Below are 72,089 nucleotides of genomic sequence, written 5' to 3'. Positions count from 1 at the left end.
AAAAGATTAGAGGACCCAAATAATAAAATAATATGTTATTTATTAGTTTTATTCCTTCATCAACATTCTTTTAGGATTACTATTGTTAAAAAATTATTAAATTAGAAACTTTTAACAACTGGTAAATAAAAATGGCAAAACATGTGTATCAAACAATAATAAGGGGATCGTTTTTGTAATTCCCTCTTCGCGTCTATAGCCGAGTATTATTCTCCTAATCTAACTTTTGAACGGTCGAGCATTGTATTCATTTCTTCCTTTGAGTTCTTTTCTGTTCCAAACTCCAATTCCAACTTATCCTCCGAACTCGGAAGCAGAATGCATACTTTTATATTTATCTGTTTAAATTGAATAGCAGTTTATATCAAATTGCATGGTTATATAAGTTTAATAAGATTTATATATAAACCTTGTGTTAAGATTTTATTAAACGTATAAGGAAGCGTATGTGATGTTCCGTCCTGGTCAGGATGTGCTTCGGGGAACCCTTCGGACCTGAGACCACACTAGAAATAAATGCTCAGTTGTATTCCATGATTGGTTATTAAATAGTGAGGGGTGAAATAGCAGCATTTTATGGGTGTGAATTGTCCTCGAACCAATTACAATCTTAACTGGGTATTGTGGTGTACGATTGTTATTATTGAAGTACAAGGTACCCTCTTTACATCCTTACTCTGACCATATTTTTTTAATTGCTTAATCTATCATAATAAATAAAAATGTTATTGTCACTTGTTATTCTCTCATTCAATTGACCACATGTTATTTTGTCATAATTTTGAGATATTCAATTGGCCACATGTCATTTTGTCATAATTTTGAGATATATTTATTTTCCACTTGTCATTTACTTCATTATTCATTTTCAATATATCATTACTTTAGTTTACATAAATTAAACCTACCATAATAGCTATTAATTTGAAATTTGAAATTTCAATTTCAATTTCAAATAAATTTACACTTTAAACATTTGTATTTAACATTTTGTTATAATAATTCGTTTAGTATACGGGTCTGACAATTAAACATATAATTTTAATTTATTTATTTTTTGCTTGTTTTTTTCCTCATAATTTTCACTTACTTCGTATTTCAAATTCAAATAAACTTCTATTTAACATTATGTTTTAATCAACCCGTATAATATATGGGTCTCACAACTAGTATATAAAAAATGACAAACTAGCAAGTAGCTAGAAGAAAAAACAATTACAATGAGTTATGGTCATTAGGTTTTGTAACCACAAAGTCCAGTTAATAAAGTTCCTACTGCTTCTATTATTAAATCATCTAAAAGAAGTAAATAGCAATGCTCTAAAAAAGATTACTCATTCCCATATTAGTAGACCGAAAGATTATACAATTTCGATTATGCCATAAAGTTCAAAACCACAACATTTTACTCTTTTATGCACCAAATCAAACATAAATATATAATCAACCCAAGTCAACAACTCGAAAACATTAGTGAACAAAGGAAAAGGCAAATCAAGCCATTTGATTACCTTCCCCTAAAACCATTGAGCAAGATCCCCAAGGATGGCAACGGGGCGGGTTTGGGACGGATTGTGGTAATCCCGCCCTGTCCTCGAATATGAAAATTGATCCCATCCCCAGCCCGATCACCGACGGGTATCCGTTTACAAAACACTATCGGGTCTGCATGTATCCCAACGGGATAACGGAGATCCTCATTTAACATTCAAATTTAGACTAACTTTGATGCAATAAAAATACAAAATCATTAGACTTAGTGATTGTAATCATAAATTCATCTCCAAAATAATTCTGATAATGTATAAAACCATTAAGAGAGACGTATTTGTTGTGATACATAAGTGGTTACCAGTGTCAAAAAAACAATAAAGACCATTCATAAATCATAATATCACTATTACTCTAAGTAGTATGAATAATAAATGGCAAAACACTATCCTTACAGATAAAACAGGAAGTTGTCTCAAGAAATTATCTTCAAATTTGTAACATCTAGATTCTCAGGTATATCATTTATTCTTTTATTTTTGGAGGTTGTGAGGGGACTCGGCGAGTTGGTGCTTAGACTCGCCGAGTAGGGTCGCGGATTCTTATCCGGGTTCATGGCTGGACTCGACGAGTTCAGGAGGTGGACTCGGCGAGTCCACGCTGTTTAATGAAACCCTAATTTTCTGGGTTTGGGACCTATTTAAAGGCCCTTAGGGCCGTTAATTGCGGCTATCAAACCCCATAGAGAAACCCTAAAGGAGCTATAGCGTTTGTGAGAGGATAGGAGCCATTTCTTGATCTTTGTGGTTGATTCTTGCAAGAATGAGGTGTTTCCAGCTTAGAGGAGACCAAGGAGGTTGTGCATCTGTGGATTTCAAGCAAGTGACTTCATCTTTGAGGTATTGTATCGCTCCTTTATCTGTTTTGTGGAAGGAATCCATAGATGTAGAGTTTTATGACCTTTATTGGAAGAAGATTGTAAGGATATGGCTCTATTCACTTTGATACTTCAGATCTGGACCCATAGTGGTCTATGGAGCTTATCTCAGCTGGCTTTATGTTGAGATATGGAGGTGTTGAGCTAAGGATGTTGCTTTTGGGGCTAAATCATCAAGTGAAGCCTCCTAGACGTCCCATGAGTGTCAAGACTCGATCTTTACGTGTTTATCAGGCTTGGGAAGGTCAGATCTATGGATTCAAGGAACATATCTGACCTCAGGAGGCCATTTGAGTTTGTGCATGGCATGAACTCGCCGAGTACAAGGGCAGACTCGGCGAGTAGGGTTAGGGTTTCCCATTAATCACTCAGTGAGTGGACTTGCCGAGTTGGGGGAATAACTCAGTGAGTCAGGGGGGAATCAGAGGACTGGAGTTCAAAGCGGAACTCGCCGAGTTGATCTTGAGACTCGGCGAGTTGAGTCGGGGTGGCCCCGCGATTCATTTCAGGTGGGACTCGTCGAGCAAGGGGAGGGACTCGACGTGCCAAGCAAGACTAAAGAGTTAGTGGACACGTCTAGACTCGCCGAGTCGCCCAAGTGCACTCGACGAGTTGGGTTAAAGTTTGACTGTTGACTTTTGTTGACTGATAGGATTTGGTCAACAATGTGGCCTTTGAGTCAGAGAGGGGTAAAATGGTCTTTTTCCCTTCTGAGGGTGCCAAGAGTGGGTTGAGTCTAGTCCCGAGAGATATATTTATGAGAGTTGTTGGGTAGTGTTTTGTGTTATGTGTTGCGTCTATTGGGCTCGTTAGCTAGTCCATTTTGTATCTCCGGTATGGGTCTGTCCATCTGTGAGTTTAGTAGGGTTTAGTATATATAGGAGCTTGCATGCATCCTAGAAGGTAACGATAGAATAAAACGATCAGAGTATTATTCAGCAAGTTTATTGTTATCGTTCTTGTAACCCTAAAATCCTCCACAGCGGAAGTTCTTAGTCGAGCTCTGTTGAGGATTGTTTGATCTAATCATTCGACACATATTGATCCATACTTGTGTTATTTATTGCTTTTACATTCATTGCATTGCCTGTTAAGAAGATCTAATCGATCATTAAGTTTATTTTTTAACTCATCAATTGGTATCAGAGCAGGAGGCTGTGTAACTCATACACATCTTTTCTGTGAAAAAGGTTGCGATTAGGGTTATTCCGCATTAACTAATATTTATTGAGCCGTCATCCCATAATTGACGTAACTCAACATTTATTTGTTTTGCCCTAATTTAATAGATTACAAGTCTGATCTTTCAAACAGGTTATACGATCAAGCATGGACGAGTCACAATCAAATCCCATAAACATCTCAAACAACATTGGATCAACGATGAAGATTCCCATCCTTTACACCCAGGATTACGAAGTCTGGACACATCACTTTGAAGATTATGTCATTGGATCTGAAGACAATGGATATCTTATTTGGGAAGCAATCGTGTCTGGACCATTCGCTCACTCAGCAACGTCTAAAATCATTAAAACTCAGAAAGAGTATAATGATCTATTGAAAGACGTAAAAGACATTGCTCAAGACGAAAAAGATAAGTTTCAGTGCAATATTAAAGCATTGAGACTAATCGGATTCGCTCTTCAATCGAATACTTTCAGGCTAGTGAGTTCCTGCAGCACTGCCAAAGAAATATGGGATAGGCTACAAGAGTTATATTCCACAGACGAAGATCTGGAGCATTCCATTCAGACCTTACTTTTATCTGAGTTTGGCGAATTTAAGTAGAATCCTGAGGAAACTGTTACTCAGACGTTTGATCGCTTCAATCATCTTCTCAGTAAGATGATTAAACATGATATTGAAAGGAAGTTGATTGAACAAAAAGTTACGTTTTTGAATGGTCTTAGATCTGAGTGGAGAGCAGTTGTGTCCACTGTTAAAGCTCATGAGCAATTCAAATCTTATTCATTGGCTAAGCTGGTAGGGATTTTGAAATCCCAAGAAAAGATTGTCTTGCAGGAGAAAAATGTGGTTTCAAGCTTGGGTTCCTTGGCCCTTCTTTCTAAAAGCAAAAGTGTGATGGAAGATGAAGACCTTAACTTAGAAGACTATGACCTTACCTCTGAAGACTATGCAATGATGGTGTCAAATCCAAAGAGGTTTATTAAGAAAAGGTTTCCTACCAATAAGAACTGGAATTGACAGGGAAGCTATAGTTCTGAAAAGGTGAGGGAGGAACCGAAGGCAGAAGAAGCAAAGAAAGAGCCGAAAGCTGAAGGGGATTCTGGTGTGAACTGCTACTACTGTGGAGGAAAGAACCACTATGCCAAAAACTGTGTCCTAAAGAAAATGGCAGAAAAGGATGAAGAAAAAGATGAAGAAGCTGTGTTGATGAAAAAGTTGGAAGAGATCAAGAGAAAGAAAACTACTGCTAACCCTTCTATGAATGCTTTAATTGTGCAGGGTTCGGTAGCGGATGATGAGTTCGGTGGCGTTGAGGTCTGGTCAACCGACTCTGAGGATGATGAAGTCAAAAAGTCATCTCATGGAAAGGCTTATGTTGCAAAAGGTGAAGGAAGCGGTGGAAAGTGTTTGATGGTGTCAGATGTATCACAAATGAGGGGATACAACACAGATGGTGGGAATGAAGACACGAAGGAGCGAGAGGACTTGTGCTTCACAGCAAAACCTCTCAGCGTGCAGTTTAATGAGCTTGATGAATTAATCAAGAAGGTACAATCCATTTTTGTTTCATTCAAATTCCCACAAAATTCATATGAAAAAGAATTAAAAAACGTAAATTCAAGAATCTCATATCTAGACAGCAGTTTAACTCAAACACGGGTCACCAATTCTAACCTAACTGACCAAATAAGCAGGGTGTCTTCAAAGAGTGAGGAACGGAGGATGTGGGTAGAGCTGAAGGAGTCGGAGTTGATCAAATCCAAAGATGAAAACATTTATTTACAAAGAGACAATTTAAAACTTTTGAAACAAAGAAATGTGTTTTGTTTGATTGCTAAGCGTCTTTATTCTAACATCACTCAACTTCATCTTAACTGTGAAATAGGACAGAAAATTCATCGCATGATTTTGCCCTTCCTTAAGTTTAAGGAGGACGAAATTGACGCTGAAGCATATAATTGCGAAAGTGTAGTCTCGTCTGAGGATGTAAATCCGACTTACATGTATGGTCTAGACAAAATCGAATCTTTCATAAAGTCAAAGGACCACAAGGACATGCTGAAAAACCTTTTGGATGAAAATGATAAATTGAAACTAAGGAGCGAAACCATACAAAAGTTTGACTCATTGAATGCCAACTTGAGCTCAGAAAGTAAAATTGATGTTGAAAATGCATCTGAGCTTAATGAGGATGATGATATGAGTGAAATTTCTGTGGAGGATGAAGTCGACTGTTCTGAGTTTGTCAAGAGCGAACCCGAAAACCACAAAAATCTTGTTTCAGAAAATTCTGTGGAGTTTGCTCGTTTGTCCCAATAAAAGTCCCCGATCCTTGAAGAAAAGGTTGTTGTTTACCAAAAGGTAAGGACGACTCCAAATCAGGTGTATAAGGTCACAAGAGTAACCGAACATCAGACAGCCGAACTCACAACCATTGTAAACGAAGATAATGTTGATGGTTGTGACGAGTTCTTCTGGTCCGCCCCTATCGACAATGCTGACGAAACCGTTGGTCTGTCAGAACGGGCGTCCTGGAAAACCAAAGGCAGATATGTGCCAGAGCCTTTGAACAAGCCTGATAACTTCGACATGCCAAGTACTAGTGGTACAAAAGATGTTCCTGAAGAAAAAGGAGTTCCTGCAAAAGAAGTCACTCCTTCAAGCGAAACTTCATCAGTTCAAAGTGAACCGGCTGACAAGAAGCAAAAGCAAAAAGCCAATATCCATCAACAACCGAAGCAAGTGAAGAATCAAAAACAACAAAGGAATCAGAGATACAAGAAGAATCTCTCTGAACGAAAACAGTTTTGGCAATCTCAAAACGCTCATTTCTCTTATCATTCCAGAAATTCGAAGTCAGAGAAAAGTGCTGTCAGACCACAAGAAAGTAATAACAACCGAAAGGACAGGTTCGGTTCTGAGAATCATAACAACCGAAAGGGCAGGTTCGGTTATGAAAGGAATATCAACCGAAGGGAAAGGTTCGGTTCAGAGAACACCAGCTACCGAAAGCATAGGTTCGGTTCCGAGAGCAAAAGCGACCAAAGTTCGAGATTCGGTCCCACAAATGACCAAAAACAAAAGGGTCACTCAGGACCTCAAGTCTGCAAAACTTCCCAATCTAACTTCTCTCGTTCTAATTCTTCTAATTCCTCTCAACCTCATTCTAAATCCAATTCTATTCATACTCAAAAACCAAAATCTTCAGCAGATTTGAAAGGAAAATCGAAGGTTTCCTCTGTCAAGACAGATCAAAATCATCCCAAAATCCAAATGCCTAAACCTGAATCCAAACCGAAGGTTACAAATCCCAATAAAATTAAGGTTTTCACCATTAAAAAGAAAGATGAAACAACTTTAATAAAAAGAACATATCTTGTTGACATCTCTCTTACTATTCATGTTCCTGTGAAAGGCTCACGTGGACCCAAGAAACTTTGGGTTCCTAAATCTGCTTAATTTTTGCAGGTTATCAGTGACGAGCAGTTTGACGAAGAATGGTATATTGACAGTGGCTGCTCACGTCACATGACAGGAAGGAAGGAAGAGTTGAGGGAATTTCGGTCTCTTTCAAACGGTGGAAATGTCAAGTTCGGGAACAACTCATTCGGTACGGTCAAAGGTTATGGAATGATAACAAATGGAGATTTCACAATTAGAAAGGTAGCATACGTTGAAGGACTGCAGCACAACCTCATCAGTGTATCTCAGCTCATTGGAGGTACTGGTCTCAAGGTCTCATTTGACGATGACGGTTCAGAGATAATAGAGAAGAAAACGAAAAGAGTAATTCTCAAATCGGAGCGCAAAGGTGAAATGTTTCCCCTGGATCTCAAACCCATCAAGGGAAATCCAATTATCTGCCTGTTATCCAAAGCACAATCTGACGAAAGCTGGTTGTGGCACCGAAGGCTTTCTCATCTCAACTTCAAGGATATCAAAAAACTTGTCACAAGTGGTCATGTTCGAGGTCTTCCATTTCTCAAATTCGATCGAGAACATTTATGTGTTGCGTGTGAAATGGGGAAGCAGAGTCGTCAAAGTCACCCATCAATTGTAAACACTAAAGTTGTTGAACCATTAGAGTTAATTCACATTGACTTGTGTGGTCCATCATCTATCGAAAGCATCGGCGGTAGCAAGTATATTCTTGTCATTGTTGATGACTTTTCACGTTTTACATGGGTGTTCTTTCTAAAGCACAAATCTGAAGCAACTCTCAAGCTAAAGATGTTTATCAAGCAGGTTGAAGTGCAGCTAAAGAAAGTCGTTCGCAACGTCAGGAGCGACAATGGGCTGGAGTTCAAAAATAAAGAATTTGAAGACTTCTTGGCAGAAAAAGGAACCAGTCACAACTTCTCAGCTCCCTACACCCCTCAACAAAACGGAATTGTCGAAAGACGAAACCGATCTTTGTGTGAGGCGGCCCGAACCATGCTAAGTTTTGCCTCTTTACCTTTATATTTTTGGGCTGATGCTACTGCTGCAACATGTTTTACGCAAAACAGGTCCTATCTCAATAAACGCTTTAATCTCACTCCTTATGAGATCATCAACAACAGGAAGCCAAACGTCAAATTCTTCCACGTATTCGGCTCACGGTGTTTCATCTTCAATTCTAAAGAACATCGTAACAAGTTCGACGTAAAAGCCGATGAAGGGATATTTCTAGGATATTCTCTCACTTCGAAAGCATACAGGGTTTTGAACAAGTGTTCGAGGAAGGTTGAAGAAACTTATTATGTGACTTTTGATGACAGCTATGTCAAAAAGCTGAAGGCCAGTGAAGACAGAGTTGGAGAAATTTTTTCTTAAACAGGCCAAGTCACAGCCTCGATTGCAAACCTGTTTGAGAAGTTTGTTGAGTTATTCGATGAACCAGAGAAGGCTACTCTCTCGGAAGCTAGTGCAGCAGACAACAAAGTAGATCATCTGAAGCAACTCATCGAAGATGCTGCCAAGCAAATGAATGAGGGGGATCAAGAATCAAGTCCAAATGACCTTCCACAGCACGATGCTTCAGTTGAGGGGGAGGATCCACCTTCTTCATCACAGCCGGTCTCACATGTTGAGGGGGAGAACTGTTCTCCAGCTGCTCCCGAAAGCCCAGCTGTACCCGAAAGCCCAGCTATACCCGAAAGTCAATCTGCACCCGAAAGTCCTGTGGTACCCGAAAGCTCAACACCACCCGGAACTCCTGTAGCTCCTGAAAGTCAAGATACACCTAAAAGCTTATCTATCAAGGGGGAGAATGCAGATATGTCCTATGACGATGATAGTTAATCTGAACTAGAAGAGCTGGTCAATGCTGAATTGGATCCATCCTATGATCCAAATTACCCTCCTCTTGTTAAATGGACCAGAGATCATCATGTTTCACAGGTTGTCGGTAATGTCTCTGAAAAGGTCCTGACCCGATCACAACTAAAGGCAAAGCAAACTTCCTTATTTTCAAAAGTAGAGTTCTGTATGTTTAACTCCTTCGTCTCAAAAGTTGAACCAAAGACAGTTAACACTGCTCTTGATCACTCCGATTGGGTTCAAGCTATGCAAGGCGAACTTAATGAATTCGAAAGAAATAAAGTTTGGCGCCTCATTCCAACTCCTCAAGATGCCTCGGTTGTTGGTCTCAAATGGGTCTTTAGAAATAAGATGGACAAGGAAGGTAATGTGATAAGAAACAAAGCTCGTCTAGTGGTGAAAGGATACTGCCAGGAGGAAGGAAAAGACTATGAGGAAACTTTTGCTCCTGTGGCTAGGCTGGAATATGTTCGAATATTTCTTGCCTACGCTGTACACAAGAACTTTGAGGTCTACCAAATGGACGTAAAGTGCGCATTTCTAAATGGAGAACTCGAAGAAACGGTGTACGTAGAGCAACCACCTGGATTTGTTAATGAAAAATACCCAATCACTGTTATATTCTGGACAAAGCGGTATATGGACTCAAACAAGCACCGAGGGCCTGGTATGAAACGCTAACCAAGTTTTTAAAGATGTCCAAATTCAAACAAGGTTCGGTTGACCCAACCTTCTTTCATAAGAAGGAAGGTAACCACATTATGATTGTTCAAATCTACGTTGATGATATCATCTTCGGCTCGACGAATCCTAGCTTAACGGCTGAATTCAGAAAGCTGATGGAGACTAAATTTGAAATGAGCTCAATGGGTCCGATTAACTTTTTCCTTGGTTTAAATATTAGACAGGGACCCGAAGGCATCTTTATTAACCAGGAAGCTTACACAAAGACTCTCCTTGCTAAATTTGGCATGATGGGAGACTCAAAGGTTAAAGTTCCAATGGCGTTCGGCACCAAGCTCACTCCATCCTTGGATAAGCCAGCAGTCGATATTACGCTATATCGCCAAATGATCGGTTCTCTAATGTACCTTACTGCTAGCAGGCCTGATATAATGTTTTATGTTTGTTACTGTGCTAGATTTCAGGCGAATCCTCATAAACCTCACATGCTTGCAGTCAAGAACATACTCCGGTATCTCAAGCGAACTACCTCTCTAGGCCTATGGTATCCATCCAACTCAGGCTTCTTCGTTTAAGCCTACTCAGATGCAGACCTTGGAGGTTGTGGACTAGACAGGAAAAGCACCACTGGAGGCCGCCAATTCCTTGACGGGAAGTTGGTTAGTTGGCAATCAAAGAAACAGACCTGTGTATCTCTGTCTACCGCTGAAGCAGAATACATCGCCGCTGCCTCCTGTACATCTCAAGTGATTTGGATCCAAAGCCAACTCCGGGACTATGGACTCAATATGAAAAAGATCCCACTATATTGCGACTCTGAAAGTGCAATTAGGATCTGTCATAACCCAGTGCAACACTCCAAGACTAAGCACATAACACTGAGGTATCACTTCATTAAGGATCATGTGGAAGATGGGAACGTCGAAATACATTTTTTTCGAACCACTGATCAACTGGCTGACATCTTCACCAAAGCTCTTCCTGAAGCATCTTTTAACAAAATACTACAAGGGATAGGTATGATGGAATCGGAGTCAGTACCAAAAATTACCTCTCAAGCTCAAAAGTCAGAAGCGAAATAGACCAAACGTTCGGGTTCGGGTCGTGTGCTAATGTACCGAAATGAACCGAACGCTCGGGTTCGGTTGCATAATCTGCTTTTCGCTCATCACTCAAAGGTAGTTTCCTTGGTTGTAGATCTTATGTATAATTTTTCCAAATTCATTTATCTTATTATCAAAGTTATTCTCTTTTTCAAACCTATATTCTTTGGCAACCGAAATAAACCGAACGTTCGGGTTCGGTTCCAAAAATTTTCTCACCCGAAATAGACCGAACGCTCGGGTTCGGTTCCAAAGTTTTTCTCAACCGAAATAGACCGAACGCTCGGGTTCGGTTCCAACTTTTTTTTTGTGTTTATTTTTTTTATATATTATCAAAAATTCCAAAAATATTTTTTCTCGCAAATTCAAAAACTCCAAAAATATTTTCATTTTATTTTTATTTTGGCTCTTATTTTTTTTGTCTCCTTATGGGTATATCATTTCATTAGCTAAGTGTCCCTAGAAGCATGCTGTTGTATGTGTCCAAAGCCTCACCTGATTCTGAATAATAACCCTTACTGACTTGGTATAAACAAACCTTGTCTTCCCAATTAGGCTATCATATTTATTCTAATCATGAGCTACCTAACTCTCTTCTCACATGAGATATGAGTTTTCTGCTTGGTCCTATTTTTACAGCAGAGGTACTTTGGTTTCTTTACACCATCTACATTGCATTTCTCCATCACATTTGCTTCACAAACGTAACCCTTGAGACTCTCAGAAATTACCACTGAGGTTTATGGTTGCACAATTTCTGTGTTTATGATCTTATATTCATGCCACTACGTGCTAAGTGAAACCCAATATTCAAATACCCAAGATGCATTGACGGTGAACAATTAATTTGTTCTAGCTTTCACTGATGAATTGACGGACTTATCCATGGGGGTACAACATGAAATCTCTATTTTTCTTTTGTGTGATTCCTATGAAATTGTTAAAAAACCATAACATTTCTTCCCTAGGGATCCAGTTTTAATTTTTGTTGAGATTTTATAAATTTCCTAGCCAAATTAAATTATCTCCAACCTACTTGTTCAACAGACTACACCGGTCTCACAAGTACTTCGTTCGATTTCTGTCTTATATCAAGATTTGGAATTTTGAATCGAAGCAAAGCCACCCTCATAAGCCTAATTAAAAGAAGCCTTTCAACTCTTCTTAATAAGTGTCTGATCGTTATTCAACGGGAAACCACACAAACACTTTAAAGTCTATCTTGACTTTGAAGGAAGAGATTCGTGCCCGGGATCATTTGTTTCGTGTCTTTATTGACATCACATATTTTTCCAAAAGTGTTGCTTTATTTCTTTTCTTTTACACCCTAAGCATGAAAATCTTTGATTTTTCAAAATTCAGGTTCTATTAATTACAAGGCATTTTAATTGGATTGGTGATTTATTAAAGGTTGTGGTAAATATTGATCCACGTGGGAGAATTTTTTTTTTTTAAAGATGTTGTTTTATTCTAAAGGGATAAGATGACGACATGATGACTCAGGCGGGAGTCTAATCGATTTGATTTCAAATGGCGCAAGAGGGAAGCGTGCGAATAGGAACCGTTTCATCTCCAAACGGCGCCTGATGGGAAGGCGTGTTATTAGGGGCCTGCCATTCTCTCTCATGCGTGATCATCGGCTACCCCAACTGTCACGCGTCAGTCAATTCCGAAAAACCCTTTGTGTTTCAATCGAAGATTTGGGAAGATCTTTCTCTCTCCTTAACCCACAGTATAAAAGGCAACATAATCCACCATTTACCTCTTTACTGCAATTAAAATTCCCAGAGAGCAAGAAATTCTTAAACCTTTACTGTTCATCATCTCCTTCATTTTCTTCAAGCAATGGCAGATTCTTCCTCAGTTCACGCAACATCCCACATTTTGCCCATTCGCCCACAGCAAAGCTTGATCATCGATTTAACCCCTCATGCTTACGACGCATTCATGTTCCCTATCATCGAGTGTCTGAAGTTTTCTCCAATCGCTCCTGCACTTACCAGGGCTGAAACTGTTTCGATGGAGTTCCTGTCACAGATCTTTGCCGCCGCTCACTACGACAAGGTCGTAGACAGAATCTTCTTTGATGTCTTTGAGCACAAGGCGTCGATTTCAAAGCAACGGTTTTCTTCGTTGTTAAGGTTTGAAGCGGATTCTTCCAGGGTAAATCCGGAATCAATCCCTATGGGTCATCTGTTCAACATGTTCTACAACATGGGATACACGGAGGTGCTTACTACGGTGACGAAATTCAAGAAGTCGTGCCTACCACCACAGTGGAATGGGATGTTCACTGTTTTGTTCAAGGGCTTGTCTGAACGTAGTGCCGGTTCTGATGGAGCCAACCGTTTATTTCTCTCCATCATGTATGGGATCTACAATGGCATCAACATGGACTATGGGTCCGTTCTGTGGCAACAACTCATTCAGAGTCTCTCCTCCACTTCCAGACATTTAGAGATTTCGTATGCTTTGTTCTGGACCATTATCACGAAATGGGTGATGGACAAGTACCACGTCCCCATTGTCGCTGGTGCTCCAATGTCTTCGATTGGTACATTCCATACCACGAAGATCATTGTGTCGGACGCTTCAAAGTTTCCGTTCAACGGGTCTATCCCGGAAACCATGTATGGGGATGTTCCTGCTGATAGCCGGATTATCAGGACGTACAAGGAGTTCAAGCGTTCTGGTCCGAGGGATCTTACTCCGGAGATGCAGAAATCCATTCATGACGCCGACAAGCTTACTCCAAGAAGCAAGAAGGCTGATAAGGGAAAACAGGTGGTCAAGGGGGCAAAAGGCCCTTCTCCAAAGAAGAGGAAACCCACCAGGGCTGCTCAGTATCCACAACAGAAGAGGAGAAAAACCCAACCGAGGCGAAAGCTGGTTATCGCTTCCTCCTCAAGCGAATCTGAGGGTGAGAGTTCTGATTCTGAAGACTCTTCACGTGGCAACACTCCACCTAGATCTCCAACCCCTGAAGTTCATGTCTCTACTTCTCCAATTTCCTCTCCACCTAAAACCATTCCTATTTCTATTCCCCCCATAACTTCTACTACTCAAATACCACCCACTTCCATCCCAATACCTCCACCAATATTCACCGAAGCAACCACAACAACCACTGCGGATGTTAGAACCAATGTATCTGATACGGGGGTTCATACTGACGCACCAAAATCCACCTCAGCACCCGAAACCACCCCAGCACCCGAACACACACCTACACCCGAACACACAACTCAACCCGAACCTACCCATACTACCGAACCACCATCTTCACCACCACCATCTTCTCCTGGTCACGCATCAGAGGGAGAAGAACCACTCCTTGGCGGGGAGAATATGACTTTTGACTCGGTCTACTATAGCCCGTTTCAAGTACAAAGCGATGACGATGATGACGCTCCTGTTACCAAAAGGCATCTCCAGGAGCTCCATGACAAAATTGACTCACTCATCGCCTCTTCTTCCACTTCTCAGTCATCCCTATCTGAAGCTGCTGTTCAGAAAATTGTTGATGCTTTCTCCAAAGCTCAGCAAGCTTCTCTTGCTTCTGCTACTACCGCCATTGATGCCTCCACCAAAGTCTGTCAGGCTGCGACCGAAAAAGTCGATAAACTATTTACTGATGCCTCTTCCCTGTTGAAGTCTTTACAGGAGAGTGCCAATGCTGCCAAGACTACGCTGGAACCTATAGTCCATCAGCTGGCAACATCAGTCACAACTGAGTTGAAGTCCTTCGCTTCTCTTCGTCAAACAATTTCTGACGACAACTCAGCTTTCCGCACAACCATCGAAGAGCGTCTCTCCAAGCTTCAAGAAGATTTGGCTGCCGAGAACACTCTCATGGATGTTCTTGCAAGAAAGACTACCGCTCTGAAGGTCAAGAGCATTCAACTCTCCCACTCTCAACAGGAGATTGAATCTCTTCGATCTGAAAGGGAGGTGATAAAATCGTGTGTTTCGGATGTCCACTCTGCCATCTCCAACATCCTAGAAGCACATGATCCAATTCTCAACTACACTGTGAGGCATGACCTTGCAAAGAAGCTCGCTCCCGGCCTCGCCCTACTCAGTAAAATCGAAGGGCTCCTTGATTTCGTGTCCATTCCGAAACAAGGGGGAGAGAAGGAAACAATGTCTCAACCACCTCCTACCTCAACAGCAACTCACACAACCGAACCTCCTCCAGTAGGCCAAGCCTTCGGTTCCGGTGTGAAAGACAAAGGCAAAAAGATTGTTGAGGAAGAGGAAGAAGAAGATAATGAGACAATTGCTGACTTGTTGAAGCATAAAAGTCGACACAATAAGGCTGACATCAGTGCTCGTGTGGCAAGAGAGGCTGAAGAAGCCGAACGGAAACAGAAGGAAGCCCACGACCTTCTTAAGAGCAGGAAAACTCTGTTTCCTTCCTGGACTCTTGAGAGGATGATTAAAGAAGCCATTGACACACCGAGTATCTTGTGCCTGGAACCCGTGATCTCTTTAGATCGGTCCAACACTGTCGACTCACAGTTCGACATGCCACTGACCCGAAAGGCGTTTATCTTTCATGCCTTTACCAACGTTGCAGAGATCCCTCATCCTCATCCACAGGTTGATCGGGACTTAATTGATTTCTATCTGAAGGCTGCTCAACCCCAATATCAGACTTGGAGCGCTCAGAAAATTGTCAACGTTCGGGTCTTGAAGCCGTACAGTGAAGGTAACTTCATCAACATTCGGTTCAAGGTACTTCGGGGATCTACCAAAACCGAACATGCTATTTCCCTTGCAGATCTTCCCAACCTTAATCCCCATGATTGGATTATCTTGCACCACATCCTCCTCACCAACGAAGCTGAATACGGTCCGATCATTGACCATTTCAAGAGGATGCTCGTGTGCTACATCATGGAAGTTGCATTGATGGATCAGCAGATTGCGAGCGTATTTAAGAAGAAACCTACAATATCTCATGTTGGCTCTGCCAGTGATCTCAACCTGATGCAGATGGGCAAGATTGACTCGAGGAGGAACTCGGTCATGTTTACAAGGAACGAAGGACATAAATGCCTTTTCTCTTTGGCAGACAAACATCTATACACCACTGCCTGTTTGGAGCATGTTTTGGGGATCATCCACAGATGCAAGCAGAACACAGCGGGTGATGTCAAGTACTTTGATGACATGATTCAATGGTACATTCGGTTCAGACAGACTATTCTCGCTCTAATCTCACGTCTGTTTGATACTACGAAGAAAGTTCCCGCTGCTGGCCCAAGCAAGAAGAAAAAGTAGTCTCGCTCCAATTTGACGCAAAGGGGGAGATTGTTGGGTAGTGTTTTGTGTTATGTGTTGCGTCTATTGGGCTCGTTAGCTAGTCCATTTTGTATCTCCGGTATGGGCCTGTCCATCCGTGAGTTTAGTAGGGTTTAGTATATATAGGAGCTTGCATGCATCCTAGAAGGTAACGATAGAATAGAACGATCAGAGTATTATTCAGCAAGTTTATTGTTATCGTTCTTGTAACCCTAAAATCCTCCACAGCGGAAGTTCTTAGTCGAGCTTTGCTGAGGATTGTTTGATCTAATCATTCGACACATATTGATCCATACTTGTGTTATTTACTGCTTTTACATTCGTTGCATTACCTGTTAAGAAGATCTAATCGATCATTAAATTTATTTTTTAACTCATCAAGAGTATTTACTTTATGTGATTAGGCGGAGGCTAGATCGTATTTCTTCTGAATCAGAGATTTACCGAGACATTTGAGGTGAGTCTTCTCACTATACTGTACCTGGAAGGGTACCTATGTGTGACTGGAAGGTCTGGTATGCTATGAGATATATGCATTGTATGCCATAAGTTGCATGTTTCGTATGCACTATGTATGTTATATGTATGCTATACTTGATATGGGACGGAAGGCAATATGATGTGGACCGGAAGGTCAGGGAATTACGGACCGGAAGGTCGACACGGGTAGGACCGGAAGGTTTACCGGGTTAGGATGGAAGTCCCTGAGACACATGGACCGGAAGGTCGTGTGGAGTATGGCCTGGAAAGGCGTATGTATGTAAGTGGTATATTGGGGAACTCACTAAGCTTTTTGCTTACAATGTTTATGTGTAATGTGTTTCAGGTACTAGTGAGGACCGTGGGAAGGCGTCGGCATGACTCGTACACACACAGGCGGATTTGGATGTGATTGATCTTGGGATTGATATGTTTTGTATTAGGACCATGTTACATTGGATTTTATGGTTTGTCTTGAATGAAATTATGTTTTAAAGAAATGAAAAATTGTTTTGAAAATTTACGTTGTTACAAGTTGGTATCAGAGCCTTGGTTTGAGGGATTCAGATGCACCTTCGGGTGTAACTGAACTCAAACCGAGGATTTGAGAAAATTTTCAAATGATAAAAACTAATTTTTCTAAAAAGCAAGAGATTTTGAGACAACCAGAGCGGAACAGTGTGTACGGTCAGCCAACGCCCGAACGGTGAACCCCCAAAATGCCCTTACGTTATGTGTTATGAGATATGATATGTTATATTATGCATGCTAGAGCTGGCTAGGTATTCATATTAGGACTAAAGTGGCCTGATTTTGTGATGCCTTAGCCTAAGAAGGATTGTGCTGCTATGTGATGCTTGAGAGCGAGTAGGTAGCAGTGAGGGGCTGATAAGAGGTCTACCGAAGGGTAGCCTATACCAGTGAGATATAGAGTACTTGTGATCTGGGATCCAAGAAGGAGGACTTAGGGTGAATACTGATGCGGTGTAGGCGGTAGTATAAGGGCCCGTACTACCGAAGACACCGGAGCAGTGCGCACTCTAAGTAAGAATCCTTTGGATACTAAGGAGCAAGTAGGGTTGAGTTATCGAGCGCCAAAACTTGATTGCTAAATAAACGTAATATAATGGCAAAGAGGGGTATCGATCCTCGGGGAAATGGTTGTATTTAATTACCAATGCAATTCAATAGAACTAGTGAAATTAATCTAACTAACTACAATTAAACAAAAAAAAGGGGGGGGGGGGGTTGTTTGATTACTTGAAAACTAAAATATTTAAATAATTAAGAACCTTGCAATTAAGCAAGTTGATGAGATGCTCAAAGGTTGGAAATAATTGGTTAACTAAAGCAATTCAACACAATGAACATTTGTGTGTTTATCATTAGGATCTAATGCAAAACTTATCCTTCATCCCAAATTGGTTATAGCAATCATGAAGCATGATATGCCAAGATTCCTCATAGGTAGTATGGAGGTTGGGGAAGCCCACAACACACCTTCTTAATTGAGATCAAGGGCCAATTGAAGCAATTAATCCCAAGAAATCAATTAGCCTTAAGAATGAAGGAATCCTCAATTCCTAGAGGATGTCAAATGCTTACACAACCATAAAGGAGTTATGATTCATAAGCTAGAGATGGTTTCTACCATCATAAAGCCTTTGTTCTAGATAAATTCAATGATCCAATGCAAAATCAATGAAATAAATCAACCATTGCTCAATCAAACACTAAGCTCATGATCAAAGCAATCAATTAAGCATAAGAATTGCAAACTAGAATCATAAACATGGAATAAATTGATAATCAACATAAATCCTTCAAAACCCACAAACATTCATTGGTTTTCAGCTAAAGTTAACCAAATAAAAGTATTAGCCACTCATGGCAACAAAGTAACAAGAACAATAATCTAATTGCATAAAGAAACTACCTAAGATTTGGAAAGATGAAAGAAAATGATTTCTAGCTCCCAAAATCGCCTCTTGCAGGTCTCCAATGGTGGAAAATCGTGAATGAGCTTCTAGATCTGATCCCCAAAGGTTATGGCAAGCCAAATGACCAAAATGCCCAAACTGGGCAGTTGCGCGGGTAACCGCGCGACGAAAATTCCACCCGCGCAAATGTTGCTTTAATGCTATTGGTCCACCAAGCCACTCCACCATTCCACTACCAAAGATTCCTTTGGTCCCCCTCCTTGTCCATGTAATTTGAAATGCACCAATTATCATTTAGCCACCAAATGGATGCTCCAAGCCCAAAATTTGAATTTTATGATCCATCTTCACAAGCCCAAATGATCCAAGCCAATAACTTTCAAAGCCCAATTCTTCCTCTTTGATTCCGCCAAGCCCAATAATGCCTTGGGAGCCCACTAAGCCCATCTCCAATCAACCCGCAACCGCAACAAGTGCCGAAAAACCTACAAAATATCTCATGCAACATAACAAGCACCCGGTATGATCCATACTAAAGAAAAATAAGTAAATTACAATGCATTAATGATAAAAAGATCTAAAAATCTAAAAATAAACTAATAAAATAAGGAAATAAAATAAGCTATCAAATCACCCCAAGCTTAAACCTAACTTGTCCTCAAGTTAGAACAAGACTAAAAATGAGCTCGGGATGAACTATCTAAAAAGGAAAAAAAGAAAGATACCATAGAACTTGGTCAACATCAGTCAACATGGTCAGAATTAGTCCTTCATGGACCCTACGCATCTTCAAAATGTTCCCCGCTTTAGAGCCATAAACCACATTCTCAACCACTTGATGGGCGAATAGATCACGGCTGGATGCGGTCGCGGTGTGCAAGACAAAGGAAACAGAGATGCGCCCAGTGGGGGCACTTTAAATCACCAATGTAGACCATAGTGCACGAAGGAAAGGCGCCTCTTCACATATTATGATTCGTACATTTGTCAGGCCAAAGTGTATAATAACGAAATAGGGTTTTGCAGCACGGCCTCCGGTCAAACATCCAGTTTCAGAGGCTTCTCCCTTGTACTGTCCTTTACAGTCTACCGTCTCATCGTCGGGGCCTTTTCTCACCAAAAATCAAAAATAAAATAAAATAAAATAATAAAAACTCTACTTAACCTAAATCTAAACCTAACAACCTAATTCTTCAATCTTGAACTTCTGTTATTGGGTCTTCAATCGCATTTGCTGCTTGGCATTCAACTTTTTTTTTTGGAATAAATAGATATATAACATAAGTCTTGAACTTGGAATCTTGTTCTTCTTTTTGTGTTGCTCTTTTTCTTCATTTTTCTTCTTTGTTTTTGTTGCTTTTCTTGAATCTTCTTTAATAGGCTCTTATTTTCTTCATTTTTTCAAATTTCTTCATTCTTTGTGTTGCTTCTTGGAAGGTCTAAGGAATTTCACCAAGTAACATAGGACTCCAATAGTGAAAATTGAGTGATAGATAGAGGCTAATATGAACACCTAATGATCATTGACAATGTGCCAAGATCAACTAAAAAGGGTGGGGAATGACTCAAAAATGGGTGTTACCGAAAAGACTTGGTCCCAAAAGATGTGAATTAGGGGACCTACTTCAAAGTTCATCAAGCACCTCAATGCAAGGTGTGATAAACAAAATCTATCTAGCTATCTACTATAGACCCCTAGAAAAATGATAACCTATCCTAAAAAGATGGTGAGAATCTAACTAAGCAAGGCTCGGACAAGACTCGGGAGTACTAAGGGGTACTCCCTCCAAAACCAAGATGTGAGTCTTTAATATATTCAATGTCTTCAAAATACCTTACCGGGCTAGTCTTTGCTCGCACACATTGGCATGACCAACCACATCGCTCCGCACCTAGACCCAATCAAGCTACCTGCATCTGACCCCCACACAAACGGTCTCAAAGTGGTCTGTGAGGCTCAAAACGTGTCCTATTTATCAAATACAAGGAATTCCATATCAAGACCCGGGACCAATCTATGATTCAATACTTATGACTCGGCGCTATGGTACCTGTAGGGATGAGAAGACAAGAGAGAACAAAAATGCATGAACTTAAACTATAATGCATCTAAAAAGTATGAAAATTAGAAAAGAAAGAAACAAAATATGCAATATTTTTTTTTTTGAATTTTTTTATGCAATTTTTATGAATGCCCTAAATGACTAACTCTAAATGCAACTATATAAAACCTAAATGCAATAAAAATAAAAGATTAGATTACCTCACCCCAAGCTTAAAATGAAGCATTGTCCTCAATGCTTAGGATGAGAGTAAGGAAGGATCATACCGGGATCAAGGTGGAGGAGGCCCGCGAGGAGGATATGGAAGCAACACATGGGTCGCATAATGATGCTTGGATGGAGTTCTTGGCCGCCTAAATACACATGGATGAAAGCTTGGTCACACAAAGGACGCATATGAAATGGCTCGAAATTTTCTTAAGAAATAACATATTTGCACGGGTACCCTCGCAAACTTTGCGCGGGTGGGGGGCAGCTGCGCGCACATGTCAGAATACATCCCATGTTAGGGTAATTTGGAACTCGGAATCTACGCGGCTGGGAGTCGGTCGCGCAACGGCTGCGCGGGCACCCACGCACAACAATCAGATTGCACCCCATGTTGGTGTAATTTGGAACTCGGGACCTGCGCGACTGGGATCGGTCGCGCAAAGTCTACGCGGGCACCCGCACAAAAGTTAAATTTTTGGAATTTTTCAAACTTCACCAAAATCACTAGAAGACTTCTATATGCTTATTTTTAGGCCAATTTCAAGTTTAGAAACACCCAAAACTTCAAGCGGAGATTATTTATTCAGAATGCATTTATTTAACGTCTTTGCCAAGACATAGCCCCGCTTCAGTCAACCTTCGTATATCGGTGTTTCCATTGTTACGTTGTCGAATTCTCCCGTGTCAAAGCCTTCATAAAATAGTTTCAAATGGTGCCCATTCACTTTGAAGATTTGGTTTGTTTCCAAACTCTTGATTTCAACCACACTAGGATCAAACACTTTTATAACAATAAAAGGTCCATGCCATCGAGATCGTAATTTTCTCGGGAATAACTTTAAGCGTGAATGATCAATAAGAACTTTTTGACCCGGAATAAAGTGTTTTTGGGTGATGTGCTTGTCATGAAATGCCTTTTTCTTCTCTTTGCACCTTTTGAACCTTTTAATTATCTTCTTCTTGACCACTTCCATCATTGGAGGATCCAATCTTCTTTGAGGTTGCCTCTTAGGATTACAATCATCTTCCATGATTATCTTGTCTGTGCATACATTAGGGCTTATCTTATTTATTGGCTCAATCACATCAACCCGATACAATGGAGAAATGTTACTAGGGTACCTCATTCCTTCAAAGATGTTGAAGTGAATGGTTTCTCCATCAAACTCCATAGTTATCTTTCCTTTATGGACATCAATGATTGTGTGAGCGGTATGCATGAAAGGTCTTCCAAGGAGGATCATAGATGATTTGGAAGGAGTCTTCTCTTCAAGATCAATGACATAAAAATCCGCCGGAAAAACAAGTTGATTAACTTGTACTAACACATCCTCCAACACTCCTCTTGGAGACACACTTGATGGGAGTTTTTAATTGTCTTTGGGCTTCCCTCCTAGGCTTGCAATCATCTTCCATGAGTATCTTGTGAGTGCATACATTAGGACTCATCCCCTTGATGTCAGCTATGGTCCACCCCATGGCCTCTTTATGTTCTTTCAAGACTTCAATCAATTGGTTTTCTTCAAAGTCTTTCAATTGAGAAGAGATAATCACTGGTAAAGTCCCATCTTGACCTAGATAAGCATATTTAAATGGCTAGGTAAAGCTTTCAATTCAAGTGTGGGTGGTTGGATTATGGAAGGTGGCATCTTGATTGGAGAATGAGATAAGGCAACTTGAGAAACATCCCTCTTTGTGGAATTAGTAATTTCTAAAGCCTTCACAATATTTTCGACTTCGGAATCCAATGTATACATATCCAAGGTATTCTTCAAACTTTCACCTTCAAGACTCATGTTAAGAACCATCTTCAAAAGATCCCCATTTGATAAGTCGAATAATTGTTGGGTGATTGGCTCAATCACATCAACTCGATAACATGGAGATATATTGCTAGGATATCTCATTGCTTCGAAGATGTTGAAGTGAATGGTCTCTCCATCAAACTCCATGGTGATCTTCCCATTGTGGACATCAATAATCGTGTGAGCGGTATTCATGAAGGGTCTTCCAAGGAGAATCATAGATGACTTGGAAGGAGTCTTTTCTTCAAGGTCAGTGACATAGAAATCCGCGGGAAATACTAGTTGATTAACTTGAACGAGTACATCCTCCAACATGCTTCTTGGAAATACACTTGACTTGTCCGCTAATTGAATAATGACTCCGGTTTCTTCCAAAGGTCCAACATTGAGAGATTGAAAAACCGAGTATGGCATGACATTGATTGAGGCTCCAAGATCTAGCATGGCACTTTCAACATGTAAATCACCAATGGTACAAGGTATAGCAAACATTCCCGGGTCTTTGCATTTGGGTGGAAGCTTCTTTTGGATAACCACGGATACATTTGCATTTACTTGAATCTTCTCATTTGTCTTGAATTTTCTCTTGTTGGTGCACAAATCCTTAAGAAATTTGGCTTAACGTGGGATTTGCTTAATGGCATCCAATAGTGAAATGTTGAGTTGAACCTTGCGGAAAGTCTCAAGAAATGCTTTCTCTTCTTCTTGTTTCTTTGAGGAAGCCAAACGGGATGGAAAAGGTGGTGGTATGACCAATGGTTTGATGGATTTGTTGGAAGGGTCGAGTTGATCAACATTTGGCACAATCGGTTCTTTTGGAGGAACCACAACTTTTGGAGGTTCCACGATGATCACTTCATCTTCGTCTTCTCTTGAAACTCTTTTAGGTTGACTTTCTCCAAGTGTTTTCCCACTTCGCAAGGTGATGGCACTCACATTTGGGTTCTTCTCGGTTTGTGATGGAAGTTTACCCTTTTGTTCTATCTTGTTGAGAGCGGTTGCCAAGTCTCCAATTTGTGCTTGAATGTTGGAGAAAATATTCTTGGTTTCTTGTTGAAATTGGGTTTGACTTTGAGCAAGAGAACTGACAAGTTCTTGAAGGTTCATTTGATGGGTACCACTTGATTGGCCTTGTTGTGGAGGTTGTTGATAATTTGGAGGGTTATAAGAATTTTGTGGATATGGAGGTTTTTGAGAGGGGTATTGTGGATGTTGAGGTCTCATCAAAATGTTTGGTGGATTTTGCTTTGGTGGGTATGGGTTGTTTGGGTTATTCCTCCAATTTGGGTTGAAATTGTTTTGAAATCCCGCGGGTCTTGGTTGACCTTGATATCCTCCCATTGCATTCACATCTTCCGGTTCACTTCCAAGTGTGGGACACTTATCCGTATAATGGCCCGTCATTGCACAAATACCACATACCATCAATTGTTGACCACTTCCCACCACCATTTGACTTAACACATTAGTCAAATCCAAGAGCTTTGATTCCAAGTGTTGAGTGTTGCTAACTTCACCAACCACTTGTGTAGAATTTCTCTTCATGTCATTTCGAGTCGCAAAATTCCTTTGATTTTGAGAAATGGTACCAAAAAGTAATTGGATCTCGTGAGGGGTTTTGTTGAAGATGTCACCACCACTTGAAGCATCAATCATCCTCCGATCTTTTTCATTCATACCCTCATAAAGTTGTTGAAGAAGTAGTTGTTCGGGTATATTGTGTTGAGGACAACTTGTACACAAATTGTTGAAGCGCTCCCAAAAATCATGAAATGTTTCATTTTCCCCTTGACGAATCCCCAAAATGTCACTTCGTTGGCTTGATATCTGGGAGGTGGGATAGAATTTGCTATTGAAGGCCTTGAGTAACTCTTCCCATGTGTGAATAGATCCCGGTGGTAAGTTGAATAACCACACTCTAGCTTTATCTTCCAAGGTGAGCGGGAAGGCGGTTAGCTTGAAATCATCCAATGTCACATTTTCAGGCAACATGCTAACACATATCATATGAAAGGACTTCAAATGCTTTTGAGGGTCTTCTCTATCCAACCCATGGAATTTGGTTAGTTGATGTATGAAACTTGACTTCAATTCAATTCCTCGGCGGTTTGCGGGATAAACAATAGCAAGAGGTGTATGAGTAACATTCGTTTCCATCATTTGTCTAAGTGTCAACTCTTGAGGGGGATTGGGTGGATTAGGGTTATTGGGATATTGTTGCAAGTAATTGGGTGGTTGATGATAAGGTGGGTATGGGTATTGTTGGGGATTGTAGATTGGTGGTGGATAAGGTTGGTAGTTAGGGTATTGGTTGTAAGGAGGTTGTTGTTGTGGGTACATTGGGTTTTGGTACATTGGAGGGTGTTGGTAATTGGGTTGATTTGGGTAATGTACTTGTTGAACTTGAAAAGCATTGTTTTGAGGTTGGTTGTTTTGGTGGAAGTGTTGGTTTTGTAGTTGTGGTGGTGGTTGATAATTGGGTTGGTTTTGAGGAGGGGCTTGATTCCAAGGTGGCATATCAATGAGAGGTTCTTGTGGTTGTTGTCTTGGTTGATGGGGTGGGGTATTGGCATCTTGATTGATTGGTTTTGGGTTGGGATTGTGAGGTGGAATGTGATTCATGGCTATGTGGTTTTCAAACGGAATGTCTTCAAAGGAATGACCAACAATTGGAGAATTCGACTCGGTGTCGGTATCACTTGAAGTATGAACTTGATCTTCTATGTTGATTAGTGGAGAAGAGGAAGAAGCTTGAACTAGTTGTTGTTGCTTTGCTTGTTTGGCTAACTTTTTCAACCTTTTTGCTTCTCTTTCAATTTCCGGATTGTAGAATAGTTCACCGGTTCTTGTAGACCTAGGCATAAACAATCAAATAACAATAACCAATTTCCTCGGCAACGGCACCAAAACTTGATGGGATGTCAAGCCCACCAAGCAAATTACACCCTTTGATTGCTAAATAAACGTAATATAATGGCAAAGAGGGGTATCAATCCTCGGGAAATGGTTGTATTTAATTACCAATGCAATTCAATAGAACTAGTGAAATTAATCTAACTAACTACAATTAAACAAAAAAAGGGGGGGGGGGGGTTGTTTGATTACTTGAAAACTAAAATATTTAAATAACTAAGAACCTTGCAATTAAGCAAGTTGATGAGATGCTCAAAGGTTGGAAATAATTGGTTAACTAAGGCAATTCAACACAATGAACATTTGTGTGTTTATCATTAGGATCTAATACAAAGCTTATCCTTCATACCAAATTGGTTATAGCAATCATGAAGCATGATATGCCAAGATTCCTCATAGGTAGTATGGAGGTTGGGGAAGCCCACAACACACCTTCTTAATTAAGATCAAGGGTCAATTGAAGCAATTAATCCCAAGAAATCAATTAGCCTTAAGAATGAAGGAATCCCCAATTCCTAGAGGATGTCAAATGCTTACACATCCATAAAGGAGATATGATTCATAAGCTAGAGATGATTTCTACCATCATAAAGCCTTTGTTCTAGATAAATTCAATGATCCAATGCAAAATCAATGAAATAAATCAACCATTGCTCAATCAAATACTAAGCTCATGATCAAAACATCAAATAAGCATAAGAATTGCAAATTAGAATCATAAACATGGAATAAATTGATAATCAACATAAATCCTTCAAAACCCACTTACAACGGGTTTTTTGCAATACCGGGATCCGCCGAAGCAGAATTTCTGAGCCGAAAGCTCTTCTTTTCGGAGCTTTCGGGCGCTCCGGGGCTTCCGCCTCGTGCTAGGGAGTTACCTAAGGCTTTGGGGGGTTGGGGGGCTTAGAGAGAGTTTCTAGAGAGAGAAAGAAGGGTTTGAAGGTGTGAGAAAAGAGTTTCACCCGACACCTCTATTTATAGGCTGGATTCCTGCTCAACTTGTCGAGTCCATGCTAGGTGTCACCATTCTGGTGGCAAAACGTGGGTGACCTATATTGTGCCACGTCACCCCTTTTGCAGCAGCACCCTGCCGACTTCTAAACCCCGTAACTTTTGCATACGAGCTCCGTTTTCAACGTTCTTTATATCCACGCGTAGGTAAAAACAAGATCTACAACTTTACTTTTGACTCCATAGGCTAATTCTTGACCGATTTATATTTAACAGTAGGAGGAAATTAGACTGTTAAATGGCCGCGAAGAATTCATAACTCCTTCATACGGACTTCGTTTCCGTATGTCTTTTTATCCTTGAGTTCCTATTAATGAGATCTTCAACTATCATTCAGATCGCGTAGGCCAAAAACCGCTCGAACTAAAATTTGAGTTTCGGGTCGTGCATTGTTATGCCAAATCTTAGAAAATTCATAACTTCCTCATACGAACTCAGATTTGGGCGTTCTTTTTTTGTATGTTCTCGATTTAACGTATACTATAATTTTTGTTTAGATTACTACAGCTAAAAACTCATCTATCATAAATTCACTATTTACGTCTCCAGGTGCCGTGCCGGTTTTGCCGAAAAACTTCGACGGGCCATAACTTCTTCGTTATAACTCGGATTTCGGCGTTCTTTATATGTACGGAACCTTTGTAACATATACTACCACATGGTTAATATTATAATTTCTAAATAATCTTCCATCTAAAACTCATTTTTGATGCTCATTGTCTCTAAATTGACTAGCCCGGATCTACGGGCGTTTCAATATGCCTTCAAGGAAGATGAAATCTGATTATTTTGTATCTCCTCTTCCCAGTTGATTTCAAGTGTTTTAGGGTTTTGGGCGTGAACCATTAGAGACATTCATATTATTGGATGTTTGCATTCCATGGAGAATTTGAAGACTCAAGAGTTAGTATATTTGAATATACTAAAAGGTTATGATTCTTATCCTTGTATTTTCGATTTTAGTAGGTCAATAGTTGTTTCATAAAGTATGTTGTTATAACAGTGAAAATGTCATATTGCTCTAGGTTGCATGTACCCATTAGAGTTCATGTGTAAAATCCGTTGTGCGAATCTTTTTTGTTGTAACCTAGAAAACCCATCATAATCTACATGCTATTATATTTAAATATACTCATATTTCTACACATTAATATAGTACAATGTTGTTTAAGATTAGCCAATTAGGTGTGAGCTCTGGTAAACTATGATATTATAAATTTTTTACCATTAATATTCGAGAATGTTAAAAGTATGATATTTAAGTGTCATTGTTCATTATATTGTATATTTTAATTAGTGAGTACAAGCTTTATATGTCTATGTTGTTTCTGATTTTAGTGTTATCAACATGTTTTAGTGTAGTTCTTGTTAATATTGAGATATGCTAAGTTCTATTTCACTCACTGAGGTTGGAGTGTGGGGTGCACATTTGGATTGATTAATATGAGCTTAGGATACAGAGGTCCGAGGGCAGCACCCCGAAACCTTCAAGATTTTTATATTGAGTATGACTCCAACCATGCATTTTCCCGCCAAAACTCACTTGATGACATCATGATGATGCATGTGTTGGTTATGTCCAATACCTACCTGTTTTGGCGCCAAATCTACATGCAACCACCAATAACTGCCTTTCCCTCTTGTATAAGAACATGTTTTATGTTCTAGAAAAAGGGGTACGAACATATACTCGAAAATTTGTTCATTAAGGTTTTCTCTATCTCTCAAGAACACACCACTCAAGGTATTATGTGTTTCACAATCCGGATTAGGTCTATAACTCGGATTTGTTCATTCTTGGATTATCCCATTTTTGAATTCGTATACCACTGACAAAATGGACGAATTACGGATTTCAGAAAGTGTTTGAAAACACGATCTTTGAATCTATCCAAGTTTGTATTTATTGTTATTTCTGATTTCCTAAAATCTAACATCTGTTCGGGAATACATTTGAGATTTGGTCATTAGTTAAATAATTGTATCAAATCACATATGAATTTCCTAGTCCACTCTTCATGTTCACTCGTTGGAAGAACACAACATGTGAGTAGAGGTTAAGGAAGATGTTAATGTCTAAGCGCAGATGAGAGTTTTTTTTATTAATATATATGTTTTTTTAGTATGTATATTATTTTGAATTGCAGCCGTATAGTACACGACTTATATTAGTATATACTGAAGTACTTATTCATCATTTCAGTTGTATTTATTTTAGAATTTTACTTTATAAAATTTTAATGTTTATACCTTACTATTTAACTGTTTTTTAATCAACATGTAAAATGTATGGACCTTGCCACTATTTTCTAATATAAAAATGAATTAGGGTATTGGATCAAAGATGCCTTGACTATAGTTAAACTTCAATAAATTCACATCGTGAGGAGCCCCCCATCTCCGGGGGGGTCTCACCACCGCTAGCAACATCACCATTACTAGTTTATGCCTACATGATTGGTTTTCCATAGGGAACTTCTGCTTGTGCTAATTGCTAAAATGTCAACCTTAACAGGCTTAGTCCCTTAATACCAAAAATATAGTCCAGTCTTATGTAGGGGTCCCTTAATATTGGTAATTGACGTTTTCACCAAGTATGAAACTACCTGCAATACCATATCTCTCTCTATATTATTTATTTTAAGGCATGTTTTTTTTTCCAGCAAATAAAGTACTATTGATAAAATAAAAGTTGGAACTTTCAATAATTACTTATAAATTATTTGAGATAACAATCGGGCATAATTGGTGGGATTAGTGGGTGAACATGTGGTTGATATAACCTCATAAAGTGATGTTACTGATTTAATTTAAATAAACATTACCAACCAAACTTCGTAGTATTACTCTTTGTTTACGAAATACTTATTTAAGATGTGTTATAATTTTTCGCAGGTTATAGTTTTCAATTTACTATAATTGGTGGAAAAGCAAATATATATATATATATATATATATATATATATATATATATATATATATATATATATAGGTTCTATGGAAAACAAAAAAACTCTAAAAAAACCCTAAAAATCATAAAAATTCATAAAAAAAATACCTAGAGATCACAAATTTTTTTTTTATAAAAAATCGCAGGTTTTTGTTAAAATTCGCAAAAAAAAAAAATAAAAAAACCTTTTTTTTTGTAAAATTTTTTTTCACCGATTTTGTATTAAAAAGCTGCGATTTTTTTCAAAAAAAAGTTTTGTGATCTCTAAGTATTTTTTTGTGCATATATATATATATATATATATATAGAAGTTCAATAGAGAACTACAATTATTGGTTCTCCAAGGAACCAAATATTTTTATTTCAAATTCTAGAATTTATTCTTTATCCAAAAAAAACTAAAAATATCTAAATTCATAACTTAACATTGTGAATGTGAAATATATTTTTTAGATTTACCATGTGAACTTAGATTCACATTGTGAATTTGACGGAATTTTTTTTATCGAATTTGATATCATTGTAAAAATGATAAAAAGTTATCAAAAATTTACATTGTGAATTTGACGGGATTTTTTTTTATCGAATTTGATATATTGGAAAAAGGATAAAAATTTATTAATTTCTGTATTTTTAGTTTTTTTTTGATAAAAAATAAGTTCTAAAAATTGAAAAAAAGATTGATTCTTTTGTTAATTAAGGTTCTCTTTTGAACCTCACCCTATATATATATATATATATATATATATATATATATATATATATATATATATATATATATATATATAGGGATAATTCACTTAAAATAAAAAAAAAATTAGAGATCTTGTGATTCAACCTTAGCCACATATTTCTTATTTGCCGTTTTAACGCTCCAGTGTACCGACAACGGTGAGGTATGCCTAATCATAAATGATTATACATATATCTTTCTTCACAAATTGAGTAATCATATATGATTATGACAGTTAGTAGCAGAAGACGTTGTGATGGCAGAGGTGGCGGTGATATAAGTGACGGAGGTGATAGTACTGGGGTCGGATGGTGTCAGAGGTGGCAGTTGTGGTGGTGTTGATGGTGGCGGAGGAGAAAGAAACGAACGAAGCTATATAATCATTTATGATTGTAACATGTCTGTCGCGCTGGTATGCCGGAGGGTTAGTGTGGCGGATGTGAAATATGTGTCTGAGGTATAATCTCAAGATCTGTATTTTATTTTTAATCTCAACGGAACATACCTACCTACCTACGTACCTATATATATATATATATATATATATATATATATATATATATATCGCTAGGTTAATGTGTGTTTCTTACATTTACTGTGTGTTATATAATACACCAGTAGGAATTTTGTAAAATTAAATAATTATTTAATTAAATAAAGATAGATATTAAATGATTACCATAATTGTATGTATATTAAATGATATCCATACTTATAATTCTCTTTTTATGATACTAATTAAATTCGTCATTAATGTTAGCAATAACATTTTCAGAATGAATTCGCATCTAGGTTTTATGTATGGGTACGTGTTTTGTTTTAGCACTCACTCACTTGAAATACAATAAAGTTGTATGAAATATGAAAAATGAAAGTGTATTCTACTATAATACACTTTTATTATGCTAGAATACACTCTTAATCTTCTAGATACAAATTTATTCTGAAAAAATATTATTATTGACATTAACAGCAAATTTAATTAGTTTTCATAAAAAAAAATTATAAGTATGAATATCATTTAATATACATATAATTATGAAAATCATTTAATATTTATCTTTATTTAATTAAATAATAATTTAATTTTTACTAAATTAACACTTAATAAATATCAGAAACATTTGAACCTACTTTTATCTTTCTCTCTCTGTATATATATATATATATATATATATATATATATATATATATATATATATATATATATATATATCCCTATATTAATAAAAGAATAGTTTAGATTGTTACATGTTAGTCAAATATGCATCTGTATTTATTGTTTGTCACGTGTCATTATAATATCGATTCAAGAATTCTATTTTTAAATACTTACCAAAAATGGCTAAAATCAAACATAATTGAAACACATTCAATTCATAAAATTATGCTACTGATTTTGTTAGGATTAACAAATCAAAACTCTGTATAAAACATTTATTCAAATCTATAATTAATGTTACTATTATTACATTCTAAATATTATTTTAACTGTGAATTCGACGGGTTATAACATATATATATATATATATATATATATATATATATATATATATATATATATATGTTAAGGACATAATCAAAATTAACATATTAAGGACATGATCGCCATTTTACCAATCCCATTTAATGTTTAATTTTTGGTGTTATTGGAAATATTAATAAAAAAGTCTAAAAACTAACATAACAAATCAAATTTTCTGATTTTTTTTTTATAAAAATAATAATTTTCGTTTTTTTCTGAAATGTAGATTTTTTAATTTTTTTAGAAAACATGAATTTTTTTAAAAGCTATAGTTTTTTAAAACCAATATATTTTTAAAAACCACTAAATTTAAAAAAAAAAAAAATAAACTGGAATATTAAAAAAACTGGAATTATTTAACATTTTAGGAAGATATATGCGTATTTTTTCATAAAAACCCCATATTTATTAACTAACATATAAACACAATAGTACAAGTAGTTTATTCGATACAAAATAAAATATAAAATATAAAATATGCTACAAAGATTTAAAGTGATATAATTTCTTCGTGTCAAGATTTCCATTTTTTTTAATTTATCACTTTCGCCTCTTCAATATATTTCACAAATTTTTCCGAATCTACAAGAAAATTAAAAAAAAAAATTTGATTAATGTTAGAACACTCACAAAAATGTTTATATATCATGTAAGATTCAAATGTGATTTATATGTGAATTACATATGATTTATATGTGAATTATATATGATTTACATGTGAATCACATGTAATTCATATATGATTTACAAGTGAATTACATGTGATTCTTGTGATTTATATGTGAATCACATGTAATTTATATGTGATTCACTTGTGATTTAGATGTGAATCACATGTAATTCATGTGCAATTTACTTGTGATATACATTTGATTTATATGTAAATTACATGTGAATCACATGTAATTCATATGTGATTTACATATGAATCACATCTAATTCATATGTGCTTCACTTGTGACTTACACGTGAATTACATGTGAGTTGCATATGAATCACAAATAATCCATATGTGATTCCCTTGTGATTTACTTGTGAATCTATAACTTATATGTGAATCACATGTAATTCATATGCATTTTACTTGTGATTTAAATGTGAATCACATGCGATTTACTTGTGAATCACATATAATTTATATGTGAATCACATGTATTCATATGTAAATTGCTTGTGATTCATATGTGAATTACATTTGATTCATATGTGAATTAAATTTGATTCATATGTGAATTACATGTAATTTACATGCGAATCACATGTAATTCATATGTGAATTACATATAATTCATAGTTTTAATAATTAGAAACATCAACATGAAATTTGAAATAATAATTTGTAGATAATTAAAAACTTAACTGAAAGCATTTTAAGTCAGGGGAGGGGTAATATTGGATTCATATGTGTAACAACCCAATTTTCACGCCCAAAAATTTCATTTAAATTAAGTGATTTGTAAAACATTTGTAGTAAAACATCATCCGATTATATCATTTCATAAAACATATCTCGTGTCTGAAAACCCAAAACATGAAAATAATAATAATGTCATAGTACAATCCCAGAACATCCCATAATGCGGAAAACCAATGTGTGTGTGTATGATGTGTCGCTACCGCGCCAGCTCCTTCCCCTTCGCTGAAGAGGTACCTGAAAACAAAACTGTAAACTGTAAGCACAAAGCTTAGTGAGTTCCCCCATCGTACCACATACCATACAATCACATCTCATACATACTGCCAAACATTTCTGGGGTGCTGACCTACCCGTACGGCCATTCTGGGATGCCGACCTACCCATGCGGCCATTCTGGGGTGCCATCCTACCCGTGTCAATCCATTTTGGGGCGTTGACCTACCCAAGTCGAGCTATTCTGGGGTGCTGACTACCCTTCGGTCCTAACAACCAAACCTTAGGGACTATTTCACCCTTACTACTACTGCCACATATATCATAGCATAATCTACTGTCAGACATATCTGGGGTGTCCGACCTACCCTTCGGTCCTAACAACTGAATCTCGGGGACTTTTCCCCCTCCTACTACCTCTATCTCATGTAACATATCATGCTAGCAGCTAACCATATCATAACATACTGTTAGGCATATCTGGGGTGCCTAACCTACCCTTCGGTCCTAACAACCGAACTCTATCACTATCACATACCATATCACGCTAGCATATAACATATCAGGTAGTAACCACACAGATGAATATCACAAAGACAAACATCTAGCATACGATCCCTACTGGTGGGCCGACATTATGGTCGTAGACCCACCGCTACTGGAAGGTATCTCACCTCGTAGTAGCTGCTGAACTGTGCGGGAATCCTCTGACTGCTGCTGCTACTGCTCCGGAAATCCTCTGGCTAAAATTCTCACAAAACACTTAGTCAGAAACTGACATCTACTCTTAGGGTAAAATGACCATTTTACCCCTGACCAAGTCAAAGTCAATGTCAACTTCTAGTTGACTTGACTCGCCGAGTTGGCTCGCCAACTCGTCGAGTCCCTATCCTTCCATTAGACCTCATACCCGTCTCTACTCGTCGAGTTAGGCGATGACTCAACGAGTTTTCCTTCTAAATGAACATCGACTGAATCCTCATCCGACTCGCCGAGTTGTATGAACAACTCGTCGAGTTCATTATCAACTGATACACATGTCCTGACCTTGACTTGCCGAGTTGTATGAACAACTCGTCGAGTTCATCTTCATGCTTAAGAAGATTGCCTTGGACTCGCCGAGTCTGTTCATACACTCGTCGAGTCCCATGAATTTCCAGAACAATGACTTAGTCCAGAATGTTAGGTCACCCCTTGGGACCCCCTTAAAACCTTTCCACACTCAACTGGGTCCTTATGACCCTCAACTGATATGGGACAGAACCTTGGGCTCGTCGAGTCCATGAACGGACTCGTAGAGTTGGTCACATTCACTTAATGAATCTTCGACTTCTGATGTACAACCCTTGATCAAAAGGTAGATCTATGCTTCTATAATCGATCTAGTACGTAAAGTTACAACCTTTACGTGCTTGCATGGGACTTTAAGCTCAAAAGGTCCTAAAACAAGCTCTCGCAATGCATGGGGCCTTCTTTGAGTGCAAAAGCCACTTCTTTCTGCCTTTTAACCCCTCTAAGGACCTAGATCCGAAACATCAACCTCAAACCATGCTTGCAATCATGGTTGGTGACCAAAATGGCTTAGAAAAGCCCTAAAACTCCACAAAATGGGATCTATCAAAAGAGCAAGAAAGGTATAGACTTTATACCTTTTGAAGTCTGCAAATGATGCTCAAAACCGAATCCTTCTAGCCTCCTCTTGATCCTTCAAGCTTTTCCTTCCTTCCTTGGATCACAAAAGCACCAAGATCACTCCAAATGCCTTAGATTGCTTCAATAACGGCTAGGGTTTGCTATGGGGGTTTTCTGGGAGCAAATGGTACTAAGGCGGCCGAGTTAAGGTGTTTAAATAGGGTGCAAACCTTCGGATTAGGGTTTTTGTCCAAACAGGGTCTACTCGCCGAGTCCACAACTTAAACTCCGTGCCTCATCCCGCTTCTACTCGGCGAGTTGGGTCCTTCAACTCGCCGAGTCCAAGACCAAATGCAAAATATTTAAAGATTTAATAAAAAGAACACGTACCAATAACCAGGTGCTACAATATGTAGGAAAAGTATTCGAAGTACATCACCATGAAGCCATGTCTTCTTAGGAGATGAAAGTATTCTCTCCATTATTTATTGAACAAAAGCACAAGAAAAATTAGTGTTTTCTCAAAATCTTTATTTTCCACTCAAAAAGTGAAAATTCCAAATGCATAAATAATATACATATTTTTAACATATACATATATAAACATCTTTAAATCACAATTTAGCAACTCTTACATTAACTAGGAAGTTGTTATATTATACGACGATTGATGAACTTTTGAGCTTTTATGCTTTTGATTTATATCATATTCTGGTGCACAAATATGGCTCTCTCCTCATACATTTCTCAAATATAACAAAAACAAAATTGTTTAGAATCCTAACTTGAAAATGGTTCATCATTCATGAAGTCAAAGTGAAGTTAACCTGTGATATTTCTCATTGAGGCATTTCATCGAACATGTTGAGTGCAAACAAATATCTATATTTTTCAATAACACAAGTGTCTATTTTTATACCTACAATCAACATAAGGATTTAACTCTTTTTAAAAACATATGGACTAAACAGGTTCAACTTAACGATTAGGTAAAAACAATTCATAAATGCCAAACAAAGGTCAGGAATCAACAATAGAAATAGATGATACCTAACTTTTGATCGAAAAGGGATCATCTTCTCCGTTTAGATCTTCAATCCACAGTGGATGCCGAGATGAACTCGGTGATTACGGTATACTCCGTGGAACGAATTGATGGAGGATAAAACGATTCAAAATCAAAGCATCTTTAGTGGAGTTTTTTCTATGAAGAATGTGAGATCAAGGAGTTCAGTAACAATGAAACTTTGATCGTTAGGGGATTTCAGATTTCATATAGATTGATGATCAATGATGATAGTTTGATCGATTGAGATCTGAAAATCGACGATAAACGTGGTTCGTCGTTTATCTTCACCGTATTCGTGTGAGTATAAGCAATTTCAGAATTGAAAGCATGGAATTGGATGAAGTATTGGAGGCAATTCGATGGGGGTGAGTCATCGGAGGATGGATCGTAGGTTTGAGCGAGAGAGGAAAACGAGGAGGAGAGAGAGAGAGAGAAAGAGATGAAAAATTATTTTATCAGATATTAGATTTAAGAAATCATTTAATTATACTTTTATTTCTATAATACCCCTTCATGATTTAATTAAGATACCCTTCCTTCTTTTTTTGTCTACTTATTTATAAAAACGTCATCTTGCATCTTTACCCTTCATTTTTGTTATCCAACATTCCACCTTTAGTTGTCGGGTTCTCGAAAAAATTTGAGTTCTCAAATGATCATTTCTCTCTCTCTTATATATATATATATATATATATATATATATATATATATATATATATATATATATATATATATATATACATTTATTTATTTATTTGTTTTCATGGGTTTATGTCGGAGACTTGGAGTTATTTATAAGGAAAATGGAAAGTCAAACGTTTCTTCATAATTATTTATACCCATGTATCTAGAAAAAATGAGTCATTACAATAATAAGTTGGCTTTAAATGCGTGTTTAAGTGTTTTTTCATGTCGATGGTTACAATGTAAGTGAAATGCTTTAACGCCTTGTTCCCGAGTTCTACTTAAGGAGAGAAATAGGAGGATACGGAGGGAAAGCAAGAGGTGTCGAAGAAAAACCGTATTTCCGAGTTTCATTAATGAAAGGAAAGTAAGGGGAGAAAAATGATTTTGGAGCCATATTTTCCTTCCAAATTTCCCTCCCAAATTGGGGGGATTTGGGAAGAAAGTGAGGAGAATGAAAATTTGAAGTTTTAATTTTTTTTCCTCTTAACTCAAGGATAAAAAAATAAAAAATTTTCCTTTCATTTCTTTCGAACTCGGGAACATATAATAATGAATATTTTTCTTCACCTCTCTTTCTTTCTGTCAAAATATTTCTTCGTTTCCTTTAATGAATTTACAAAAAAAACTCGGAAACAAGGCGTAAAACTTTGTAATATTATTTTTTTCTTAGAAATATGTTACGAACATTCACCCATAACCCCCACACTTATATTACTTCCGTTTAGTCAAACCATAGCCTTAACAATGTAATACGCAAGTTAAATTGTCATGTTACTAAAAGTGTAATATTTTATGATTTAGTGTCCATCGATGCAGCAAGAGCACAAACTATTAGACTTAATCCATATTTTATGATTTAGTGTCCATCGATGCAGCAAGAGCACAAACTATTAGACTTAATCCATAACTTTTTAACAGGAGTTTTTTAAATTAATCTATAATATTATAAAGTAGTTAATGCCATTTTGACAACAAAAACATATAAATATAAATTTCTTTCTGGGATTAAACAAGTTGCCATACGGGGACTTTGCTTTTTCTAGGTTGGTTAAACAACCAACAACTTTAAATGAATGATTGAAGTCAAAATTTGGTTCACCATAGAGGGGCCTATATTACAACCAATAAAACAATTTCGATTAAACCACTTCGATCTTTATATGTCCCAAAATTATTGTCTATTTTTTTGTTTGTATCAAAATAATAGTCGATTTTTAAAAATAAATAATATTTTGATCAATATATTCCCTCATTATTATTTAACAAATAAACATTTAATGAAATATTAAATACAAAGTAATGACATAACTGTTATTTTATTGTATAAAGTTAATAGTAATTAATGTTTCCTTAATATTATATGTGTTTCTTGTATTTGGACAATAATTTTGGGACGGATGAAATATTAATTATTTCATTTGCTTCTATATAATTTTGGTATTTTTTAAAAAAAATTATTTATAATTTTTTGGTAGTATAAGGGATTAAAGTCCAATTTTACCGATTAAATTGGTCATTTTACTTAGCATAAGTTGTTTAATTGCCATGCGGGTATGTTTCATCCAACTAGACAAATATAAATTGTAGACACTTTGGATAAATGAAGACACGATGTGGTAGTAGTTTCTCAGGTGGATGGACACTTTAGATTTCAAAGCGAGGTTGCGTAGGCTAAATTGAAGTTTAAAAACAAGTCCGTAAGGGATGAGTTTAAGGGTGAAATTTGTTTTCTCAACCAGATGATATGAACGTATAAGTTTTTTTCTTCTTATTTGTTTGGTCAGGGAAATCCCAAACCTACTAAAGTTGTTGTAAACTTAAAACTAGACCTGGCAATGGGGCGGGTTTGGAGCGAATCGACCTTGATCCAAACCCATTTAACAAATTTCAAAATCCGATCCAAACCCGCTCCGTAACCCGCATGGTTTTGAATAATCAAACTCATACCCTTATCCACCGAATCAGCAGATATCCAAACCCGCCCCGTAACCCGTTTGTTTTTTTAATAATCAAACACATTTTACTTAAATCATAAAATCATGTTTATTAAATAAAACTAAGTTTTGATTTAGAAAATACATTATGTACTCGAGGACTTTCTATTGGAATTAAAATCATTATTTTAGTTACTTCCGAATGGTTTTTGACCGTCGATTACATTGATAGAGAATAACAATTACAAACTTTCTTCCGATTGATAAATGACCTTATTGATTTATAAATGAAATTGATGATTACATGATAAAATATAAATGAAATGAAATCATGACACTTGGGAGAAGACTGGAAGTCTAGAAGTTGAGTCCTCGAGTCCTATGTAAAAACAATTTAGTCTTTGGCCTTTTCTCTTTTGACTTCTAATTGGAATTTAATATAAACTTTAGGCAATATAAAATATAAATATAAATTTCTAAAACTTATATGGGGCGGGTTATAAACGGAGCAGATCGGTGATAATCCATACCTGACCCTTTTAATAAAAGGGTTAGCGGGTACGGGTCGTTAACGGGTAAACAGATCAAAAACTATGCTCCAAACTCGTATATTTGTTAAGGGTTTGGATCAGATCAGGGTCAAAACCCGCTCCATTGCCAAGCCTACTTAAAACACTAGCGTGGTTCTCTTTTTGTGTTAAAGATTAGGGTATTAAAATGGTCAGATGATATGAAGGGTATGTACATCTCTTACAAATGTTATTTGGCTTTGGATATTTGGATTGGTTTTAAGTAAAACCAAATTAATAGTTTGGATTTTGAATTGATTTTAGATTATAAAATAAGAATTATATATTCAAAAAAACCGAATAAAAATTTATTATATATTTATTTCTAATATTTCTTATTTTCCTATATCTTTATCTTTACTATATTATTAAGGATATTGTCCATTTCTTGAGATTTAAGAGGTACTACACCTGCTGCATAATATACAATCAATTTATTCATACCTTTTAATACTACTATCACATTTCCGTTTTACAAATTAATTGCATTAAATATTCACATTTTTGTTTGACAAATTAATGACATTAACATTGACGTTTCATAAACTGAATCAAAAAAGTAAACATACTATTTTTCTCCTCTGTCCTTTACACTCGCATTTTCCCTTAAACAAATAGCAAAAACCCTATTTTGAAAAGCCGACATCGCACCTCATCCTCCTAACTCATCGTCATCATCACCATCGGTAGTGAATCGCCACCCACTCTCCAACTTTTCACCTCTCACTGTATCTGTATTTGATCGCCGTCGCCGCCACCTACTGTGCTCTCACAACACTTTTTTGGTGACAGGAAGCCACCACGTTCTCTCTTTATCTCATCTGTCCTCTACACTCGCACCGCTCGCTTGAGATTACTTCGAGGATTAGCAACTTTTAGATGAGATCCAAGCACTCTATTAGCCGTAAGTTTTTTTTTTTTTAAATGCAAATTCGAAGTTGAAGTTGTCATGTTCAAGAGAAATAAATCTGAAAAAGGGGCTCAATGAAGATTGAATTTGATGTCGGAATTAATGTGCAAATACAGATTCTTTGTTCCAGTTTTGATGTCAAACCTAGCTCTTTGAAATTATTACATGTTCGAGTGTCGTCTGTGTGTTTCTAGCCTCAAAACCCACGTCTATATAAGGTCAAAATGCTTAAGGGTGTCGGTAGTCTCCCAAGGCAAAGTTTTGTTTTTGAGGTTTCAGCTTTGTTGGGATATTGGTTCTCTCAGGGTGTTAATTTGGTAATAGTAATGCCGAAAACACGTGTTTTATGAATTGTTGATGAAACAGGTGACTTTTTGAATTTGTTTGCTTGTTGCTCTTCTTGTTGAGCCCTAACTTCAATTTTACAATAAGAAACAACCTTTTTGACATCAGAAGCGAAACTTTCTTTGGCATTCCTAGACCCTAGTATACTCTTTTAAATACAAAGAGTTGATTTTGTTCATGTACATTTCAGTAAACACTTATTTGTACATGTAAAAATGCAAATATATTGAAAGAATGAATCATATGTTGATAAAGTAAAAAGAAATTGGTATTTAAAGCTGCATATTTTCAATTCAAGATGGATAATCAGTACTAGAGAGATGTCATTTCCAGCTTTCTTAATTTGATTGTAGAGATGTGGTGCTTAGGATTTGAACATCACTGATTATATTGTTATCTGAAATTCATCTATGATTTATCCAAACAAAAACAATTTTACTGACTTTATCATATTCCTACAGGTTCTCAAAATGTGAACTCTGAATGGCCACTTAGGCAATTCGTTACAGGTAAAGACAAGTCAGCAGGTAGAAATTCAAAGGGTCGTATCACAATTTTCCACAGAGGGGGAGGGGCAGAACGGTCACAAAGAAAAATTGCCCTAAAACGCAACACTTCATCAGTAGGTGTAGTTGAACGAATCGAATATAAACCAAATCGCACTTCACGGATCGCAGTGGTCAGATGGGTCGAAGGGGTAGCCGTTGACCGCCCGAAAAAAGTCAACTCCCTCCAAAAAAACTTCACCCCACCCCTAAGATCCTACCCTCCATCTCCATCAAAGGTCGGTTTTCATTCTCTTCAATTCCCGGAATGTTAGAAGACAAAAAGGTGGAATCTTTAAGGCCTAAAACAGATCATGTAGTGGTTGGACTTTCAAAAGGTAGTAGGACCTTGAGTAGTCAAAGTCAAAGTCAAATAGGGATCCACATGAGAAACGTTAAGGATATTTTCTTGTCTGCTTTTTCATCTTCAAATGGGAAAAAAAGACATGATGCTCCTTATTCGTTTGTGAATGTGTTGGGTGTTCCAAGAATGGCGGTGGCAGGGGCAAAACCGGGATTTTTTGTTCCAAGAATGAAAGATGATGTGAAGGAGAATGAAAGTTTGTTGCTTAATGAAGTAAAAATGTGGGATAAGGATAGTGTTGTGTGGGGGCATAAGATTAAACGAAAAACAGATGTTTCTTGGGAGAGTTTGAGACAAAGGGGGGTTTTCGAGGTTGTTAATGAGTCAGAGTCAAAGTCAAAGGTGAGAGAAAGTGAAAAGGTGGAAAAAGATGAGAAATTTGGAGTGGATCGAGCTCCTGTGAGTTATATATTGGCTACCTAAGTGTCGATTTATTTGTTACATAAGTGTCAATTTATCTGTTACCTGTCTGTTGTAACAAAAAAATAACATAAATCATAATTATACTGAAAAAACAAATATTTAATCGGGTTTGTAATCAAGAGTGTACATTTATATATTATTATTTTAACATTAGCACAGTTTGACATAATCGGGTTTGTAATCAAGCATGTGCATTTATATATTATTATTTTAATTATACTGATAATTGTTTATATATAGTAAACTATTTGTGCAAAAGAATTAATCGTTTCTACAATTTAATTTTTGAATAAAATATCCGCACCCGGCGCTTGGCGCGGGTAAACGGCTAGTTGGTTTCTTAAACTAAATTCCTACATTTATGTAAATCTTTCTTATGAAACTTAAATATATATATAAAAAAAATAATAAAACATAAAACAAATTGTTTTATTCATTTATAAGGTTTGCTTGTATTCAAGTTATATATTGGTTCAAAACGAGGCTTTAAAGTTGTTTGTTGCGACGAACACACAATAGTAGTAGCAACATACATACAACCACAACCACACACACATGTACTTTAATTTACTAATTATAATCATTGTTAACTTCTTGGAATGTTTATTTATTAACAATAAAAGACTTGTGACCGTAGAGAACTTATAAGATTCTAAACATGTAAATTCCATCAAAATCCCCCGATTTGATCAAAACAATAGCTCAAAAAGAAAATGGTAACTTAATGATATAATATAATAGTCTGTCCAAGTAAGGATTATAATAGAGTTTTCAAACAACAAATAAATCTTTTTTATGGTAAAATCATATAAACCTCAAGGGCCATTATTAATTCATGAAAAGAGCTTAGTGGCGCTATTTATTGCCCTAAATCTATAGATGTAGTCTTCAAAAGAATTGATTTTAACATACAAAAGGGTTTGGCGGCGCAACTTATTGTCTGTTTGCCTTCTCATTCGTTGTATGATGATAACTAAAAAATTTATTAACTTACACAAAATAATAATAATAACTAGTTGTGAAACTCGTATATTATACGGGTTGATTAAAACAAAATGTTAAATAGAAACGATTAAATGAGAAGTTTATTTGAATTCGAAATTTGAAATAAATAAAAATTATGAGAAAAAAACATGCAAAAAATAAATAAATTAAAATTATTGTTTAGTTATCAGACTCGTATACTAAACAGGTTAATTATAACAAAACCTTAAAAACAAAGGTTTAAACTGTAAATTTATTTGAAATTGAAATTGAAATTTAAAATTTAAAATTTGAAATTAATATCATTATGGTAGGTTTAATTTATGGAAACTAATTAATAATATATTAGATATGGAAAATGAAAGAAATGACAAGTGGAAAATAAATATATCTTTAAATTATGACAAAATAACATGTAGCAAATTGAATGAGAGAAGGATATGTGGCAAAATCATTCTTATTTATTAGGGTAAATAATAATTATATAATCATAGTTCCCACGAATCTAAAAAAAAAAGAGTAAAAACTTCTTAATTCTCTTCTCTTGTATAATTTAAAATAAACAAAAATAAAGAAACCCAAGTGCAAGGACTACATATGTAAATTCCACTAAATATGCTTTGACTTGGACTAAATTAAAGAAACCCAAGTGCAAGAACTAAACCAGTTACAACTCACAACATGCATTTTTTGTTTTTTTTTCAAGTTTCTATTTTTGCTTCTAAATTACCGTTAATAGTTTTATACATATTGCAATACTTATCTTCACTCATAACCAACCTTCAAGTTAACTGATTTGTAAAAATCCATTCCAAAAAATATGATTAAATCCATCATTTATAAACGGAGCTTTAAACTTTAAATCGATTTGATCGGATTGGAACATAAGGTTGCAACTAAACACTTAACCAATTCATGATTTTATCGAAACTTGGTGTATAAATTCAACTTGAAATTTGGGATGAACACTTGAGCAACCTCGATCATGTTTTGCTCCTTCCTGATTCAATTTTACCTCATATTCTCTCATTCCATCATCAAAACCCCTGCAACAACAATTTCATCATGAAATTGGAAAATCTCAATGTCCAGAAAAGCTATGTTCTAGATGTTTACTTCTAAGATTATGTAACTCGATAATGAGGTCTCGTGGTTGATGGTAATGCTTGTATTAGTGGAGGTCTAGATCATATCATTAATATAATAGGATTTATCATGTGAAATTCTCAATAAAATAGCAAAAAATTGAAAACGACCAACTATTTATTTCTATTATAACACAAGCAAAATATAGATAAGAGTCAACCATGTGTATGTGATTATATTACCATCATTCCAACATCGTAGACTAAGAATGATTTTACTTGATCTTGTATATTTTTCACAACTTCAAGGAAATCATTCTCTCTAGTTAAAAACATCCCAGGGCAAGATAATAGGTAAAATTATATGAACAAATTAAACTGTTACCTAAATAATTTGTCGATTAAATTAAAATATCCTCCTCATTTGGTGATCCAAGAATGTTAGGTAGACAACAAAAGAGTGAACCTGTCATTAAACTCATGAATCAGCAAATACAAAACAATCTTCTCTCATTCACTCTTCATTGAAGCATTACAAATCAAAAGGTAAATATGGTAAAGTCTATATTACCTTTCTATTAAAACAATATTTATGAACAAAAGAGAAATGTTTTCCATACTTACCTAACAAAATGAGAAATATGTTGATGGGTTTTCGTATTTGCACCTGGATGAGAATGAAGAATGAAGAATGTGATGCTTTTGTCCAGATCTACTCTAAAAAACCAAATAAACATGGATAGCAGTTAAAAAAAACTAACTTTGTTTTACACACTTTTACCAATTTGGGTTTTCATTTCTTTCCGAGCATCAATTGAAACATTGAGAAAATGTAAGGCTAAGGGGGTATGGTCACACTCAACCTACTCAAAAAATGAAACATTGAGAAAATGTAAGGCTAAGGGGTATGGTCACACCCAACATACTCAAAAAATGACGTCACATCACCTCCACTACAAAGTTACTAACCCTTAGAAATTGTTACCACTCCATATTTTTTTTGACAATATTTGATTAAATTAAAAAAAGTAATTCAAATAAAACACACATTAAAAACACTAAATTAAAACACATTGCATTAATTTTAAAACACACAAAATCAAATCCTAAAATATTTAAAAAACAACAACAAAAATCCTAAATTACTTATTTATCCTAAAATACTTTTAAAAAATCCTAAATTATTTATTTATCCTAAATTACTTAAAAAAGCACACAACATAACAACTAAAACATAAATATTAGAACCTAATCTTCATACTTAGCACAGACACGTTGTTGGATTTTGAGAAATGTCGCGAGATTTTCGGGGTTGAGATCCGGTAGGGGCTTCGAGTTTATGATTTGAAGATCGGTAAGAGCAATTTTTTGGCGACAAGATTCCTCCGTGGATTCGTATTTTCTTTCTAGAAAACTTAAAGTTTTATCTATGGATTCCACAAGCCCGTCGTCGCTAGTTGTGGTTGCTTTCCCGCTTGAAGACGCCGCCCGTTTTATCTAAAGCTTCTTCATCTTCTTCTTCGTTCCAAGTCATTGCTTTCTTTTTCCCTTTTCCTTTTGGTTGCCTTCTTCGAGATGGTTTTGGTGTTTCTTTGTCACACCCCCAAACCATAATGGTGGAAACGTTCGGGGGCGGAGGATGTCATGTTCAGTATCACAACAATGCACAATAGTAAAACAAGCAACCACATCATCCACCGCATTAATAGTATAAGTTATACATGTGTGTTTTGAATGTATTTGTAAGACACCAAAAAATTATATATATCAAAATAAAAGACGAGTCTTGAAAGTACTTTGTCTTCTCAAAACCTGGCCATCTGTACCTGTCTACTGGTGACCTGAGAATACAAATTATTTTGAAAGAGTAGATCAACATTTTAGCTGGTGAGTTCATAAGTATTTTAGTGTCAAAAGTTTGCATTAGTTTGAAGAAAGTGTTTGTAAGTGTTTGATGTAAATGTTTGTATACCTCCTTTATGGCTAATGGTAGAGATAGCTTGATAGCTAATTGATATGTGGTATGCGGTAGAGATAGCTTTTATAGCTAATATGTTTTGTATTATGTGGATTGTGTGTGGGTATGCTCTGGGGGACTCACTAAGCTTTGTGCTTATGGTGTATAGTTTTGGTTTTAGGTATCATCGATTTGGAAAAGAAGAGCTCGGATTGATCGCAGTGCACACCCCTCTAATATCTGCAATGAATGATTTTTGGGATAAACTCTGATAAATGATTTACTTAATGATGATTTGGAATATTTGAAATAAATGGTATCTACGTTTTAGTTATATTATAAATGATTTTTGGGGGACTCACTAAGCTTTGTGCTTATGGTGTATAGTTTTGGTTTTAGGTATCATCGATTTGGAAAAGAAGAGCTCGGATTGATCGCAGTGCACACCCCTCTAATATCTGCAATGAATGATTTTTGGGATAAACTCTGATAAATGATTTACTTAATGATGATTTGGAATATTTGAAATAAATGGTATCTACGTTTTAGTTATATTATAAATGAAATTTTTACTCTTGGTTTTTAGGTCGTTACAAGTTGACATCAGAGTCTTGGTTTGAGAGATTCAGACACATTTTCGGGTGTGTCCGGACTCAAACTGAGGATCTGTAATGTTTTTTAAAGAAAAATGTTTTAAGTAAAGAATTTGTAAGACAAGAAAGGGTGGGGTGCATGCAATCAGCCAAGCTCGAGTTAGTTTCCCTAGAATACCCACATTGGTTATCTGTTATGATTTGATTATGAATCTATGAACCTCATGCTAGTTAGGGATAGGGGGATGCCTGTATATGTTGTATGACCTGGTAGACTTGCATGCTAGTGCTGAGTAGTCAACAATAAATTGGCCTGATATGTGGTGCTTGTAGCCATGAGGATATTGGATGCCATGCTGGAATGAGAATGATAATTGGTATTTGTAACTGCAATGTGTATGTTTTGAAAATTGTAGACGGTTAGGATCTTATAGCCTTAGAATAGCTGATTTGACCCTATTTCCTGTGGTCTTAGGGTATGGTCTATTATTCGACAATCTATTAGATCATGTTCTGTGTACAATTTGCATGCATAAGGCAACCGACAGCAAGGATGGATGAATGTGGACAACATGGGTTGTGGTACCTGGATTGGATGCCCGATGATAGCTTCGTAGGTTGGAGAGTGCCCTAAGGAGAGCCTAGGATGAGATTGGTGGCAGGTGTTACCTGCTTGTGGGCTGTATGGGTGGATAGATTGGCTTGTCTAGTGTATTCTGGTTAGATTTACCGATTACCTGAATGTTGCTTGCTTTGTGCTTTGTAGGACTCTTATTAATGTGAGTTAGCTATTAAGTGAATATGCTAATTCACATGTAGCACAAAATGGATAATCTCATAGTGATGGACTTGACCCTATTGTGCAGCTCTTGTATGAGTCTAACCGTTCTAGGGATGAGTCTTTTACTTGAATGATTATCTGATCTCTGCTACATGTGGCTATATTCATGAGGTAGCTAGTTGACATTAATGGGAATCTTTCAGCTTTTGAGCGCAGGGTGAGGTTGTAACACCGAAATTTTTCAAACAATTTTTCACATTTTAAAAACATATTTTCATTCATAAACATTATAAAATCAGACCGTTTCACATATCAATCCAAATAATACATCCCAAGATCATAATGTATAAAAACTCCTTGTGTGTGTACCGATCATGTCGGCGCCTTCCCACGATCCTCACTGCTACCTGAAACACATAACACCAGACACTGTAAGCATGAATGCTTAGTGAGTTCCCCAAAATACCACATGCAACATATATTAGCCACTCGAGGCTATAACTCTGTATGACCCTCTGGTCAAAGTGTCTCAGTGGGACCCTCCAGTCCCATAACTCTGTGGACCCTCTGGTCCTAACTCTGTGGACCATTCGGTCCTAACTCTATAGACTCTGAATCACATATAGCATAGAATCACATAGATAACACATAGCATACAATATACTTTGTCACATAACTCTAATTACCACTCTAGGTAAAGTATAGTGAGAAGACTCACCTCGCGTAACTTGGTAAACCTCGAACTCTGAAATACTGCACTAGCCTCCACCTAATCACATAAATAATTACTCTGATCAATACAACTTCTAAAGGCTAGGTTAACACCTCTCTATAAGTTCTCCAAGAAGGGTAAAAGACCATTCTACCCCTCTAATGGGTCATAAGTCCAAACACTGACTAAACCCTAAAAGTTAACAAAAGTCAACGGTCAACCTTTGACCCGACTCGTCGAGTATACTTGGGCGACTCGACGAGTCCAATCGGGTCCTCTGAGTCCTTCTATCATCTCTAGGCTCGTCGAGTCATCCTTCCACTCGACGGGTTCCTCTTGTCACGAATCGTGGGGCAACCCCGACTCGACTCGTCGAGTCCACTTATGGACTCGGAGAGTTGCCTCCATGATCATACTCAAATGACCTTCTGAGGTCAGATCTGTTTCTCTAATCCATAGATCTGACCTTTCCAAGCATAATAATCACATAAAGGTCGAATCTTGGTACACATGCAACAACCCCAAAGCTTACTTTGGTGAAATAACTACTAAAAGGGCAACCTAAGTTCATTTCCTCAATGAAACCACATAAAGTAGGTTGGCTAAGGCTCTCTGGACCTCAAAAGGTCCAGATCCAGAGTCTTTCACTCAATGGGACAGCATAAGCATCAAATCAAGCCAATAAAGGGTATAGAAAACCTAAAATTCAAGAATCTCATACTAAACAGAGAAAGGGGTCGATTTTCTACCTCAAAGTAGTAGATCCAAGTTGGAAACCCACTGATAGCCGGAAATGGAGGCCATAAAGGCCTTTAAATAGGGAACAGACCCCGATAATTAGGGTTTCAATCCACAGCACGGACTCTTCGAGTCCACCCTTTCCGACTCGTCGAGTCTGTTCATTAATCCAGTCAGTAATCGCGGTCCTACTCGTCGAGTCTATGACTCAACTCGTCGAGTCCCTCTCTTTTTCTCAAAAAAAAATGATACAAATATAATACCTGTAAATCCAGATGTTACAAAGGTTGGGAACCTAAGAAAGCCTAGGATATGCTCCACTGAGCTCAGTGGGGTGGTTCGATGAAGTTGGGAACCTAGGAGGAGCCTAGGAGGTGCTAGAGTAGAGATCGTCTTGCTGTTTAGCAAACGTTTAGTATATCGGTGGAGTAAGCGACTCAGAGGATTCAATTGGATTGCTAAGGAAAGTATGGATAAGTGTGGAAGGTAGTATTGGGCTCGTACTACTGAAAGCACAGGATCCATACTCGAATCGGTGAGAGTCTTGGAGGATCTGAGAAGCTTATGGGAAGTAGGACTCTTGATTATGATTGGATCTAGGGGATACCTGCGTCGCAAAATGAGGATGAGCGCGCATGGGTAGGACCAGGGTTTGGTCCCAGCTCTGGTGGCGAGCCAGTTAGTGGAAGGACTGCCAGAAATTTGAATTCACCCTGGACCAGGTGGCAAGGATTGTGCGATCTATTGCACATTCAGGATTGGAGACCAAGTCTCAAGGATAGTTTGTAGCCCGGTTTAGAGCAAAGATTGCTCCAGCTGTTGCAGTGTATCCGCAATGATTGAATTGGTAAGTGGATCAGGGTGCGAGACCTTGAATGATATGGATCACAAAGTTGAGGACGGAAGATTGATTAGGGGTACCTCAATAAGAGAGGCTCAGGTCAAGTGAATTCATTGGAGAGTCTCGGGTGGAGACCCAAGAGTTTCGATCAACACTTGAGAGGCTAGCAGGGTCGGATCCAGTGCAACGTCTGTAGAAACTGTACGATGGAGTTTTGTTCCAAGGGTTTGGACTGTGGGATCAAAATGAGGTGTTACATCATGTTCTCAGGGAGGTCGAGGTATCACAAGAGGAGGTGGTCAGGATTCCTTTAGATGTTTGTGGATATGCTAACTTCGGCCATGTCCGGTAGATATTGGGTAATTGTATCGCTTGGGTATCGTGATAAGTGGATCTCAGGTCGATATTCTGCTAATGTCTAGGTTAGCAAGGGTTGTTAGATACCATTCAGTATGTCAAGGAATCTTTGAGAGATCTTCAGACGAATGTACCTCGCGGAGCGGAATCCTTGTATACCATAATTACTCTGAGTCGTTGTTGGAATCTGTTCAGTGATCTGGGTTGCTACGGGTGTAGCAAGGTTGGTCACGTTTCCAAGGATTGCCCATAGGGGGAAAGTGTTGGAATAGTGTCTAAGGCTGCAACTATATTAGGCAAGTATTTGACCCGGTTGTGCATGGTCCTTTTGGGTTGCCTTCACCATAGCAACTTGATAGGATGATTTATTAAGAGAGAATAAATTTTATTAATATATTATGAGAATAATATAAAGAATAATAATATTGTTATTTGATTAATATAAGTCATAAATTAATTAGAATTAATTTGGTGACTTAAAGAGATAATTAAATAAGAGGGTATAAACTGTCAATTGTTTGATAGTTAAACTTTAGACTGTAAATCCTTAAGAGATATGGATTGGACGAATTCTAGAGCTAAGGATAGCTCAAAATCATCCAAGGCTATCTATGGTAAGGATATGGATTGCTTTAAGAGAAGATTATCCAACTAGGGTTTAAGATGAAACGCTTAAGGAGTCTACAAGTATAAATAGTCCCCATGGCTTAGGGAAATCAGCATCTCAAAAAGAATAGAGAACCCCTGGCCGATTTCCTCCTAGTCTCTCTCTCAAATCATCCTCTTTGCTATTTGGTGTTTGTAAGCCATTAGAGGAGTGACAATTGTGACTCTAGAGCTCCAAGACAACAAGATCAAACAAGAGATTCAAAGGTATGCTTCTAGATCTGATTTTGTATTGTTCTTATACCTAATTAGTCATTAGAAGTCTTGGATTCAAAGCATGTTTAATTAGAAAGCCTAGATCCAAGCATTAGGGTTTTGCATGCGCACATAGGAAAGTTCTTATGGCTAAAACCCATCAGAAAGCCCGTTATATTCGTTGCGATCAGAAAGGTGACAAGGAGTTCGACCGTTTGAGAATCAGAGAGGAGCGATGAGTGCATCCGCTCTGGCTATTTTGAGAATCGCCATTAGATGAGAGGGTAGAGTTGGAGCCCAGTAGGGAGGGGCACCATTTTGCAGGGTCAGACAAGGGAGATCGGAACTCCTGCAGGCAAGGGTGCAAGGTATGTACCCTTTTGCCTCCCCACCAGCGTTGCCTGTATTTAGTAGCGGATATTTTTCATCAGCATGGGAAGGAATATCGTTGGTTGTTATCTCAGGTGGTGGTTGAGTTACACACATCTTCAAGAAGAGTTATATGCCATCTGTAAACCTTGAATTTGGGTCGAGTAGTACAGGGTCATCTCCTAATATATCGCGGATTTTTCCAGCATTCGAGTGTCATTATGAATATGGTCGGGGTTGGTTCAAGGGTTCGTACGAGGGGATTTTGACTGGGTTCAGTAACCTTAGAAATTATGAAAGCCTCTCGGAGTTGCCGAGGGAGGGAAGGAGAAGTTTTCATTGAAGTATTGTGGGAGCATCCGACCTTTGGTCTCCGAGATCTGAGTGTGATATCATTGTGAACAACTAGAGTCATTGGCATTGTTGGGACACAAGATGTGCTAGTGGGTTTTCGGGAATTGTGTTGTTTGGAAGGGTTATGCATGGTGTTCTAGTTTTGGTAAGCACCGGTCGTCAGCAAGGTGAGCGTTGGAACGTAATGAAGATTGGGAATCCTGCAATTTTCAAGTGCAAAACGGACTTAGTTGAATCTAAGTATGAGAGAACCGCCCATGTATCCAGGACAGAAGCAAGGGAGAAAGTGTTGTAAGACTACGGGGGAGTCGTAACATTCACTAATGTTCAGTTGGGGTGAAAGTGATGTAAGACTACGGGGGAGCCGTAGCATTCACTAACGGGCAGTTAGGGTATAGTGTTGTAAGACTACGGGGGAGCCACAGCATTCACTAGCAGTAGAGAGTGTTGTAAGCCGACGGGGGTGTCATGGCGTTCGCGGACTCTATCAAGTGATCTGGACTAGGATAGGCTAGTTCGCAAGGTTGTGGGGGAACCACTGCTTAGTTAGGATCAGGACTGGAGGTGATTGATCGATTAGTTATCTGTGGACAAGCCGGGTGGTTATGGGAATTCCGGATTGGAACCGGTGGAGAGTGTTGAGCTAAGGGTTGGATCTTGTGATACAAAATCTTGTGGTCGAGTAGTGCATGTTTCTGTAGGGCTGTGGCTGGGTAGCCATGTTATAGGATCTCATAAGAAACTAGTGGTTGGACTGAGAGCAATAATGGAAGTCTGAAGGAATTGTCTAAGGGTATTTATTAGACGGACGAGTAAAGGATGACGGGAAGTCATGGGGCATTATGCAAATGACGATTCGAGGATCTCTGGATAGGAACGGAGTAACAATTCGGATTGGATAGGAAACCTAATCAGAATTCGTGTCAGATTCTGTTTCAGTGAGATGGGATGTGGGGCACCTATATTCCAAGGGCATCGAGGGCAGAATTCCAAAGTGGTGAACGGGGTGGTTTGATGGTGGTTTAAGCCATTGCAAAGTGTCTCATGTGGCTCTATCTGTAATAAAGTCACGACATGTCTGAATCAAGAAACGGTGGGTCGGAGGAGACCGGGTATGATGTAAGACCACAACTATTATGGTAGTATACACCTTTTCTCATCGGATTCAATGGCGACAGGTTGTCAGCCTATCACGATCAGATGGATTAATCGGATGGAAGGAGATAGGGCAGTTATGGTTAGACGAGGTATCCTTTGGAGGTCGCAGGGGACTGCTGAGTGTGGTTTGGCTTAACAATCAGGTAGGTGTATAGTGTCCCAAACAGTTGGTAGTCAGGTTGGGGCCAAGGAGGTCCCCGGTTGTTCTTTTGGAAAACAGCCATGTGGCAACAAGAGGGGTAGGAGCGACTTCAGTGATTTGGGGTCTGTGTGTGGATTTGCTTGTTATTCGGAGGTCGCATTTGATCGGTGATTTCATTTGTTAGGAAGCCTCAAGGCATTGCGAGTGGGAAGTATTCTATTTAGATTGGTTTTCTAGTAGAACCAGTTAGTTGATAATTCAATGTGGGCAGTCTATCAAGGAGACAGACCACCTCAAGGCTTCAGCTTTTATATGAAGGAGATGTGATCAGGTTGCATGTAATTCATTCATTCTTGGATTTTGTGTGGCTGAAGGTGTCGCCATGGAAAGGGGTTATCGGTTTTCAGAAGAGAGGCAAGATGGGGCCTCGGTAGTCGGTATGCAGGTTGTTCAGGATCTCGGCCCATATGGGCAAAGTGGCGTATCACTTGGATTTTCTAGAGGATCTTAGCCAGGTTCACAATACATTTCATGTGTTGCAACTTCGGAAGTGTGTCGTGGACGAGTTCGCAGTCGTTTCTTTGGACGGCATTCAGATGGATGAGAGTCCGAACTATATCGAGAAGCCAGTTGCGATTTTGGTTAGTGAGACCAAGGTTCTTCGAAATAAGGAAGTAAGGTTGGTAGAAGTACAATGGCAGCACCGAAGGGGCTCCGAAGGGAATTAGAAACCGGAAGAGGTGATGCGAGAGCATTACCCGAAATTGTTTGGGTCAGCAGACTACGAGGACGAAGTCTAGTTCAAGTGGGGGAGAATTGTAACATCTGATCTAGGTATTATTGGGATTGGTTAAATTTTTAGGGTTGTGGTGCATGGACTCGACGAGTTGGGAGTCCAACTCGTCGAGTGGAGGCATTTAATCGCGGTCACGGATCGGGACCGTCTCGGCGAGTCGGAAGGCCTGACTCGGCGAGTCAGTGATGTAGGGAGAAAACCCTAATTTTGGGGGTTTCCCCCTATATAAACATCATTAGCTGCCTCATAGCCTTTCATTTTACATCCTAGAACTTATTCTCGACCGCAAACCTTTTGTGTGTGAAGAGAGAGCATTTGGGAGCTTGTCTTTGGGATTTTGGGGAGGATTTCAAGCTTGAAGAGGAAGTATCAAGGGAGGAGCACTAGATCGAGTATCTATTTCATGTTGGGCATCTTATTGAGGTATTAATCTGCCACCTTAAAGCTTAAAGCTCTTAGATTTCTTTTGGAAGATTATGGCCATCCTTGAGGACATGGAACCAAGTTTGGATCTGGACCTATTGCAAGGATATGGTTCCATATTTGAACCTTTTTAGGTCCCAAATGTCATAAAGTTGTCTCCTTGGTGCACCCTAATTCTTATTCATGCATTAGGGACTTGTAAGAAGCTTGTTGATGTGGTTTCGGAATTATGTGTAACGCCCGCGTTTCCAGGCTAGGCATTATCATTGATGTAATAGTCTAGGTTAACCCTTTTAACTCTTTTTGAAGTATTAATGATGAAATATTTGAGTATTATGTGAATTATGTGTTTATTTTCTTAATTATTATAATTTAATGAATTAAGAATAAAATAAGCGTCAAATTTGAAGTGTGGGATAATCCCAATATCTTTGCATAAAGATGTAGTGGTCGAAACAAGGATTCCGAAGATATAAAGAATGCCGAAATCCGAGTTATAACGAAGAAGTTATGACCTGTCGAAGTTTCGCGGCAGAACCGACAACGCTGAATGACGTAAAAAGTGAAATTTACGTTAGAGCAATATTTAGCCTTAGTGATCTAAACAGAAGTCGTAGAGTTCATTAAACCGAGAGCGTGCATAAAAAGAACGCCCAAATCTGACTTCGTATGAGGAAGTTATGATTTTTCGAAGTTTCGACTTAGCAGTATGCAGCCCGAATACTCGATTTGAGATCAAGCGGTTTTTAGCCGAAACAATCTAAATGAGAATCGAAGGTCTCGTTAATAGGAGTAAAACGATAAAAAGATAGGCAAAAACGGACGTCGGATGAAGAAGTTATGAATTTATAACGGAATTTTCCTATCCCGACCTACTAAAAATAAATAATAAAAATAAAGTCAAAATTAGCCGACGAAGTCTAAACGAAAGTTGTAGATCGTAGTCTCACCTACGCGTGGATATAATGAACGTCGAAAACGGAGTTTGTATGAGGAAGATATGAATTTTTGAAGTTTATTAAATATTTTCGATATTATATATATATATATATATATATATATATATATATATATATATATATATATATATATATATATATATTCCGATATTATCCGAAGGGGGGAGTCAGCGATCTTATCATCATTACGCCCAGGGTAATCTCAAGTTATGCCCAGCGTAATTCGACCTTCCAGCCCCTATAAAAGGAGGTCGAGGGCAACCGAGTTCATTGCTCATTTCTTCCCTTTTTCTCGCGTTTTTGCATCGTTTTTCGTGCAAGAATTATCCCGAAGCCCCGGTATCATTCCCGAGCCCCGAAGCAAGTCCCGAGGTCCCGAAGATCCCGAGAAGTAAGAATCCCGAGCCGAAGCTCTGCTTGCGAGGAGTCCGGTTTTTGTGAAGATCTTCCAGATTTGCCGAAGAATACTACTTCTACAAGTTGTAGTGCTGTCCGATCATCTTCTGATCAAGTGAGTGTGTAGTTACTTTCTTCCAACGCATAATTATGAAGTATTTTATACGAAATACGTGTTATGTGTATAATTTTGTTATTATGTGCGTGAATGTATATTCACTCTCTTCTATCTCATAGATCTGATTTATTTTCTATGAAATACGTGTTATGTGGGTGTGCTTCATCTGTTATGTGGAATATGTATTGAATGAAAATGCTATACAAGTTTTAAACTATGTATGAAAATATATATTTTTATCTACTAATATATTGGGTAGAACATGGGTAGACAGTTAGTGTGTAATAAACAGACGAGAGGCCTCGATGTTGTTGATCTAGTTATTCAGCGGAGTATGGATAACGACCACAGACTCTTTCTAGACAGTCATGTGGAACGCTAGCAGGTTCATAACCTGTAGGTGTTGTGAACGATGTGTTCACCGGTGTACTCTATCCCCCTCATGGTTGCCTTTAGGAATCTATTGTTGAGGAAACCCATTAGCAGTAATGTCTGTCCCGATGAAAATCCTAGATTAGGTCCCTTGAGATAGATGTTGTTTTAGGGACGTAAAGTGAGGATAACGGGAATGGGTAATCGGGTTATTGTTGGTTGGTGAACTTAAATATAATTTATTTATTGTGGGTTGAAAACCCTATATGCTCACCAGGCTCCTAAGCCTGACCCACTCAGTTTTATTTGGTTTACAGGAAGTGGCGCAAGGGCGTAAGATGGATGAATCATCGAGTTGTTTTGTTTACAAGTCTGTATATGTATATATTTGTTGAATGACTTGTAATGTTATCGTTTATGCTTTATGGTCTGTATCGGAACATGACATCCCGAGTTTTGATTATATAATGAAAATGCATCTCCTGATGAAATGCTTTGATAAATATTATTTTATCATGTTTTGTTTTGGGAACAAATTCCGCAACACTTTTAAATCAAAAGGATTTACTCTGAAATTATTTTAAAAAGCATAAATGAAATCGGTCTTTTCTGGCTGTGATTTTGGGGATGTCACAGTTAAAAGTGGGTTAGATCTGATCCCACATCGGCTGGGAAGGAGAACTAAGCATTCCTTATAAGGGGTGTGGATACCTTCCCTAACACAACGCGTTTTAAAGCCGTGAGGGCAGCAGATCCCATAAGAACTCTGCAGTTAAGCGTGCTCGAGCGGGAGTAGTACCAGGATGGGTGACCCCCTGGGAAGTCCTCGTGCCGAGTGGCCCAAAGCGGACAATATTGTGATACGTGCCAGAGGGGGATGTTACAAATGGTATCAGAGCCAGGGCACGGGTCGATGTGTTCGACGGGGACGTCGAACCCTATAACGAAGGGTGAAAGTTGGTTACATCTGATCCCGCATAGGCTGGGAAGGAGAACTAAGCATTTCATATAAGGGGTGTGGATACCTTCCCTAACACAACGCGTTTTAAAGCCGTGAGGGCAGCAGATCCCATGCGTGCTCGGGCGGGAGTAGTACCAGGATGGGTGACCCCCTGGGAAGTCCTTGTGCCGAGTGGCCCAAAGCGGACAATATTGTGATACGCGCCAGAGGGGGATGTTACATTATGAGACTTAGTATGAACGTAAAGTTGGCAACTTTATGTGGTATTATCAGTAGGAAAATATGGATCTGAAGTTTGGGACCTTAAATTCCACTATAAAGGACCGAATACGTGGGAACTCGTCGAGTCGATCTTGTGACTCGGCGAGTCGGGAGGGTTTTCTCATTCATGGCCAAGGGTTCATGGTCAAGGGTGTTTGGTTGGAAGTTTACGGCCGTAAACATCAAGGAACTCGACGAGTCTCTCGGGTGACTCGGCGAGTTGACGAGTTTGTTGGATTAATGTCTAAGTCCATAACTATATTTGGTATGTACTTGACCCGACCCGGCATGGTCCATTTGGGTTGCACTTCACCGACACAATTTATATGGATAATCTTTTGAGAATAGTATGTTTATGATTAATATTAATATATTACAAGTTCTAATATATTAATATGGAATCATATTATTTAATTAGTATTGATCAAGAATTAATTTATAATTAATTAAGTGATCAAAAGGAACTAATTAAATATGGACTCTTATATATATGGAATGGGCCAAGTTCATTTAGGTTGGGCTAAGATTTCATGGATAGTCCATGGAGTGTTTAACCCATGGATCCTAGGAAATGAAAGGTCATGGGTATTAGGGTTTAACCCTAATCCTCCATACTATATAAAGATGTCCTTGGTTGGTGAAATTGGCACTAGTGTGGTACACTAAGAAGGGCTAGCCAATTTCACTAGAGAGAACCAAGTATCCATATTCTCTAAAGTCTTCCAAGGTGTTTTGGTGATTTGTGATTCCATTTGAGGCTTCCACACTATTGGGGCTAAGCTCTTAAAGCTTGAAGACATCAAGCTACATCAAAAGGTATGTCATCTAACTAGTACTTTGTAGTATAAGAACTTCATAATATGCTAGTTAGGATTAAAGCCTTGGAAAGTTCTTATTTGCATGTATTATAGAGAAAACATAGATCCAAGGTTTATAGGGTTGCATGTACACCATAGGAGTGTTAGAATGCTCAAAACCCAACAGTGGTATCAGAGCCAGGTTTGTTTTCTTGTTATACTTGCAAAACTGCTTAAAAAATTGAAATTGTTGCTGTCTGATCATTAGACTCGGTGAGTCCATGCCTAAAAAGTGATCAAATCGATCCAACTCGCCGAGTTGGTTCATGCACTCGACGAGTTGGACCCCAGACAGCATAAATTCGACTTTTTTGGCTGGAATTGGACTAGGAACAATACCCTAAGATGTTTTTGGACTTATAAACTTGTTTTTGATGTGGTAATGTTCATGCTAATCCAATTTTAAAGATAATTGTCAATAGATTCATGTTTTGTATTAGTTTAAAGTGTTACTCTAATTACATGGAAAAGTTTGATTTGAATTATCTTGTTTATATGAGTTGCTTAGATTAATAGAAGTTATGTGAAATTGTTTTCAATCCAAATTAATCTAAGAATTGATTCTAAAATGTGTTTTTGTAACTTGTCCTCAAGTTATATGAAAAGTCACATTTAAGAATCATAAAACTCATAAAAGTTGGCAAAGGTTACAAAAATGAAGAGTCTAGTTCTAATTAAATGGTTTTATGACTCCATAACTTGTCCTCAAGTTATGGAGGACCAAGAGTCTCTTCATTTAATAAAAAAAAAGGTGTAACCTTAATTAATTCCATAAGTTATAAAATAAAGAAAAGTTAATTCTTTTATTAGTTTAAAGTCTTCCATAACTTGTCCTCAAGTTATGGAACTTGAAGAGTTTTTTAATTAAAACTACTTTAAACACATAAGTTATGGAATAAGAAAAGTTTTGAAAGTTACAAAACTTGCCCTCAAGTTTTGGAATTTGAAAATTTTTCTCTTATGAATACTTTAATTCCAAGTTAGCCCTTAGAATTTTAAAGAGTTAAAATTCAACCCTTATACTTTATAATATTATAAGTTAATAATATATATGTATAAGAATAAAGTCAGTCTTACCGCTAGTACGCCTCATTCACGAAGCCGGTCTATAAGGTGGGTATAAGGTTGTTGCCTATAAAATGGCAACTTAATGGGTGTCCACTCTCACCCACCGCTTGCTTGACTGGTGGAGGGTCGTTAGCCGAACGGGTTTGACAGGACTAGAATTCTCCCTTCATTAAAAGTATTAATGATAAATACTAAGTAACTAAACTCTTAATAATACCCAATCTTAGTTACTTAGGAAAATGTGAATAAGGTGCTAATTCATGAAATTACACTTTGTACTTTGTTTAAGTCGGTTAGTGGAGCGTGTGTGGTTAACCGGCACACTAACTCGTATTTAACAAGGTAGGCAAAGGGTAACTTAATGTTTATCATAGTATCGATGGAGCGTGTGTGGTTAACTGGCACATCGATTGAGGGGTAAACACTTAAGGGTACCAAGTAATTTGCATGGTTACTTCACACCTTGTTTTGTGATCCTCGGCATCCCAGTCACAAAACCTGAAGGGCACACTCGAGATTGAAACATGCCATTGAACAGTTCAATGAATCTCAAAAGATCCAGGAGTTTCAAAACCAATTAATACCTAATAATACATTTCGTTTATCTTGGTGGAAATTGGTGAATCGTCATTCACCTACCTTCAAATATTTTATAGCTTGGATTACGACATACCTCTTCTAAGTTATAAAATAGTTTGTTGGGTCCTAGCCTTAATATTTCATATTGGGTGTCATATTAAGGACTTAAGATCAACTATCTTGAATATCTCCCAAAATATGTCTGATTTAGACATTTATGATCTTCCCAAATCTCTTGAAACAAGCTTTCCTAAATGAAGATGATGTCCCATTGAAATCATACTTCTTTCACCTCCTCCAATTATTCTCCCTAACCCACAAGTTCAAGGTCACTCAAGCCCTATTGGCAAGGCAAGGTCTAGGTTTGATCACATCTTGGAGATGTAGTCAAATATTGACAAGCCGGGAGAGTTGGGTGTCAAAGTCTTGAGAAAGTTGGTGGTTCAACTACTTTCTAAGTCACATAGTGAGTTCTTTTGGAACACCTATGAAACAGACTATGACAAGACCCTTAATGATCTTATCTATTTGTTAAGATCAACTTCCTTAAAACTTGATGGACATTGACAATAGTGACACAGGAAATCTAGAAAAGCATTCTCTTCCCAATGGAAAGGGATCGGCCATAGTCAACTCAGTTGACCAAATGGTAAAGAGAAAAGCTAAGTCTGTGATAGTCCCGTGTACCATTATCAAAGGGTCCATATGTTTATATTGCCAAAGGAAGGGACATTGGTTATGAATCTGCCAAATTTACCTAAGGATGTTGAAGTCAATAAGTTTGACTCTACTTCAAGTAAAGTCCACTATCTAACTCTGCTAAGTTTCTATTCTGAGATTCTGGATACATGATGTGACTGGGTCACATGGTGATGTTTTAAGAATCAAAGAAAAGTGAAGAAACTTAAAGAAAGAATATGTTGAATCTGATGGAGTAGATGGATTTCTATCGCATAGTTTGAAGATCGGATTCTTGAGCTACTTCTTAGGAGTTATGAGATATTGCTTAGGAATACATAACAACAAGTTTTCATATGGATTGTAAGGATAAGTTTTTCCGCATAGCTTTAAAATAAAAGAAAATTTTTGATTTTATTTATTTTAAAATATCCTTACAATGGCATCTGAAAGAAAAATTGTGGCTTATATGATTCCATTAATAGCAAGAGTGGAAATATGAAATTGATTCTTTCATTTGTGGTAATGTCTAAATTTACCAAATAAGGAAAGATTCTCATCACCCAAGTTTCAATTGGACCGGAACTTGGAATCATGCAAGTTGTATAGCATGATGAATGAGAACTTTCAAGTATTGGAAAATTAAGACTAATTACTTGTTCACATGGATGTGTGAGTCAAGTGAAGGACTAAGGGATCGAGTACACAGTCTTGTGCACTGATTAAGTCCACCATAAAAGATCGATAAGATTATTCGTCATAATTTACTATAGCTCAGTAAATATGGTTATACTTACAAGCTTAAGTGTAATTCTGAGACATTGGAAAAGGTTCCAATGTATGGCAGAGCGAATAAGAAGAATAAAATTAGGCAGAAGGATAAAAGTTTCTCAAATCTGAAAAGATGGGAGAGAGTACTTTCGTATCAGTTTTGTGATCATCTTAATGATTTAGAGACCTTATCACAATTCATCCTCTAAGAGCCTTCTTATAGCTAAGAAGAGGAACTTGAATTGTTGAAGTGGTTAAATCAAGAAGATGATTCATACTTCATTCCAAAAACAATTCTTAGAGTTATACTCTAAGATTGTAAATTGAGTGACATATCTTAAAGAAGGTTTAAAACACTTGTTAAATGTAAGAGTAAAAGTTTTCTACTCTTGTACATTTGAAATTGGTAAGTTGTGATGTTTTGGATAAAACAAAGACCAACTAAGGCCAATTGTGTGAAGTGTTTGTCTTGATTAGAATCTGCACTATCTTTTGGATGTTTGACAAGGGAGTCTTATATGTCAAGAGGACAGTGGGAGTGTTAAAGGTCTTGAAAGTCTCAAGAACTAATCAAGAATAAAACCTGAAGTTCTTCACTAGCACACGACTTGAGGTTTATAACCTAACGTGTTGACATATTCTGTGCCCATTCCAGTTAAAGTTGGCTTTGCATATGAGTTCTTAGAGTTCTCAATTTGTTGCACATCAACTTGGAAGCAATGGCAGGCCCTTGAGCTGCTAGGTGGCAAGAAATTAAGATTGAGTTCAGTCCATATGAGTTTGGATTTGTCATTATCCTTGTCTTGCGACTATGGTTTTGATAATTCACATGGATAAGAACACATACACCATTAAATCTAAGTGTCATAAGGTTTCTCTCCGATTCATGAAAATGATGGTGAGGAAACACTTTCACTAAGTAGATTTTAGCTTAGATAGCAACTGTGATATTTGCATTCTCAAATTCGTTAGTGGAGCGTGTGTGGTTTACCGGCACACTAACTTGGACTTGTGAGAAGTGAAAAAAAGGTCTAACCATTATGATTACGGCATCCCTCTTCATAATTGTTTAGACACACAAGTGTGCTATCTAAGGGAAGGTGTATGATTTTGATAAAGTTTTATCAAAACAATCTAGTATCAGAAATCTGAACTTTGGTAAGAAAGTCAGCTGATTTCTGAGTACATGTCAAAGCTAGTGGGAGCATAAGTGTTATGCGAACAATCATCATGTTAGTGGGAGCATGATAATTATGATAAAGGTTCAAAGTTAGCAATGTTAATTATAGAAAACAAAAGGTTTCAATTGGGAAAAGGTTGTTTTGCTATAATTAAGGGAGAGGAAATTATACTTCATCTAAAATCTATAAACTTAGATCGTGAGGTTTTAATCATTTAGTCAAGGATATATATATATATATATATATATATATATATATATATATATATATATATATATATATATATATATATATATATATGAATTTCATTTGGAATGGCTCAACATAAGGAAATTCTGTATATGGGTCCATTATTTGCATTCTAAAATTCGATTATGATTACGGCATCCCTTTTCATAATCTGATTTATGAGAACTTGGCAAATTGAAATGGTAATAGTATAGAAAAAGACTGGTTTAGTCTTTATGCGAGACATCATGAATCGTTTCCCATATGCTTCGGATATAGGATCGATTATATGTGCTATATTCATCCTTTCTAAAATTTTCCAAATGCCTGGGGCATTAAGAAGGGAAAAGGTTTAGAACTGGATATCACTAAAAGGATTAAACAATTGTCGGGGACAATCTAAGGTTTACCAAAGATTGGTTGCTCAAGGACAGTTGGAAGTATAGTGATAATTCTGGAAGGACCATATTGACGTAATCTGTAAGGAGGCAACTCTTGTTCAGAAGTGATAGTCAAAATGGAATCTAGAAATGTTTCAAAGTTAGAATTTTCAATCTGTTTAAGATTAGGAAACTTAATGCAAGAAGGATGTTCCCAAGGAGCTTATCTCCTTTGGAATGGTCTGTAATGGTTGTTGTCAAGTCCTTCTGACTTTGTGCATAATCATTACAAGAGGTTCAATGCATATAAGTTTAGAATCTGACAGATTTCAGTAAATGGCATGAATTTGGAATTCTTGCATTTACAGTAAGGATTTGGGAGTGTGAAAAGAGAATCATTGAAGTTATGTTCAATTGATCTAGTTCACAAAGTAAAGATCATAGACAAACATAGTATGCATACTTGGTGTGTGGCATGACTAGTGTTTAGAAAACATAGTGTACATGCTTGGAGCATGGGACAACTATTGTTTTAAATTCAAGAATAAAGTTGATAGCTGAAACAGTATACAAGAATAATGTGTAATCATATGGTGATAAATAAAAGGTGTTTTATTTGTGCTCATAGGTTTTGATACCATATTGGATTCAATTATTCTTGTGTTTCATTTTGCATGTTTTGACTTCCAGAATAAACTAGGTTATTCTTACGGAATGACTAAGTTATTCAAACCATCCACAGTCGGTCATATGTTGGAAGTAGATATGAATTAAGACTGTCATGGGTTGGCTTGTAGAGGTCTAAGGTGTTGGACAAAGGGCTACAACACTCATGAGTTCTCATAAGTTCTGAGTATTGGATTCAACCCGCACTCAATGGAATCACTTCATGGATTTTATCACGAGTGATCATGAGACGATTATATCTTATATTCTTCGAACCTAGAGATATGAGTTGTTACTATGAGTTGGTTGTACATTAATTGCACGAAAACGCATTTGGTAACTCGGTGCTATAAAACGTGCCTTTGTGTACGATTCAAAAAATAGTAGAACAAGCCATATGAGTCGAAGTTTATCCATTCCTTTTACCTTCGGGATAAAAGCGATATCTGTGGGCCCCTCGATGATTTGATGATGACAAATGGAAGTGCTCAGCCGGGCCAGGACTGATTTGATTTGTTCAATTAGTCAGTCGTCATAAATCGGAAATCGGGAAACAACAAATGGACAGAGAGAATGATTATAATCCAAGTCTCAGTCCATATGATATCTAGAATGGAGGAATATATGATCCCTTATCTAATGGACAAGTTCGTTGACAAGATCAGAGTTCGACAGCGGCTTTAAGAGCTACGATTGCCAGTTAGGTTTGAAGTCATACACAATAATAGTTTTAGACTTATCCAAGTGGGAGACTGTTGGATTAATGTCTAAATCCATAACTATATTTGGTATGTATTTGACCCGACCCGACATGGTCCATTTGGGTTGCACTTCACCGACACAATTTATATGGATAATCTTTTGAGAATAGTATGTTTATGATTAATATTAATATATTACAAGTTCTAATATATTAATATGGAATCATATTATTTAACTAGTATTGATCAAGAATTAATTTATAATTAATTAAGTGATCAAAAGGAACTAATTAAATATGGACTCTTATATATATGGAATGGGCCAAGTTCATTTAGGTTGGGCTAAGCTTTCATGGATAGTCCATGGAGTGTTTAACCCATGGATCCTAGGAAATGAAAGGTCATGGGTATTAGGGTTTAACCCTAATCCTCCATACTATATAAAGATGTCCTTGGTTGGTGAAATTGGCACTAGTGTGGTACACTAAGAAGGGCTAGCCAATTTCACTAGAGAGAACCAAGTATCCATATTCTCTAAAGTCTTCCAAGGTGTTTTGGTGATTTGTGATTCCATTTGAGGCTTCCACACTATTGGGGCTAAGCTCTTAAAGCTTGAAGACATCAAGCTACATCAAAAGGTATGTCATCTAACTAGTACTTTGTAGTATAAGAACTTCATAATATGCTAGTTAGGATTAAAGCCTTGGAAAGTTCTTATTTGCATGTATTATAGAGAAAACATAGATCCAAGGTTTATAGGGTTGCATGTACACCATAGGAGTGTTAGAATGCTCAAAACCCAACAGAGTTAAGCAAGGAACCCGACGAGTGGCTAATTGTACTCGACGAGTCAAGGTCAATATGGTCTATTGACCTTGACTACAAACATAGACTTTGACCAGGGTTGACCTGAGGGTATTTATGGGTTTGTGTCAAGTTAATCACCTGATGATTATGGGAAGCTGAGAAGGAGCAGCGTATGGGATATGTCTGATTTTAGCTTATCAGTTCAGCAGTCGAGAGGTGAGTCTTCTCACCATACCAATGGGTCTAAGGCACCAAGGTCGTCTCATTTTATGATAGTTGGTATACTTGCTATGTAGAGGTGTGTGATATGTGTGTATGCATGATATGCGGTAGAGATAGCCTTCTGGCTAATGGTAGAGATAGCCTTTGTGGCTAACGGTATAGATAGTCCTTGTGGCTAACGGTAGAGATAGCCTTTGTGGCTAATGGTAGAGATAGCTTGATAGCTATCTCCTATGTGGTATTTGGTAGAGATAGCTTTTGTAGCTAATATGTTTTGTATTATGTGGATTGTGTGTGGGTATGCTCTGGGGACTCACTAAGTTGTGTGCTTATGGTGTACAGTTTTGGTTTCAGTTATCATCTATTTGGAAAAGAAGATCTCGAATTGATCACAGTGCACACCCCTATGATTTCCGCAATGAATGATTTTTGGGATAAACTCTAATAAATGATTTACTAAACGATGATTTGGAATATTTGAAATAAATGGTATCTATGTTTTAGTTATATTATAAATGAAATTTGTACTCTTGGTTTTTGGGTCGTTACACCAAAGGTATTGAACTGATTGTAAAAACTTTTATATCTACATACATATACATAATATATCACTAAGATTTAAGTGACACTCGGACAACCAACCGATACCTTAAGTCCACAACCAAACAAGGAATAGGAAATAAGGCGAGTTATCAGTCCTCAGCCCTTTCAACCTTATTTATATAACTATATCTATATAGACATGATGTTGACAATATATAAGTTTTAAAAGAGTTTTGAAAAACAATAAAGAGTTTATCATATAAAAAGAGTTTTAACCATTTGAATGGTTATTGATTACTTGCTGTCAGTTTATTAAATGATTTGAAACAATTTGTTTGATAACACAGTTTTGAAGTTGAAGAAATCCTTTTTGTTTGATAGTTATAAATCACATGCGATTGACACTATAACTATATTGTTTTCTACTTGTATCCCCCCCCCCCCCCCCCCATAAAAGCATTTAAAATTATTTAAAAGATAAGTTTAAGGGTATGAACTCACCTGTAGTGAGTGATTCGAATGAAAGTGATGGGTTTTAGCCATAAGAACATCCTATGTGCTCATACAAACCCTAATGCTTGGATCTAGGTTTCTCTATTGTACATGCAATTCATCCAAGACTTCCAACCCTAGATCTAATATATGATGATCAATATAACATATGAATTAGGGTTTAGATCATACCTTGATTGTTATGTAGCAATAACAATCTCAAATCCTTCTTGTATTGACTTTAGAAAGCTTAGAGTCACAAATGTCACTCCTCTAATGGCTCACAAACACCAAGAGCAAGAGGATGAAGAAGAAAAGAGAAAGAGGCTGCCCAAAACGTGTGGAAACCCTAAGGATATTGTTCACCACGTTTTTTGGGGCTTAAGGGTCCTTTAAATAGTGAGGCTATTAGGGTTATCTAATAAGGAAACCCTAATTTGGATGCTTAAGCCCTAAGCAACCCATGGACTCCTTCCTTAACAAGCCTTGGACGATTTCTAATGGGCTTCCCCATAGAATTCGTCCAACCTTATATTATAAGGTAATCCATAGCCCAATTGCAATTATCTTATAATTACAATTCCAATCCCTTAAGTTTAATTAATCTCTTTTAGCCACAAACTTAATTCTTATTATCTCTTGGCTAATATTAATTAAACAATATGATTTCTCCTTTAATATATTATTCTCATAATATATTAATAAATCATATTTAATCCTTTCTCTCCATTATTCATCCTATCAAGTTGCTTTGGTGAAGGCAACCCAAAAGGACCATGCACCATCAGGTCAAGTACATACCAAAATAGTTATGGACTTAGACACTAATCCAACAGAAAGATCGATATAGGATGCTAAGTATGCCAAGTGAAGTCTCGAGCATAAACGGATAATATTAAGCATATAATGACACATATATGTATATAATTAGTGTATACAACAACTAATCATTCAAAAGAACAACCTTAAGGACTAGGAAACACTTGAAATGAAGTGTTAAAATCACAAGTGATTGTATGAAAGGGTGTTCACACCCCCAAGAACAAGTATGTGTTCTTGGTGTTTTTGGTGAAAAGATGAAGATTTGAAGATCTAAACCCAAAAGAGTTGAATTCATTGATGAAATCAAACGGTTTCACTAGTATAAGAAGGATATCAAGTAAGAAGGGAAGAATCACTGACACTTTTAAAGATCAAGGAGAATATCCTTGATGATACTTGAGAGAGAAATGAGAGTTCTTGACTTGAAGATGTGAGAAGTGAAGAATAATGAAGGAAATCTATACAAGTAGGAAGGGGCTTATGGCCAAGCTTGGGTTTACGGCCGTAAACCTACCTTGGTCCGTAAACATCCCTTGATGGATGATCTTAGCTCAATTAGAAAATCATAGATTCCTTACTCACAATTTGCAACATTAAGTCCTAAGTGTATAAGGCTTAAAAACTCCTAGGATAACCCTTAGCAAGGCTAAAAGGTAACAGATACAAGTCTGATATGTGATTGAATTGATTGGCTTTACAAGATAGAAATTTTGGGTTGTCACATTCTTGGACCATTTCATCGTCGTGGTCGAGGTTGGCGGTTTAGGATTAAGTTAATGGGACTTGAGATGATTGTGTTTGAAGTTGTGGAGAAACTTGTTATTGAAAACCTTGGAATTGGGGAATGAATTGAGGTTGAGTGAATTGTTGTTGTGGTCGTTGTTGTTGTTGTTGGAAGAATTGTGGGTTGTATGGAAGGTTAGTGAATAAAGGTTGTTATTGGATTGGAGAATTCAACAATTACATATATGCTTGATAATCACTTGGAGTGTTTGGGGTGTTTGAAGTGGGTGAAGTAATTTGGTTTGGATCCATTTTTTGGAAGAAAAGTGAAAGAAAGTAGGAGTATTTTTTTGATTTGGAAGTGTAAAGTGAAGAGTGAAAGTGTAGTATATATATAGATAAAAGATGTTGTTATTTAAATTTAAAATTAAATTTTTTTTTTGTTTGAAAAGAATCGGTAAAAAAAGAACCATTTACACTCTCTCTCTCTCTCTCTCTCTCTCTCTCTCTCTCTTTCGATCCCTTTCATTCGTTGTCTTCGTCCGTGATACGCATCACGCCACAAGGCACCTACGCGGTGTTCACGTGTAGGTGACCTTGCCACGTAGGCCCCATGCGTACCACCAAAACTCGATACCGTATAGCCTAAGTTGTTTTTACCTAAAATGTACTTTTTTATAATATTATATGAATATATAGCGAGGAAAAGAAGGGAATTGCAAATCTGAATTTACCAATAGCATGTGATTCCTGCCATCGTTGGCCTCGCCACCGACAACAACCACGCTTTGTTGTTGCCCTCATTTATAACAACTGGATTTCCAGGTATCATATTTTAATTATTTATTTTGAGTTAAGAAGAGGGACTCGACGAGTTGACGCCTTGACTCGTCGAGCAGGATCGCGATTTGCTGACTGGATTTAATGAATGGACTCGAAGAGTCGGCGAGTCAACTAGACAAGTCCGCGCTGAGGACAGAAACCCTAAATCTTTGGGCCTGTGCCCTATTTAAGGGTCCTTATGGCCTTCTTTGGCGGCCGCTTTCACCCTTGAGAGAAACAAAGCACCTGAGAGCATAGTGAGTGAGAGAGGAAGCCATTTTCATCATCTCTAGTGTGATTTTGCAAGAAATAAGGGAGGAGGGCAAGCTAGGCGGGTTAAGGAGCTCTGATTTGCTTACATTCAATCAAAAGGTGCTACTAGAGGTATGAATCTATACTCATTCTCATGTATATGGTGGACTACATGGATCTAGGGTTTTCCTATCCCTTCTTTAGCTTAGGTTCGAAGCATATAAGGTCCCAAGGTGGAATAAGTCTTAGATCTGGACCATAAGAGGTCCAGAGACACCTAACCATGCTGCTTTATGTTGTTCCTTTGGAGATATGAGCCTAGGTTGCCATTTTAGAAGTTATTTCACCAAAAGAAGCCTTATGTGTGTTGCATGAGTGTAAAGATTGGACCTTTACGTGATTATTGAGCATTGGGAAGTTAGATCTATAGGTTAGAGAAACAGATCTGACCTCAGAAGGTCATATGAGTATTGCCATTGAAGGAACTCGCCGAGTCCATGAGGGGACTCGACGAGTTGAGTCGGGTTGCCCCACAATTCGTGTCCAGTGGTAACCCGTCGAGTGAAAGGGTAACCCGTCGAGTGGTATATATGTGCAGACTAGAGGGTCTTATGTGCTATGTGTAATATTGAGATTATGTGCATTGTGTTACGTGTATTCTATGTTTTATATAGACCGGATCGGAGGGTCCAACGATTTAGACCGAACCGAAGGGTCCAACGAGCTAGACCGTACTGGAGAGTCCAATGAGCTACAGGACTGGAGGGTCCTGCTGAGACACATCGACCGGAGGGTCGTACCGAGTTATAGCCTTTAGTGGCGTATGTGTTGTATGTGGTATTTTGGGGAACTCACTAAGCATTTATGCTTACCGTGTAATGTGATATGTGTTTTAGGTACTAGCGAGGATCGCGGGAAGGCGTCGACATGATATGTACACACTGATGGAGTTTTATGTATTCGAGATCTTGGGATATGTTTTATTGTGATAACATGTGATACATTTTGAATTTTGAGATTATTTTATGAGACATGTTGTGTTTGAAAAATGAAAAATTGTTATGAAAATTTACATCGTTTCAAGTTGGTATCAGAGTCTTGGTTTGAGGGATTCAGATTCACCTTCGGGCGTATCTGAAATCAAACTGAGGATTTAAGAAAGTTTTCATAAAAAGTAACAATTTTTCTAAAACAGTAAAAGGTTTTGAGAAAGGCAAAAAGGAGTATTGTGTACGATCAGCCAGCACCCGAACGGTGATTTCCCAAAATACCCTTACATTATATGTTATGAAATTATGAAATAAGTTATGCATGCTAGAGTAGGCTCGGTAATTCATATCTTAGGACTAGAGTCACCTGATTTGTGATGCCTTAGCCTAGGAGTTTTGCTGCTATGAGTTGCTTTGAGTGCATATAGGTAGCAGAGAGTAGCTTATGAGAATCCTGCTAGAGAGTAGGTTAGATTCAAAGTAGTATAGAGTATTTGCGAGTTGGGACCCTAGGAGGAGGACTTGTGGTGAGTACTAATGTGGTGTGGAAGGTAGTATAGGGCCCGTACTACTAGAAGCACTAGATCAATGTGCGGTCCAAGTAAGAATCCTTAGGGTACAAAGGAGCAAGTAGGGTTGGGTTATCGAGTGCGAGTATACTCGAGCGAGTCTCTGATATCGTTATTTTGTGTTTTAGAGACATCATGGTTGGGACACGCAACACTACAGAAAGCAGCGGTGTTAGCGATGAGGAGATTCACCGATTAATTCGCGAGGAGGTGGCCGCATCCATCTGGGATGAGATTCTGGAGTTGTTTGGGTCTATCAAGACCACCTTGATTGAGACGTTTGATGAGCTTTATGCTGCTCTATCGAAGGATGTTGTTGCTGCAGCCACCGCAGCTGTCGTTGCCGCGAGGCCGCAGGGGGTGACTTGTTGTTGTACCGAGAGTTCAGCAACACGATGCCACCAAAGTTCGATGGGACTCAGGATCCGATAGCCGCGATGAGGTGGATTTCTGATATTGAGGGATGCTTCTACACGTGCTCATGTCCGGAGCATCTGAGAGTACAGTTCGCGCTAAACCAGCTTCGCTTGGCAGCGAAGGACTGGTGGAAGTTTTTGACGGCTGATTTCACTTCTGCGGAGATTACAACGGTGACTTGGGAGAGGTTCACCACCATGTTCCGAGATGAGTATGTTCCCCCTTGTGGAGAGGGAGCGGTTGGCACAGGAGTTCTTGTCCCTCAAGCAGGGAACCGAGTCGGTGATAGTGATTATGAGGATGTTTCATGAGAGGGCGTTGATGTGCCCGGAGCACGTGTCGACTGAGCAGGCACGTATGAGCGGATATCTGATCATACTGAGGAGAGACATTCGTAAGTTCGTGGCGAACTCGACTTACCAGACATTTTGCCGAGCTCCAGGAAAATGCCCGGAAGAGGGAGATTGAGCTAGACTCAGGCCAGGGAGGAGGCCGAGTCTTAGAGGAGGGACACGCGACTAGCGTAGTCGCAGTTGGCAGCCAAGTGGGCAAAGCCCGCTGATTCGAGATATGGGGGTCCGAAGGGCCGCACTTGTGGGAAGTGCGGCAAGAGCCATGAGGGAGTATGCAGAGTTGGGGTGTGTTACAAGTGTGGCAAGGAGGGGCATTTCGCGAGGGATTACCCCAAGGGATTTTCGGTTTGTTTTCATTGCAACCAGACAGGCCATCGGAAGGCCGAGTGCCCGCAGCTGTTATAGTGACCAGCCCAGGGATCTGCTGCTGCACGAGTTACTGAGGGTCGGCCAGCGAAGGCCGAGGCACCGAAGGCTTGCGGGAGAGCCTTTCATTTGATAGCGGAGGACGTCCGCACAACACCCGACGTCGTGGCTGGTACTTTCCTGGTGAATTTTGTACCTGCTTTGGTGTTGTTTAACTTGGGTGCGAGTCGGTCTTTCATGTCATTAGCATTTAGTCAGCACATCAGTATCCGGCGAGAGACGTTGAGCCGACCTCTACGAGTTTCCATAGCTGACGAGCGAGTGGTGTATTTAACTGATGTGATCAGAGGATGTGTGCTCGAGATTTTCAGTGTTGAGTTCCCGATAGATTTGGTACCGATTGCGATGGGGGATGTCTGTGTCATCGTGGGCATGGACTGGTTGAGTCGATCTGGAGCTATTATCGACTACGAGCGTCGTTTGGTGACCATACGAGAACCTAGTGGGGGAGTACTTACGGTGTATGGCGAGGGTACCCGATCTGGGTCAGCATTTTGCTCAGCTTCCAAAGCGAGGCAGAGTCTACAGCAGGGCTGTGGAGGGTTTGTAGCCTATGTGATGGTTACACAA

General features: G+C 37.8%; 1 protein-coding gene and 1 pseudogene across 1 annotated transcript; one reads left to right on the top strand and one right to left on the bottom strand.

Moving 5' to 3' along the window:
* Positions 1-22,281: 22,281 nt before the first annotated feature.
* LOC145090053 (uncharacterized) lies at positions 22,282-23,619 on the bottom strand. The gene is made up of 2 exons (XM_079028406.1): positions 23,182-23,619; positions 22,282-23,097 (listed from the first exon to the last, which is right to left on the bottom strand). Exons 1-2 carry the CDS (start codon positions 23,617-23,619, stop codon positions 22,282-22,284), a joined length of 1,254 nt encoding a protein of 417 aa, XP_078884532.1.
* A 74-nt stretch (positions 23,620-23,693) lies between these two features.
* LOC145090051 (large ribosomal subunit protein uL2mz, N-terminal part-like) lies at positions 23,694-41,755 on the top strand (annotated as a pseudogene).
* The last annotated feature ends 30,334 nt before the right edge of the window (positions 41,756-72,089 follow it).

This window comes from Lactuca serriola, chromosome 2 (assembly GCF_051521515.1).
Source record: "Lactuca serriola cultivar US96UC23 chromosome 2, Lser_US96UC23_V15, whole genome shotgun sequence".
Taxonomy (NCBI): domain Eukaryota; kingdom Viridiplantae; phylum Streptophyta; class Magnoliopsida; order Asterales; family Asteraceae; genus Lactuca; species Lactuca serriola.
The sequence above is the reverse complement of the archived record's forward strand: the minus strand, read 5'-3'. Positions and strand labels throughout refer to the sequence as shown.

Excerpts from the sequence above, each read along its gene's own strand:
- LOC145090053 (XM_079028406.1), bottom strand. The coding sequence starts at position 23,619 with ATGAACCTTCAAGAACTTGTCAGTTCTCTTGCTCAAAGTCAAACCCAA. Across the intron at positions 23,098-23,181 it reads TTCTTGAGACTTTCCGCAAG|AGAAAATTCAAGACAAATGA; the intron begins GTTCAACTCAAC and ends TGCACCAACAAG.